This window comes from Tasmannia lanceolata, unplaced genomic scaffold, assembly GCF_043159265.1.
Source record: "Tasmannia lanceolata isolate RefF3 unplaced genomic scaffold, GAP_Taslan_0.1 ptg000007l, whole genome shotgun sequence".
NCBI classification, from domain to species: domain Eukaryota; kingdom Viridiplantae; phylum Streptophyta; class Magnoliopsida; order Canellales; family Winteraceae; genus Tasmannia; species Tasmannia lanceolata.
The window spans coordinates 24,371,839-24,443,927 of NW_027518684.1; the positions used below are offsets into that span (position 1 = coordinate 24,371,839).

General features: G+C 37.8%; 2 protein-coding genes across 2 annotated transcripts; both read right to left on the reverse strand.

Moving 5' to 3' along the window:
* Positions 1–38,961: 38,961 nt before the first annotated feature.
* Positions 38,962–45,036, reverse strand: LOC143881164 (uncharacterized). The gene is made up of 5 exons (XM_077384152.1): positions 44,766–45,036; positions 43,953–44,226; positions 40,779–41,010; positions 39,827–39,908; positions 38,962–39,309 (listed from the first exon to the last, which is right to left on the reverse strand). The coding sequence occupies exons 1-5, from the start codon at positions 45,009–45,011 to the stop codon at positions 39,070–39,072; spliced, it is 1,074 nt and encodes a 357-aa protein (XP_077240267.1). The 5' UTR covers positions 45,012–45,036; the 3' UTR covers positions 38,962–39,069.
* A 2,664-nt stretch (positions 45,037–47,700) lies between these two features.
* LOC143880685 (uncharacterized) lies at positions 47,701–48,132 on the reverse strand. The gene has a single exon (XM_077383656.1). The coding sequence runs from the start codon at positions 48,130–48,132 to the stop codon at positions 47,701–47,703; it is 432 nt and encodes a 143-aa protein (XP_077239771.1).
* Between the last annotated feature and the right edge of the window lie 23,957 nt (positions 48,133–72,089).

The window sequence follows — 72,089 nt, forward strand, 5'->3', positions numbered from 1 at the left end:
GGCGCGCATAAGCACGTAGGCTTTCGAGCATGCTTAAAAAGAAATAAACAAGAAAGCTCTAGCGCGCAACGGCTTGACTTCCCCAAGTGCTTCTTGACTAAACTCCATTTGTTGGATGCTAAAGCTAGCTTTAGCAGTCGTTTTGAAGCTGGGGTTGAATAGCACAGGTCGGTGGGGTCAAAAGAAGCGGACAGGGAAAGAACTCGGTCTTTCGGTTAGGATGGGGGCGGTGCCACAAAGGTTTGAAGCTGATCCATACATTCACTATTATACCCTATTTCCCTAGACTCTAGGTAGGTTGAAAATCTTTCTCCCTTCGCTTCCAGTGACTCAACATCTTCCCATATCGGTTGCTAAACTCATTCTCAAAAGGTTCGTCTCGTTCGTTCTACCTTATGGGCTTTTCCCCAGGAGGTAAACCAGTCAAAAGTCTTCCTTCCATATACGAATGTACGCTTCGCTACTGATGAACACATTTATGTGTGAATGGTAGTGGTAGGATACATGCATATTTTATGTTTTAAGCGGTGCTACTAAGGTATTTTTGTTGTTTTTGTTGTTTCAGGATTTTTATTGGAATCATGAAGGAAATTGAGCTTAACATATAAAAATAATGAAGAAATGACCAATTGCCATGAGAATCCAAAGTTCCAAGATGCCTTAGTTGGCTGAAATGGCATGATGCTTTAGTAGGATCAAATTGATAATGCCACACCCCCTTATTTTTCTTTGAAAGATGAAATTTCAAGGATGGATGATGAAAAAACAAGAGAAGAGAAAGGATCTTAATTCCAATGGTTGAGGTTGAAATGATCAAGAGAGGAGAAGGGAATTATTTGTTGTTTATGTGCATTATAAAGGAAGGGTAGATTTGCCATTTGCAAAAGTATATGGCATGGTTGCAATTCATTCGAAAGATAGGGACAATTTGGTCCTTTCATGCACATATTCCTCCACTTGGAAACTTTCCATTATTTTTCTACCATTTATAAAGTTGCTTGACAAAATAATTAGAAGGTTTTAGACAAACCTTTGGAAAGAAAAAAAAAAGGAAAGTAACCCATGTGTTTTTTAGAAGCGTTATAGAAAGCCCATTCAAGCCTTAATCTTGTCCTTTCATTTGTTTCCTAAGATTAGCTTTTTAATCTCCACCTTACATCTTTTTCAATCCCTTAATTTAGCAACCTTTCTCACCCAAAATCTATATATCAATCTCTCTTGAACTCTCTCCCATCTTCTTGAATTTTTAGTCTCGTCTTGTCTCGTCGCGTCTTCAGCAGTTTTTTTTATTTTTTTCTAAAACTTCAACGGACCATAACTTCTTCGTTTTAGCTCCGATTCGCGCGTGGTCGGATCCGTTGGACTCATATCGATGAGAGGAATCCGATCAAGGCTTGAAGGAAGACAATGATTCAACCATTGAAGGAGAAAAAGAATATTTTTTTCTTATTTTGCTCTTTATTTTAAATTACAGTTTGATGTACTTTTGCTTTCAATTTCAATTAAAGAAGAGTTCTTTTTGTTTTCTTTTTCCTTCTCAAGTTCTTAATGGCAATTCTCTTCTTTCTACTTTTTATTTTTGTTTTTTTGACTTTCTTCATGAGTAACTAAATCCTATATACTTAGGGTTTAGATGAAACCATGGGGAAGGAGAAAGATTTTTAATTAAATTTAATGGTATGAAATTAATGGTTTATAATTGTTGCATACCAATCATTCATGCCATTGGCTTTCCCCTTTCGTATGATTGATTGCTATGAACATTATAAATATTTATATAGCTTTTAAAATTGGAGTGTGTCTTTGATAAATTACTCATGGGCAAGGACATCCATTGATCTTATTTCCCATAGACTAATTATCAAATATACAATTCAATATACAAAAATTATTTTAATTAATCAATCTAATCCAAGCCCATGGTGGATTCTAATCCTAAGTAATCTTTTATATTGAATTAAGGTTTTTACACTATTCTAAATTACTTTTGCAATTTTTCAATTTACTTAAGTCGTTAGAATTTTGGTTTTCTAATTAAATTAGATAAGTAGTTAAAAGAGATCATTAGAACCTTGGTACACTTTGCCTAAATTAAGATTTTAAATCGAAAAGATCTTAGTTGAATTTGATTCTTAGATTGAATAGAATATACGCTTATATATAGTGTTGGCTCAGAGGTCTAAGTCCACGAAAATCCTGAGTCCATTCCAGGAAACATTATATCATAGCTAGTATTCTAATCAGTACAAGAATAGGATTGACAACTAGATTTCTCTTCCCTGAGTTCCACCCGTATTTACACGATCCATGCACTTGCGGTTATTTAATTTCTCAAACAAGTTTTTGGCACCGTTGCCGGGGAAGACAGTTGCATTAGAATCTTAATTATTCGAAGTGTTAGATTAGTAGTTATTTTTTAGATTAGTTATATTTTTGTTTTCTTGCCTATCCATCTTTCTTATTTGGTTTTCTTGTGTTTATGACCGTAGGTTGGGTGCGGAACTCGGCCAATCGACTAGAAAGAGCAAACCGGTTAGAGATGACGGAAGACATCGAACCAAATCCAAATCAAGTAGTCATGGCGGAAGAACAAGAGCCGCCCAAGAGTTTGCGCGATCGCTTCTATCCGGCCCGAACCGCGCAACCTTCTTGCATTAGATTGCCGATTGCACAGGGCAATAATTTTGAGCTAAAATCGCAATTTATCTCTTTGCTTCCTCATTTTCATGGCCTCCCTTCGGAGGATGCTTATTTATTTTTGCGTGAGTTTGAAGATGTATGTGCTTTGATTAAGTTGCAACAACTTACCGATGCTGCGGTAAAGTTGTGGTTTATTACGTTTTCACTCAAGGATGGAGCCAAAAAGTGGCTCTATGGCTTACCAACGAACTCCATTACCACTTGGGAGGAGTTCGTCGTCGCTTTCCTAAAAAAGTTTTTTCCATTACATAAAACTAATAAGCTTAGGAACGATATTTTACAATTCAAACAAAAGCCATTAAAGTCATTTTCTAAGTTTATGGAAAGGTTCAAAGACCTACTCCAAGAGTGTCCTCACCATGGAATTGATTTGTGGCACTTATGCCAAATTGTTTATGAAGGCATAGATTACCAAACAAAGCAACTTCTTGAATCCATGTGTCCTAATGGTTTTACATCTTTCACGGATGAGGCCGCGGCATGGAACTTCTTACTTGATTTGACGGAAAAAACAAGAGAGTGGGAATCCACTCAAGACGGTAAGAGAGCCACTTCAAGTAAGGGATTTCTAATAGAGGGTGCCGTGGCAAAAGAGACCCATCTTGATAGCCTAATCAAAAGGCTAGAAGCAATAGTTGTCAAAGGACCCTCACAAGTCAATCAAATTGCACATAATGTTTCCATGTGTAATTGGTGTCAAGCCATGGACCATGTCATGGAAGAGTGTCCAACTCTTGCTAAATTTGGTAATTCTAATGAGAATGTGAGTGCTCTTTATGCTAATAATCCTTATTCTAGCACTTATAATCCGGGATGGAGAAATCATCCTAACTTTTCTTGGAGTCAAGGTGGGCCATCTAAATTCCAAGGCCAAGGCCAATTCGGCCAACCTAGGCCGACCTTCCCTCCCACTTTTGTTCGGCCATCACCTTCTCCTCCTACTTTTCAAAACCCCATTTTAAATAATGTTCCAAATCAGCCCCCTCCGGGTTTTCAAAAACAAGGGGAGTCGGCACGAATTGCATCTTTAGAGAAGAGCATAGAACTCCTCACTAGTACCTTCATGACTAGCCAACACAACTTGGAGAAGCAAATCTCCCAACTCGCTACGGCCCTAAGTGAAAGGGAAAAAGGAAAGATGCCGAGTCAACCCATTCCTAACCCAAGGAATGTGGTCATAATTGGGAATCAACAACCACAAGTGAATCAGTTGAATGCCATGCAATCTAGTTTGCCGCAGCAGGACCCTGCGAATCAATGTAATGCGGTTTAGCTTTGAGAAGTGGAAAAGAATATCACAAAGAGGAGATCAGCACCAAACCTTCTAAAATTGCGCAAGATCTTCCAAAAGAGGTAAGTGAAGAACCTCCCTCCACAGGCTTAGAAGAGGAGCCTAAACAGGTAAGTACAGAAGAGGTAACTTCTCCTCCTGCACGAGATTTCATTCCTAAAGCTCCTTTTCCAAAGAGACTTGCTAATAATAAAAAGGTAGATGAAATTGATAAAATTTTAAATGTTTTTAAGCAAGTGCATGTGAATATTCATTTATTAGATGCGATTTCTCAGGTTCCTACTTATGCCAAAGTGTTGAAAGATTTGTGCACACAAAAGCGCACAACTAATGTGCCCAAGAAAGCTTTCTTGGCCGCAAATATAAGTTCCATCTTGTCTCAACAAATGGTGGCTAAGTATAAGGACCCAGGATGTCCTACTATTTCTTGCACTATTGGTAACACAAATATTGAACATGCTCTTTTGGATTTGGGTGCAAGTGTAAATCTCTTGCCTTTTTCTGTATTTAAGCAACTAGGATTAGGAGACCTCAAACAAACCACCATCACTCTTCAATTGGCGGATAGATCAATTAAAACACCCAAAGGAATGGTTGAGGATGTGTTAGTTAAAGTAGGTGATTTTTTATTTCCCGTAGATTTTGTTGTGTTAGATACCGAGCCTGTTGCTAATATCAAGGATCAAATTCCTATCATCCTTGGTAGGCCGTTCCTTGCCACTAGCAACGCTCTAATTAATTGTAGAAATTGATTAATGAAATTGTCTTTTGGAAACACATCGGTTGATTTTAATATCTTTAGCTTGGGTAAGCTACCAAATTTTCATGAAGAAATCAATATGTTGCATTCCTTTCCTGACGATATTGTTTCTAATTTTGAAATTGATTTTGATGCAGGATTCCAAGAATGCTTGGAGGAACTAGGAAATAATGGAGATGATTTCTTTTCCAAAGCTTTTGCCATCCAAAACATGGATCCTATTGGACCACTCGCAACATCTCTTCCAAAGACATCAATCGAAGAAGCACCACAGTTGGAGTTGAAGCCCTTGCCTTCTCATTTACGTTATGTATTTTTAGGTGATAATTGTACTTTACCTGTAATAATTCCTGCGGACTTAACCTCCCCTCAAGAGGAGGAACTCATTAAATTGCTAAAAGATAACAAGGAAGCCATAGGTTGGACAATGGCCGACATCAAAGGAATTAGCCCTTCGATTGTGCAACATCACATCCATCTCGTTGAGGGTGCCAAACCTTCAAGGGAACATCAAAGAAGGGCTAATCCTGTGATGAAGGAAGACATCCAAAAAGAGATTTTAAAATGGTTAGATAACGGGATCATATATCCCATCTCAGATAGCCAATGGGTGAGTCCCGTCCAAGTAGTGCCTAAGAAGTCGGGAGTTACCGTTATACAATCTGCCACCAATGAACTTATTCCTACCCGTATTCAATCAGGGTGGTGGGTTTGTATTGACTACCGAAAGCTTAATGCCGCTACTTGAAAGGATCACTTTCCATTGCCTTTTATTGATCAAATGTTAGAAAGGTTAGCGGGTCATGAGTATTATTGCTTTCTTGATGGATATTCTGGTTACAACCAAATTCCCATAGCTCCTGAAGATCAAGAGAAAACGACATTCACATGCCCCTTTAGAACGTTTGCTTATAGACGCATGCCTTTTCGGTTATGCAATGCACCGGCAACTTTTCAAAGATACATGATGAGTATCTTTTCTGACATGGTGGAGACCTTCTTAGAGGTTTTTATGGATGATTTTTCTATTCATGGCTCCACCTATGCCGAATGTTTACATCACTTAAAATTGGTCTTAGAAATGACTAGAGAAAAGAACATTGTCCTCAATTGGGAAAAGTGTCATTTTATGGTAAAAGAGGACATCGTTCTGGGACATGTGATTTCTAAAGAGGGAATTAAGGTTGATAAAGCCAAGGTGGAACTCATTGTCCATCTTCCACCGCCCAAAAGTGTGAAGGATATTCGATCATTTTTGGGCCATGCGGGCTTTTACCGGTGTTTTATAAAATATTTTTCTAAAAATGCTACGCCTCTAACCAACTTGTTAGCAAAAGATAAAATATTTGAGTTTTTCATAGAATGCTTCGATTCTTTTGAGTGTTTGAAAAAAGAGCTAACTACAAGTCTCATCATTCGAGCACCTAATTGGAACGAACCGTTTGAAATTATGTGTGATACTTCTGACTTTGCAATACGAGCCGTGTTGGGTCAAAGATTCAATAAATTACCGCATGTAATCTATTATGCAAGTAAAACTCTCAATGATGCACAACTCAACTACACCACTACCGAGAAAGAATTTCTAGCGGTTGTGTTTGCATTAGAGAAGTTTTGGTCCTACTTGATTGGATCGCATGTGATAATTTATACCGACCATTCGGCAATCAAGTATCTTGTTGGAAAGAAGGATGCTAAAGCTCGCCTCATTAGGTGGGTTTTAATTCTTCAAGAGTTTGATTTGGAGATTAGAGATAAAAAGGGTACAGAAAACTTGGTTGCCGATCACTTGTCTAGACTTCCTAATGCAAAGAATGACGAAGGTCCAATTAATGAAAACTTTCCTGATGAGTAATTGTATGCTATTTCTAGTGAGCCATGGTATGCTGATATTGTGAATTACTTGGTTACAGGTGCTACACCGAATCATTGGTCCAACTAAGACAAATATCGGTTTCACTCACAGGTAAAGTATTTCTTTTGGGATGATCCCTATTTGTTCAAAACTTGTTCGGATCAGATTGTCCGACGATGTGTGCCCGATCATGAGCAGCAATCAATTCTATCTTTTTGCCATGATCAAGCATGTGGTGGCCACTTTAGTGCAAAGAAAATCGCGCACAAAGTTTTACAATGTGGTTTCTATTGGCCAAGTATTTTTAGGGATGCTTTTGAATTTTGTAAGGCATGTAGATCTTATCAGTCGTTAGGAAGAGTTACAAAGCAAAATATGATGCCCCTCAACCCGATCTTAATCGTAGAAATTTTCGATGTGTGGGGTATTGATTTATGGGACCATTTCCCAACTCTTTTGGAAACTTGTATATTTTGTTAGGTGTAGATTACGTGTCGAAATGGATTGAAGCCATTGCTTGCAAATCCAATGACCACAAGGTGGTGGTCAAGTTTCTTAAAGAAAATATCTTTTCGCGCTTTGGTACACCTCGTGCTATCATTAGTGATAGGGGTAAGCACTTTTGTAATAGACCATTTGAAGCTCTTATAAAAAAATATGGTGTTACTCATAAGTTGGTCACCCCCTATCATCCTCAAACGAGTGGCCAAGTGGAGGTTTCAAATAGGCAAATTAAGCAAATTTTGAAGAAGACTGTGAATCCAAACCTCAAAGATTGGTCCATTAGATTAGTGGATGCCTTGTGGGCTCATAGGACGGCATTCAAGATTGATCTTGGTCAGTCTCCTTACCGCCTTGTGTATGGCAAAGCTTGTCACCTCCCGGTTGAATTGGAACATAAAGCTTTCTGGGATATTAAGAAACTAAACTTTGATTTGTCTTCTGCAGATGTTCAAAGGCGATTACAACTTTCTGAATTGGAGGAGTTGCGCAATGAAGCGTACGAGAATGCAAAGATCTATAAAGAGAAGACAAAAGCTTTTCATGACAAACATATTTTAAGAAAATCGTTTCAGGAGGGCGAAAAAGTGCTTCTCTACAATTCAAGATTGCATATCTTTCCAGGTAAGTTAAGATCTCGTTGGGATGTACCATATGTGGTTAATAAAGTTTTCTCCCATTGTGCGGTCGAGGTTCTAAATCCAAGCAATGGTGAGATTTTTAAAGTTAATGGTCAAAGATTAAAGCCATTTATTGAGTTGTCAAAACCGGATATGGAAGAGGTCATGGATCTCCATGAACCTTCCTATTCGAATCATGCCTAAACAAATACGGTACGTACCCTCTTTCTATTTTTAGTCCTCATATTTTTCTTTCTATTTTTAATGCCTTGAGGACAATGCATAACTCAAGTATGGGGGGGTAGCTTTTGAAAACTTTCTTTTCTAATCTTTTCTATAGTTAAAGTTAGAAATTTTCTTTTCCTTTTGTTTTTGGTATTTTTCTCAAATTAGAAAGAACTTGGTATTCTTAAAAGGAAAGTTGTTTTCCTATTTTAAGAAAGAAAGTTAGTGGATATTTTAATTTTGGAATTTAAAAAATTAGAAAGAATATTTTTCTTTCTTAGTTTTGTTTTCTTTTGGAATCTTTCTTTTAAAAGGATTTGAATAAGAAATAAAAATAGAAACTTGCTTTTTATATGGTATGGTTAAAAAGGAAAGAAAGGTTGAAACAAAAGAAAGAAAGAATTATTTTTAGAAAGTTTGCTTCTTGATTATAGTTTTGATTTGTAGCCTTTTTTACTTGAGTTATTAAGTCTGAAGGGTTTTTATGCCTAGTTCCTTAAAGCCAACTGGCTTGAGAGCAACTGACTGAAAACTCCATACATGGGTCAATTAGAAAGCTTAATAAATCAAAGCATTGCACGTAATCAAAGGTAAAACTTGAACTCATATGCATCAATGTCTATGATATATGCAAATCAAAGATTAGTCGAACACTGCTTAGTAGCCTGGGTGTCTGGTGCATGCCCTGCATGTCATTCACGCCAAAAGCAGTAGAGGAATACAAAAAGTGAGTTCTATTCTTAGAAAGTAATGGAAAAGTGGAAATGATGGTGGACCATATATGATGGCAATTTTTCTATTAAGTTTCGAAATCAAATTTCTTTTATGGTACGATTACATTAGAGGCAATTTTAAGGGAGCAAAGTATGACAAATTCAAAAGATGATTCATTGATTAAAATATCTTTTTAATTTTCCAACTTGGAATAGGATGCAAAGTTTAAGTATGGGGGTATTTCTGTTCTTCTATTTTGAGTAATTTATCAAAGAAAAAAGAATCAGAAATCTTCGGCTTTATTCTGTATTTTGGATTTGTAAAAGAAAGTTTTATTTTTAGAAAGTTAAATTTTTAGAATTTTGTGTGTATATTCACTGCAAACACTCACGAGACACAACTCGTCCACTAGGGTAACCTAGGGGTTTAAAGGCATGTTGCACATGCTAAGTGCAATCATGATTCCTACGAAAATGAGTAAGGATTTTATTTTTATTGTTTCGATTTTGTTATTTTTTCTTGTTTGCTTGAGGACAAGCAAAGCTCAAGTATGGGGGATTTTGATGAACACATTTATGTGTGAATGGTAGTGGTAGGATGCATGCATATTTTATATTTTAAGCGGTGCTACTAATGTATTTTTGTTGTTTTTGTTGTTTCAGGATTTTTATTGGAATCATGAAGGAAATTGAGCTTAACATATGAAAATAGTAAAGAAATGATCAATTGTCATGAGAATCCAAAGTTCCAAGATGCCTTAGTTGACCGAAATGGCATGATACTTTAGTAGGATCAAATTGATAATGCCACACCCCCTTATTTTGCTTTGAAAGATGAAATTTCAAGGATGGATGATGAAAAAATAAGAGAAGAGAAAGGATCTTAATTCCAATGGTTGAGATTGAAATGATCAAGAGAGGAGAAGGGAATTATTTGTTGTTTATGTGCATTACAAAGGAAGGGTAGATTTGCCATTTGCGAAAGTATATGGCATGGTTGCATTTCATTCGAAAGATAGGGACAATTTGGTCCTTTCATGCTCATATTCCTCAACTTGGAAACTTTTCATTATTTTTCTACCATTTATAAAGTTGCTTGACAAAATAATTAGAAGGTTTTAGACAAACCTTTGGAAAGAAAAAAAAAAGGAAAGTAACCCATCTGTTTTTTAGAAGCGTTATAGAAAGCCCATTCAAGCCTTAATCTTGTCCTTTCATTTGTTTCCTAAGATTAGCTTTTTAATCTCCACCTTACATCTTTTTCAATCCCTTAATTTAGCAACCTTTCTCACCCAAAATCTATATATCAATCTCTCTTGAACTCTCTCCCATCTTCTTGAATTTTTAGTCTCGTCTCGTCTCGTCATGTCTTCAGCAGTTTTTTTTTTATTTTTTCTAAAACTTCAACGGATCATAACTTCTTCGTTTTAGCTCCGATTCGCGCATGGTCGGATCCGTTGGACTCATATCAATGAGAGGAATCCGATCAAGGCTTGAAGGAAGACAATGATTCAACCATTGAAGGAGAAAAAGAATAACTTTTTTCTTATTTTGCTCTTTATTTTAAATTACAATTTGATGTATTTTTGCTTTCAATTTCAATTAAAGAAGAGTTCTTTTTGTTTTCTTTTTCCTTCTCAAGTTCTTAATGGCAATTCTCTTCTTTCTACTTTTTATTTTTGTTTCTTTGACTTTCTTCATGAGTAACTAAATCCTATATACTTAGGGTTTAGATAAAACCATGGGGAAGGAGAAAGATTTTTAATTAAATTTAATGGTATGGAATTAATAGTTTATAATTGTTGCATACCAATCATTCATGCCATTGGCCTTCCCCTTTCGTATGATTGATTGCTATGAACATTATAAATATTTATATAGCCTTTAAAATTGGAGTGTGTCTTTGATAAATTACTCATGGGCAAGGACATCCATTGATCTTATTTTCCATAGACTAATTATCAAATATACAATTCAATTTACAAAAATTATTTTAATTAATCAATCTAATCCAAGCCCATGGTGGATTCTAACCCTAAGTAATCTTTTATATTGAGTTAAGGTTTTTACACTATTCCAAATTACTTTTGCAATTTTTCAATTTACTTAAGCCGTTAGAATTTTGGTTTTCTAATTAAATTAGATAAGCAGTTAAAAGAGATCATTAGAACCTTGGTACACTTTGCCTAAATTAGGATTTTAAATCAAAAAGATCTTAGTTGAATTTGATTCTTAGATTGAATAGAATATACGCTTATATATAGTGTTGGCTCCGAGGTCTAAGTCCACGGAAATCCTGAGTCCATTCCAGGAAACATTATATCATAGCTAGTATTCTAATCGGTACAAGAATAGGATTGACAACTAGATTTCTCTTCCCTGAGTTCGACCCGTATTTACACGATCTGTGCACTTGCGGTTATTTAATTTCTCAAACAGCTACCTTAAACGGCCAGTTGTACTCCACTCCATGCCTAGCATAACTAATAACAAGACCCTTAAGAAAAAGAAATCGGACTGGTCGCAATCACCTTCAAAGCTACCCAACTCATCCAGTGGACTTGAAGAAAGATTCAAAACTTTGGGAAAGGAGACAGTAACTAGCTCGTTCGTAGGACACTCTCACTCGAAACAAAAGATCAGACTCAGCTAGCCATGAGACAACAAAAAAACTATAATAAAGGGGACTGTCATGGGCTCGTTCTTAAGGCGGTACACCTCCATACTTAACAAAAACCTAATAGGACACTTCAACTACACTTCAACTGAATGCCCAGGAGTAACTCAATGCCCAGGAACCGAGATTTCATCCTCGACTCTTATGGGAATGCTACTTCTAGGAATGTTGCTTCCGCATAAACTTTATATGTTAGTTTGGCTGATGCCGGTTTGAATGCCTCCTTTGATTGAGACAGAGGATTTGGCTTCTGGTTTGGATGCATATGGGGATACTGAGCCGTCCTCTGATGCTGAGGGGTCGGGATATAAGGGATCGGGAGACACCGGAGCTGTTGTTTCGGGAGGATAAACTGGAGCTATTGGTTCAAGAGAAACGGGATATGTTGGTCAGGAATAAAGTGGAGCTATTGGTTCGGAAGAAACTGGATATGTTGTTTCGACGCCTGCCGATGCGTATGCAGCAGATTAGGACGTGGATGGAAATGTGGATTATGGGGATGCTTCCTCTTCTCAAACCTGAGGAATGAATAGCCCAGTTCCCTTATGAAGTGAGACAACCGTTGAGTCTTTGCTCTCCTTTGGATCAGTCTCCCGTGTAGTGAAAGAGTCTCCCAGCAGAGCAGTAAGTAGTAGTCCCAGTAGCGGGTGGTCCTCTTGCCTAGTGGAAGGAAGCCCTTCATGTTATCGAAAGACATTGCACATTGCAGCAGTCTAACCGCGCTTGCTTTGGGCACCACCCCGGGCACATATGAATGATAAGGCTCAGCGCACTAGCCTAGCGCACTCAAGCAGCTCAGTTTGCTTTCCTTTATTCCCGTGAAAGCGCTCTAGTTGGGTTGGGTGACGCGCACACCGCTTGTCGATTGCATTCAATTTCATTATGGGTAGTGAAACTACTAAAGAACGGCAAAGGCATGATTTGCTTTTCCACGGTCGGAGGGAAATTCTCATTCTTTTTCAAGGTCAGTTGGTAGGTCAGGTCAAGTTGTTGAGGGAGGATCCCTTCTTCCTCCATGTGAAAGGAAGGAAGGTTTTGAAATTCCCCAATCTATAGGATGAAGCAGAGGACCTCTTTCCTTTTGGGGAAGGTTGAAGAGTGGTCACGAAAAGAACAACTAAAGACAAGCCTCTTTCCATCCCTATTGAAAAGGGTGAATAGGTTCTTTTCGAATAGGTTTTTGCATCAAGGTATGTTTTCCCACCTTTCCTCCTATGGATTGTTTGAGCGAAATAGGTATGATGCTTGCTCCGAGCGGTTCCAAACACTCTGAGACGCTCCTTTCTAGCTCACTGGTTACACGTTCACAACAACCTTAATATTTCACTCCTACAACGAAGCTGCTTTGCGAACCAGCTCAGCTCCTGACAACCTCGCTGCTTGTTGCGCACGGGATGGCCCAACAGATCTGCTAACTGCCAAACTAAACTTGAGTGACAAGTTGAAAGCTTCACTTGAGTTGGTGTTCACAAAGAGGATCCAGCCTGAAGAACTAGGCAAAAGCCCCTTCCTCACTCAAGTTTCGCATCTTGTCCCGAAGCTCATAGGCTAAGCTTGTACCCTCCTGGTGTGATCGACGTCACTCACATCTTTGATCGGTCCGTTCGTGCGGAGCGAACAAAAGCTGACTTGAGGGCGAAATCCTGGCCCGGCTCTGAAGTGTGCTATTTAATTAGGTATTTTAGGAAAGAGTCTTTTTGGCGCTTTCTATGAGATCGCCGCGTACTGCCTACCAAAAGAAGAATGCAAAATCACGGCCTTAAGCCTCCTGCTGAGGTTTGATTTCTGAATCCATACCTTGGGAAAAAGAGTTCATTTTACTCAACAAGCTGAGATCTTGACGTAAGGGCTGCTTTTGTTGGGGTCGGTTAAAGGTAGGCTTGAAAGGCTTTTCCGGATGAAGAAGATGTTCTTCCACCAAAGTCTGGTGTTGGGTTTGACTCCGTTCCTAGATCTTTAAAGGGTAATAGCCCTAACTCTTTAGCTTCCATTTCCCCATCAGATGCTGTTCTAGTTTCTCGGAAGGGGTATGGATCCTGGTGCCTACTAAGCTCATAATTCCTGGTTTCATGTATGAATGCTTCTAGATTAGTGTTTTTGATTTTTTTGTAAGTGAGCCTGAAGTGACTCTACTATGGAGGTCGGAGAGGAGAAGTTTGCTTACTGGGGTGCTTGGGCATGCTTTGTCTGCTCTGAGACGTGCTCCGGAGAGTGACTGACCATCACTTTAAGCTTAAGCTCGTAGGTCCAACAGAGCTCATAGAATGGGATCACAGATCCAAATTCCTATCCGTCTTTCATTGACGAGTTGGAAAAATGCTTTCAACGCAAGTCAGGAGGCGGTGAGAGGTAATCGGCAAAACCACCCTCCCCTCTCATTGGTTGAAGACTAAGGTAAGTCTTCGATGTCTTTCTTTCGGGATGCTAGTTTGCTGGTCTTCTTGAAGAGTTTTCCGCTGTGCATCTTTCTCCTTCGCTGAGATAGGGTATATTCAAAGAGAGCGCGACTCCTGCTCATCAGTAGTCACCCTTGCAATCCGAACTACTGTCCAGGGCAGCGGGTGGGATGGGCGGTGGGCAGGTTTTAGTAAGGTTGTTTGCTCGGCGGTTAGCGTTTGAAAGGAAAAACAAGCTTTTTTCAGGCGGGTTGACGATGTAGTTTATTTTTCAGAGGCCCTTGGTCCTAAGGGGAAGGAAGCAAAGTATAGCGCGAAGAGACCAAATGCTAGCTAGTTGAGCTAGAAAGAAGGGCGGTGGGCGGGGTAGGAATCAGGTATTGCATTTGAAAAAAGATTGACAACAACTAATTGCATAGAAAAAGTATTGTATCTTCACTATTTAAACCTGAAGCTTACGTGCCGGGCCAGGGAGCTTGCTTTGCTTATGACTAAGCGTCGTTTTTATTCCTTTCTTTCAAATCTTAGCACTACCAACCGAAACTCTTTTCTTCGACACCGTTCTGAAGTTTAGCAATTAAGTCTCGTTTGAGTTGGTTTTCAGCCACTCTATTTTGCCTCATGACGACGGTATGCCCAGCCCTCTCCTTTCCCTTGCCCTGCTGTAACGACATCCTAATAAATAACTGGAAATTCCCCGCTCGTGCTCCCGTCGAGTGAAGCCCATCGCTCGCAAAGGTGAAGTTTTGCAGCCATCCCAGCTTGCATTTTCAGTTTGGGTTTTCCAACTTCGTTAAGTTACTGGGGTTGATGACATAGCAACGAGATAGGTGGTTTGGCGCGAAGTGAGCTTGGCTGTCCCAAGTGGTAGATTCTCCCGCGGGTCGACGAACGGAATTGCACTCGGTCTGCATCTGAAATATGGGTCTATGGAACCAAGAGGGGGGTAAATTGGTTTTATCAAAAATTTATACCATTTTAAAATTCAAGGATTAAACCTAATTTGATTTTTTCTTCTCTTGCTTAGATTTTGGTTAGTTCAAATAATATCAAATCAAAAGGAAGTGCCAAACAAAACAAAAATGAAAGCAAGACAAGGAAGGAACACACCGATATATAGTGGTTCGGGCAAAGCCCTACTCAACTCTTCTTGAGATCGTCCTCAAGGATTTTCACTATGTGAGACCTCCACGATGCCCAGCTCCGAGGCGATTACACTCCCAAGTGGTACTAAATGAGGATGCCCTTGACACCTTTACACCCACTCTCCTTCTTCGCCAAGTTCTAAGCGCTACTCCTTAGGGTATTAAAAAAAGAATGCCCTAGCCACCTTTACAATGAATAGAAGATGAAGATTGCTTGGCTTCTCTTGAAAGCTTGATACACAATGAAGTCCCCTTGAGTGCTCTCCACAATAGGTTGCAAATGAAAGCCCTAAATCCAAACTCTAATGATTTGCAAATACAAGGCAAGTTTGGTGGAGAAGAAAAACAAAGGCTCAAGCTAAAAGGGTTTGCAAGTTCTTTTTATGCTTAAGGATGTTTTTTCAAAATATTGAAGAGAGATAGATGATCCTCTTGAATGTATATTTATAGTCCTTGGAGAAGATATGACCGTTTGGGGGTGGATGTATCAAAAACACCCCAAAAATCAATTTTTAATTTGAAACCCAACGGCTCTTTTTTGTGCTGTCGCGACGTTCTTGGAGTTCCGAGAACCATTCTCGGAGTTCTGAGAGAATGGTCAGAAGTTGGAAAATACTACTGGACCATTTCTCGGAGTTCCGAGAAAAATTCTAGGAGTTATGAGAAATTGTCCAGAGTATGAAATATACTCCTGGACACTTTCTCGGAGTTCCGAGCTCAGAGCTCCGAGAAGCCTAAAATTAGCAGACTTTTCTGTTTTTGTTGCTATTTGACTCTGGGCTTTTGGAACTCAAATCTTATGATAATTTGGAATATTATGAGGGTCCCAACATGTTGGTCAACCACATAACCATTCACTTAACCAATTAATTTTAATACGGGGAGTGTGGTTAGTTTTGAAAAATACATTTAAAAGATTTTGCCTTGACTTAGAAATCAAAGAAAGAGGATGTACAACAAGTCTAAATATGGTTACGTTCCTCTTTGGTCTTGGTCTTCATAGATCTTCTATGTTGTGCTTGCTTTGCTTGAGTGTATTGAGGTGAGCTCCACATTGATTGTTCTTCCAAGGTGAGTTGTCCCATGTGGTCTCTAGCTCCTTTGACTCTTGTGTGGTACATCTTCAAGCATGACCAAGTGATGTGATGGTTTCTTCTATGATCAACCTATCATATCATAACACTTCAAGGCAAAATGATTAGTATTCAAGAACATAATCAATTGTGTTTAGAATCATCAAAACAAGATAGGAGAGTAGACCCTTCGGCTTACAATCTCCCCCTTTTTGATGATGACAAACAAAATTGATTATGAGGTGTGTGTGGAGTGACATAATAGGCAAGTAAATGCAGGAACTCCCCCTCAATATACGCACAATGATAAACGATAACAAGTAAAAGCATATAGTGCATATAGAACATGAATAGATAATCAATTTCCAAACCTCGCCCCCTTTTGTCCTCGAAAAAAAGGCGAACTTAATCAAGGTTTAAGTGCATATATGAACAAAGTGATATTCGAGAAGTAGTTCATGTTGATTAGGTATAAAACTTCCCCTTAAACTTTTAAATGAGGCAAACTAAGATGTATAGCAAATAGGATTGAATGTAGCCTCTAAAACCCCTTTCTTATTTTTATTTTTTTTTCTTTTTTTTCTTTTTTTATTTTTAAAAGAGAATGAGATAGAGTGTGAAGCTAACATGATGAGCAGGAGTAAGTGATGATTGAGTTAGGTACTCCCCCTAAATCAATGCTTAGGGTATAAAATATGTAGCCAAGTAATGCACATATACCTGTTCATGATCGAGATGTTGACATACTGCCAAATTGTTAGGTATTTTAATTAAGGAGAAGGTACCTCTCCATCTTAGAGAACTAAGAAGGCTAAGAGTACCAATTGAGTGATTTTTAAGATTAAGGTTTGACATCGCATTCATGCAGATACTACCAAACGGGGATGATATATATATATACTATATAGAGAAGCTGGTGAAAGGCACAAAGTATTTATCTGGCAATTTCTTTGAGTTGATCTGCACTACAAATGTTCAAGGCACTTCGGATATAACATACTCTATCATCACTAAGGAGTTTTGTAAAGATATCAGCCAATTGTTCCTCGGTGTTCATATATTTTAAGCAAATGTTCCCTTTTTGTGAGTGATCTCTAATGAAGTGGTGCCTAATCTCAATATGTTTGGTTCTAGAGTGTTGTATGGGGTTCTTTGTCAAGTTTATAGCACTAGTATTGTCACATTGGATGAGAATATTTTCCAATTTAATTTCATAGTCCATCAATGTACTTTTCATCCATAGGACTTGTGCACAGCAAGCTCCAGCTGCCACATATTCTACTTCTGTTGTGGATAGAGCTACTGAATTTTGTTTCTTGCTAAACCATGAAACAAGTGATTTGCCCAACAATTGACAAGTCCCACTAGTGCTTTTCCTATCCACTCTACATCCAGCAAAGTTTGCATCTGAATATCCAGTGAAGTGAAGGCAGTAGATCTTTCATACCATAGTCCCAGACTTTGGGTTCCTCTTAAGTACTTGAAGATCTTCTTGACTGCAGATAGGTGAGACTCTTTTGAATCCGATAGAAATCGAGCACATAGACAGACAGTAAACATAATGTCTGGTCTGTTGGCTGTCAAATAGAGTAGGCTACCTATCATACCCCAATACATCTTTTGGTCCACAGATTTGCCAAATTCATCCTTTTCTAACTTAGCAGTTGTACTCATGGGAATTCTTGATGTCTTGCTGCTATCCATACCATACTTCTTTAATAACTCCTTTGTATATTTTTCTTGATTTATAAATATCCCATTTTGGTATTGTTTGATTTGGAGTCCTAAGAAGTAGGTTAACTCACCCATCATGCTCATTTCAAATTCATTTTTCATTAGAGTTGCAAATTCATCACACATTTTTTGATTAGTCAAGCCACAAATGGTGTCATTCACAAAAATCTGGACAAGGAGGATATCTTGATTTTCTCTTTTTATAAATAATGTTTTATCCACCTTTCCCATCTCAAAATCTTTTTCTACTAGGAAGGTGCAAAGCCTCTCATACCAAGCTCTAGGAGCTTGCTTCAAACCATATAAAGTCTTATCAAGCTTGAAGACATGATTTGGATGTTTGTAATCTTTAAAACCTGGAGATTGCTCAACATACACTTCCTCTTGGATATAGCCATTTAGGAAGGCACTTTTGACATCCATATGATATAATTTAAATCCTTTATGAGATGCATATGCCAAAAGTATACTAATAGCTTCCATACGGACAGCAGGAGCAATTGTCTCATCATAGTCTATTCCTTCCTCCTGATTGCACCCTTGGGCTACAAGCCTAGCTTTATTTCTAGTGATAATTCTATTTTCATCCATTTTTTTTCTATACACCCATCTTGTGCCAATGACTGGATGATCACTAGGCCTAGGCACTAGTTTCCACAGCTTGTTCCTTTCGAATTGACTCAACTCTTCTTGCATAGCCATCAACCAATATTCATCCTTTTCGGCTTTCTTGATGGACTTAGGTTCTAATTCGGATAGGAACGCCAAGTTGTTACTCACACTTCGATAGTATGATCTAGTTCTTACCGGCGATGTGGCATCACCTAAGATTTGGGATTCAGGATGATCTACCAATATTCTCCTATCCATAGGTAATGAGTTATCCTCTACACTCTCAACTTCCTCACTTGGTAATGTATTACTTGTAGATGCATGGGGAGGAGCATTTGTCTTAGGTAAGAGGTGTTCAATAGGTTCATCCTCATCATGTGGAATTTCTTGAGGTGTTGGCTCTCTCTCATCAAATGTAACATGCATGGATTCTTCTACAACTAGGGTTCTTCTATTAAACACTCTATATGCCTTGCTATGTGTAGAATACCCTAAGAATATGCCATCATCCGACTTCTTATCAAATTTATTCAAGTTATCTTTGATATTCAAGATGTAGAATCTACAACCAAACACTCTAAAGTAGCTTAAATTTGGTTTCAAGTTTTTTCAAAGCTCATAAGGTGTTTTCTTAGAAATTGGCCTTATATATACCCTATTTATGATATATCAAGCGGTGCTAACCACCTCCGCCCAAAAGTATCTAGGGAGATCATTTTCATGCAGCATGGTTCTAGCCATTTCTTGGAGGGTTCGATTCTTTCTTTCTACAAACCCATTTTATTGAGGTGTCCTAGGTGCCAAAAAGTTGTGTTTGATGCCATGTTCATTACAATAAGTGTCAAAGTGTATATTTTCAAATTTCGTTCCATGGTCACTTCTAATGTAAGATATGGCAATACCTTTTTCATTTTGGACTTGGTTACACAAGTTAAGAAAATTTTCATAGGTTTCATCTTTATGTGCTAAAAATATAACACATGTAAATCGTGAGTAGTCATCCACAACAACAAACACGTACTTCTTTCCACCTAAGCTACTTGTCTTCATTGGTCCAAAAAGATCCATATGAAGTAGTTGCAAGGGGTAAGTGGAGAAAACAACCGTAGTTTTCTTGGAATGAAATTAATGTAAAGAGGCACCCGCCCCTCCCAAAAACGCTAATTGTGTTTTTTTCATCTTCTTCCTCATTCAAATTCACGCCCAAGGTGAGTTGATTTCTTCTCTCTCTCTCTCTCTCTCTCTCTCTCCCTTCTCTTCTATTCTTCTCCTCTCTTCTCCTTTTCACTTCTATTATTCTCTTCTTTCGTCGTCTCTATTATCTTTCTTTCCATTTAGTACCCTAAAACTAAAGGAATATGAGAACTGATAAGAAGAAGAAGATGTTGCAATGGATGGGAGCTACACAGGCAATCCCTTGGGAAGTTTCCTTTTGGTTTTCTAGGCATCTACAGATTCATCCTTCTATTTATAAAGGATTTCTCTTGATTATATCCTTTATTCCTATTGTCGTTACGCCCCTCCATATTTTTGTGCGTTACAATTGCACTTACTCCCCATGCGTTATATGTTATAGCAAGTCATTGTGCCCACCTACCATAACATCTCTCACTTAGCCACATTGGCCGAGTGAATTCCTTTAATATTTCTGGCTGGGATATATCTCCCAAAAACCTTTCCTTGACTTAGATGTTTCTAAGTCTCACCAAGCTTACATGCTCGATGAATTCCGCGGCTAATATATTTCTCCTAAACGCCTTTCCTTGAGTTATACATTTCTAAATCCCACCAAGCTCTCATACATGACGAATTCTGCACGACTCCTTTTGCCTGCAATTATTTCATCTTGGCTATTTTGCCTAAACATACTTCCTTGACTTAGACAATTCCAAGTCCCATCAAGCCCACATGCTTGATCAAAGTTTCCGCACGAACTCTTTCGTCAAGGATCGGCAATTATGTCTAAATCCCACCAAGCTCTCATACATGATGAATTCCGCACGACTCCTTTTGTCAACAATTATTCTGTCTTGGCTAATTTGCCTAAACATACTTCCTTGACTTAGACAATTCCAGGTCCCATCAAGCCCACATGCTTGATGAAAGTTTCCGCACGAACTCTTTCGTCAATGGATTGGCAATCATGTTAGAGGTAGGCATATAAGTTATCTTCATTTCCTGTTTCTCCACTATATCTCTAATATAGTGATATTCCATGCATGTGTCTTCTCTTATAGCTATTCACTCTACTATATATCAGGCTTATTGCGGTCTGATTATCACAATATAATTCTATTGGTCCATCAACCAAATTAAGGTCTAAATCGACCAAAAATTGTATAATCTAGACGGCATTAGTAGTTGCCATGCTACATGCTATATACACAGCTTCATGCACATATCTTGCCACACACCCATGTTTCTTGCTAGACCAACAAATAGCTGCACCTCCAAATATAAACACATATCCAGAAGTACACTTACTGTCATCTCTGTCACCCACGAATCCGCATCATAGTAACCATGAAGTTCAAGATTTTCCTCTTGAAAACACAATTTGAGGTGCTTAGTTCCTCTAATGTATTTCATTATTCTTTTCACTGCTTTCCAATGAACATGACCTGGATTACTTTGATATCTGCTTACTAGACCCACCGGATAGGCCAAATCTAGTCGAATGCACTACATCGCATACATCAAGTTTCCAACCGCCTAAGCATACGAAACATTAAGTCTTTCTTGTCATTTACCTGGACATTGACTTATAGACAATTTCCTATCTACCACTAGGGCGTCAGTGCAGGATTACAATTCTTCATTCCAAAAAATTTACTGTATTCAAGTATATTTCCCGGTCTAAGCACAACTTTTTATTCTTCCTAACCTTAGTGATTTTAATACCAAGCACATAGGATGCTTCTCCCATGTATTTCATCTCAAACCTTAGGCTAAGTTCCTACTTATTTTTATTAATCATTTTAAGTCATTTCTTGCGAGGAGTATATCATCCACATATAAAGACAATATTGTAAACTTGCTCCCACTTTTCTTGATTTATACACAATAGTCTAGGTTGTTGACTACAAAACCAAGTTTGAGAATAAACTGATGAAACGTCAAATACTATTGACATGAATATTGTTTTAGACCGTATAAAGATTTCTTTAATTTATATAATATTTCCTCCTTACCCTTTACCTAAAAACCCCCATGTTGGTTCATATAAATGGTTTCACTCAATTCTCCATTGAGAAAGGCAGTCTTTACTTCCATCTGAAAAAGTTCCAAATCCAGATGAGCCACTAATGCCAGTATAATCCTTATTGAGGCAAACTTGGCAACTGTAGAGTAAGTTTCTTGATAATCTATGCCTTTTCTTTATGTGAACCCCTTGGAAACTAGTCGGGTCTTGAATATGTCAATAGACCCATCAGACTTGTATTTCTTCCTTAGCCCACATTTACATCCTATGACATTTCTGCCTCCAGGTAATTCACATAGCTCCCATACCTGATTCTTTTCAACAGAATCAATTTCATCTTTCATGGCTTTTAGCCATTCTTCTGACTCGTGCAATTTAATCGCTTCGTCAAAGTTCATGGGATCTGTGATTTCATCTGTGTCTAAGTCTGTGAATAGGCACATTCCATACACATGTTGAGATAATAGTCATCTAAATAAGATGGAGGTGCTCTAGGTCTCTTGTTGCAGGACAATGTGGGTTCTTTGTGAGGAATTTCTTGTTCTTAAGGTACACTTATAGTACTGGGATGATCTTTAGGTTCTTTAGACCTATCATCCCCAACTATTACCAGAGGTTCTTCACTCTCTGACTACGGTTGTTCATTTCTAGATTTTCTAGGAATTCTGCATCCCGACTTTCTATAAACCCTTTCTCAGGGTGAAAGAATCTATAACCATTAGATCGTTTAGGGTATCCTATGAACTTACACTTCCATATTCACGGATCTAATTTATTCCTTAGTGTTGTAGTAATCATTACACAGGTTGTATGTCCCCATTTTCTTAAGTGTCTTAGATCTTGTTTTCTACCAGTACACATTTCATAAGGGTTGTTTCCACTATTTTTGTCAGTATTCTATTTAATATGCACAGATGTGTACATAATGCTTCTCCCCAAAATACCTTGGAGCGACCGAAGTACGATAGCATGAACCTTACCATGTTAAGCAATGTTCTATTTCTTCTTTGAGCCACAACATTCTGTTGTGGTTTATAAAGCATACAACTATTTATATAGAGTTTGCATACACTCTTCTCATAACACTCTTAAATGAAAAAAATAATTTCCAAGCCTAAGAACATTCCCTAGACTTAACATTACCTAGGCATAGCCATTTCACAGACTTAGAATTGACATTTCATAGGCTTGACTTTGCACTTCCTAGACAAAGATATTTCCTAAACTTGTGATTTACAATGCTTGTTCATTTCCTAGACATACTCATTTAATAAACTTTACATTTCCAATGCTTAGATTTTTAGACTTACAAGCCACCCATTTCCAACATAATAGTAATATCTAGAAAAGACACATTTCCAAAACATTGACTCAACATAATTCCATGGTAGTACAAAGTCCTAGAAAAGACATTAACTTTCAACACCCTCCTTAATGTGCTTTCACAGTCCCGATGTCACATCAAGATGCAAGCACGTCATCACTCATGCAAGGACCATAGATAGTCTTGTGTGCTACTAACTCTGGGGTAAAATAGGTATGCAAAATGTGAATGCAAATGCATGCGAGTGAAGTGTGTGCATATTTTGGATCCCTACATGCCTCCCGAAGCATTTTAAGTGCAAATATTTGAGCAAGCGGCTCACGTAAGCTTTTAGCCCTTTTTGGCTATTTCTGGCTTTTGTAAAACGCACGAAATTACAGTTTAATAACCAAAGTCGCTAAAATTCTGTAGAGCTCGTAGAACCTTGCAGATCTAGCATATTGTGCTTTTAATTGTAAATTCTTTGGAAAATCATTTGAAATTCTAAAAACTTTTAGAAAAACAAATCAAAATGCTTATTAGAACCAGATCTGTAAGGACACTAGAGTCACCACCCAGGAATGGACCTAGGACCCTTATTTGGACTCTGATTTAAGGCTTAGATCTAACCAAAGGACTATGGTGTGCTAGGTTACGTTGATGGAATGTGTTAGGCACCATCTACGCCTAGGAAATCATGGTTCTATGAATCATATCTGCTTAATTTTGAAGTCTCAGTTGAAAATTCAGTAAATTGGAATCAAATTTTGAAACTGTTTGGGAATTTCATACAAATCAAACCAGTTCATATGTTTATAAAGAATACAAATAGTTATGTTTGAAAGGTTATGAGGTAGGAGTTTTTTCACTTTCTGTGCCTATAATATAACATAATTCTGCTATCCGTATAGTGCCGAAACTTTTCAGTCCTTATACTGGAGAGAGAATATCACAAGGATATGTATTATCCCCTGGACATGATTGATCTTTGGGACCATCATCACACCAAACTATCGTTAGTTCGATCTTGGAAAAATGGGATGTCTACAATATCCTGAAGTACTTTCCATATCATCAATTGATCCTGCCTGTTGACACCCCACTTTGTCAAGATCATACTAATGATAGGTAGCTACGAGGATGACTCCTATGATGACTCTCAAAGCTTCTTTGGTCCTTGTCTCAATCTTTCTCTCGATCTTTTCTCTAGTTTTCAAAATAAGAAGTTACCGAAAAAACCAGTGATCCTTTTAGCCAAACTCTCATTTAAAACCACCTAAATCCACCAAAATCTTTAAAACCGAGTCCCCAGTTTGCCAAACCGAGATCTCTGAGATCCAAACTAAAAGCCCGTTAGCACATGGCACCCTGCCTCTTACGGCAACCCAAAATCCTGAAGATCGAACCCCCAAACTTAGAAAAACTCCACCGAAAACCACTTTTGGCTACCAAAAACCACGTTTTGGGAACTGGAAACCACTTTTGGCCACCAAAAATCACTTTTTAGGAACTCAAAACTACTTTTGGCCAAGCAAAAAACCACTTTTCGGGAACTGAACCTATGCCTGCGATTTTGGAAATCGCAGGCAGTGGGTATCTGCTATTTCAGAAATCATAGGCTGTGATATCTAAATCGCAGCTTACGATTTTGGAAATTGCAGGCAGTGGGTTTTGAAACTCTATAAATAGAGGGCTTCGGGTTCATTTACTTCCAGACCAATATTTGAGGGTTTTTTGTTATTTTTCAATTTCTGGTTCTCTGGTTTTGGAAAATCTAGAGAGAGAGTATGAGAAGCTTGTTGAGATTCGCCCAGAAACTGTGAACAGTCACCTATGACTACCCAGTTTCTTTCAGAATCTCTTGCAAACCACAGGATGTCGGCACTCTACCAAAATTTTGAGTTGGAGTGACGTTCACTTTCACATCAGGAGGCAAACAGGTTTCCCAATGCCTAGGTACATTTACTGCTTTCTTTATTGCTTTCCAAAATTTTAATTACAATTCAGTAGTGGGTAGCTATAGGGTTTGGGATCCACTGGCCCCTCACCCTGCAGCCTAAATCCCCTCCTATTCCATAGTGAGGGTTCTTTTCTCTCTCCTTATCGCCTACTCTATCTCGGGCCCCACCATAGGTCGTGAGAGCTTGACGCTCCTTAAGGTGAGGGAAAAACGAAGAGAATCCAAAGAAACGGGAGCCCATATTACCACAAACCAAGTTTGCATATAACAGTTCCATAAATGAATCTATTAAGAAGGTGCCATTTGAGGTTGTGTATGGTCGAAATTCTCATCATGTTGTGGACTTCTTACGGTTGCCAAGCCCAAATAGAATAAGCATGGAAGCAGAAGAGTTTGTTGAACATATACAAGTTGTGCACAAATTCAACAAAATTTGCCGCCACACAACACTAAAATGCAAAAGCTAATGAACATAGGTGCCATGTCGAGTTTAAAGGAGCTCTTGTTATGGTGTATCTTCGCAAGGAAATGTTTCCAATGGGAACTTATAACAACCTGAAGCAAAGAAAGTCTGGACCTTGCAAAGTTCTAAAGAAGTTGGGTCCAAATGCATATCACTTGGAGTTGCCAAATGGATTGGCCATCAGCCATGTTTCTAATGTAAGCGATCGTCACCCATATTATGGGGACCCAGATGGAGAGTTGTTGGAAGCCACTAATTTTTCTATTATACCTGCTACCTTGCTGTGAGAAAATATCGACGTGTTAGGCGTGCGTTCTATCACTACTCGTCATGGATTCTATACATAGTATCCTGTGCGATAGAAAGAAAAACCTAACTCTGAAGATGCATGGATCTTAGTGGAAGAGCTGAATCGATTGGATAAGCAGCTTTGGCATGACCTAATGACGAACTTGAGGTCAAGTTCTTTTTGGGAAGGGGTGAATGATGAAATGGCATAGCCAAGTGCCAGTCATGTGATGATGCCATCAATGTGGCTTGTGGCACATCCACTTGGTTTGACTTGGTCTTGGGTATAGTATGAGAATTTAGCTAAGTAATATTTATCTCTAGTTATTAGTATTAGTTAGATGAGTCTTTCTTTAATTCTTCTTAGGACTTTTTGAAGACTTAATGGTTTTGTATTTTGACTAATTAGGAAATGGTATTGTCATGAAAGTTTTCTTATAAGTTATTATCAGGTCTTGAGAATAGGCATGTGAGTTATTGTTAAATCATTTTCAATGCATTTCATTTACTACATTTGTATCTCTATGCATATCAATGAGAATGAGCAACAATGGATGGTACTTTTGAATGAAATTCTCTATGGCAATTTGCTGTAATCTAGAGTTGAGTGATTCATTCCAAGGGTTGAGTGAATTCCCATTGGCATTGCGCAATTTCGCCTTGCTAGTCGAATAATTCCTAATATCCTATCCGGCATAGAGTGCTTCCGCTACAAACCGATGGAGTGATTCTCGGTCATATTTTCCTCTTATTCTTGTTATTAGATAAATTTCATTTTGTATTTTCATTTGCGGGTTACGGCCTGCACTGGGCCGCCCTTTATTTGCTGGTTATGGCCTGCACCACATAGCATGGGCCAAGAACATATGAAGCATGCATTAATTTCCCAGTGGATCTTGTATATCTAAGTTCTCCATTTTTAGGCACTAGAAGCCTTATAATTTTTAAATGTGATAACTTAGAAAGATATCACAAAATCAAATTGGTCCCCTCCAAAGATAGCTTTCGACAACCCTATAAAAACCAATGCATGTGTTCTCATCCTGTAGAGACTCCATTTTGACCGAGCCCTAAGCCTTTATTTTGAATAAATTTTTTTTTAAATAAGTGATTTAGTATCCCAAAATTGCATCAATAGGGTAGGTTAGGATCCCAAATAGGTCCCAGTAAAATTTCGTAAAAATTCATCTAGAATTTCCTAGTGAGTTTAGTATTGTAGTGTAGTGTAATAGGGGGGTGTTTTAAACAAAGGGAGAGTGCCAATACCAATTTAGATATAACCAATCTTTTCAAAAAGATCTTCCCTTAGAGTTTGGAGTCTGTCCTAGATGTTTGGGGTGTCTTAGAGTTAGGAGTCTGTCCTGATTGTGTTTGTTCTAGAGTTAGGAGTCTATCCTAGCTAGGAGTATGTTACGCCTCTGTCCGGTCAGTTAGCGATCCACATCGCCGATTGATGACTAGACTATGATGCGCTAGTGAACCCATTGTGTTTCCTAGGGACACAACCTAGTTATACATAAGATGTAGGGCCCACCTACATTAGACTAGGTTAACTTGCATCTAGTTAGGGCATATAGGGAGTCTTAAAAATCCACAATTCACTTGGATCTAAATAATCGCAAAAGAAGTCAAGTTTTCTAGGTCAAGTCTAGGATAGCAGTCCTAGATGTGTTATGCATTGTAGTTTAGAATAGACGTGCGAAGACCTATGTTGCCTTGATTCCTGTAAGAGGCGGGGATACGTAGGCTTCTTTGGACGAACATCAGATCATTCAAAGACTCGGGTTTAAGCCTTAAAGTCTTATGATTTGTTGTTAGTACTTTAAGGCTTGTGTTTGTATATTGATTATGATTTCTTGCATAGGATTATGATAGTGTGTGATCATTTCTTTACTTGCTCACATGTTTAGCTATAGCATTCACCTGCTTACTTGTCTTGATTACATGCTTAGCTGTAGCATTCACCTACTAACTTGTCCTGATTGCATGCTTAGCTGTAGCATTTACTTGCTTATTTACCTTGATCATCTGCTTAGCTGTAGCTCATTTATCTTTCTAACTTATCGTATTTGTTGTATCTTGTACAAACCTTATACCTTTAGCTGTAGCATGCATGTGTTTGCACACCAGAACTTAGACATCATTTAGGCATGACACTCATAACCTAGCTACTCTTAGGTGACACTTCTTTCATTTATGTTGTGTGTGCTTATTATTCATCTCCGAGACATGCATGATTAGGTAGACGTCTTCTCGGAGATATATGTTCCCATTTCACATGATTTTCGCCCAAAACTCTTCAAAATCAATAAATAAATGGCATAAGAGACCAGGTGCTTGCACTTGGGCGGATGAAGTGCTCTTCGGACCTTCCAAATTCGTAACCAGGCACGAACCGTTTGTATCTCTGGTTATCCATTGCAACAGAGCATAGTATGGGATCCAGGGCCGACTTCCTTAGATGGCGACTCTTCTTTGTTTAAGGTACATCTCGAATCCAGGCTAGTCCCCGAATCAAGAGGTGTCTCACTTTACATCGCCACTCATGCTGTGAGATGCACTTTTTTTAAAGTTCCTTGGTAGAGCTCTCCTTCACGTGGATGATCTAGAGACTTTCGAGGCTCGTCCCCCGCCAGAGTGAGTATCACTATCAGTGCTATAAATAAGAGTATCATCGAAGTAAACAACCACACATCTACCAATGAAAGGCCAGAGTACTTGGTTCATAACCTGCATGAACGTACTAGGGGCATTAGATAGCCCAAACGGCATGACCAACCACTCGTACAAACCCTCTCTGGTCTTGAAAGTTGTCTTCCATTCATCACCAGGTCTAATCCGTATCTAATGATAACCCGACTTCAAGTCCAACTTGTAAAACACTTTAGCACCCGCAAGTTGATCCAATGAATCATCCAACCTTGGAATAGGAAATCTGTACTTCACAGTAATTTTGTTAATAGCTCGACTATCAACACACATCCTCCAACTCCCATCCTTCTTTGGAGTCAACAATGCTGGCATTACACACAGGCTCATGCTGTCAAAAATGAAGCCACTCTCCAATAGCTCACTCACCTGCCTTTGCAACTATGCATGCTCCACAAGACTCATGCGATAATGAGCTCTGTTTGGTAAGCTAGCACCGGGAATCAAATCAATACAATGCTGCACATCCCTCATGGGTGGTAATCCAGGTGGTAAATGCTCTGGAAAAACATCACTGAACTCCTCAACCAAAGGCCTAACCAACTCTGGTAGCTCATGCTCCTCCCCTTCCATCTTATTTACTAGTACATACACAATACCAGACTCCTCTATTGCACTAGCAAAACCAAATGCCTTGAGAAGCTCGGCACTCTCCCCAGGTTTCGGTTTGAGTCCAACAACTCAAGATGGAGTAAGAGTAGTCTTCACTCCCTCAAACATAAAGCTGTAAGTGTTTCTTCTACCATCATGAATAGCTCCACGATCATATTGCCATGGGCAGCCCAACATCAAGTGACATGCGTCCATAGCAACTACATCACACCATGCTTGATCCTTATATCTACTGCCAATCGAAAAATTAACCAAGCATTTCTGTGTCACTGCAACCTCATTACCCTTCTTTAACCATGCCAATTTGTAAGGATTATGATGTTTCTCAGTCTTCAGACTAAGCTTTCATACAGCCTCTACTGAAACCACGTTCTAACATGAGCCACTATCAATCACAAGCTGGCAAACCTTTCCTCCAATGGTGCATGAGATATGAAAAATATTGTTGCGAAGCCAATCATCACTAGACTCATCTTTTGGTGTCAAAAACACCTTTCTAGCAACAAGCGCCTCCCCCACATCACCTTGTAACACCTCCTCCTCTACATCATCATCATATGGGTCAAACACAGGTGGTGAGTGTAATCATAAATCCCACCAGCTTCAACTTCTTCAAATCCTTCCACAAACATCTACTTTCCTTCTCTCCTACCCTTCTTGCACTCATTCATCCTATGCAAAACTTGACCATAATTAAAGCAATTTATAGTAGATGAGCTACCTTCCATCAGATTAAAATTACGAGTCTGGGAAACTTGGGTAGATTGCACTTGCGGTGCTGGCCTTTGTACTTGAGCATTTCTTTGAGTTGGTCGTGTAGTAGTGTGGGACCCGATCCCGCGAGAGGGGTCGAATGCGCGCGAGGCGCTACACTCTCTCATGGTCTCTCGTACCCACGCGAATGGCGTGTGCTTTTTATTATTGATTTTAATTACCCAACCATGCAGGTAGCAACCAAGCCATAGGGTGCAAACAAACATGCAACCCAGTACCCATAAGGGCAGAGGTAAGCCGCCGAGCCTAGCAAGGTGTGATTTAATTCATCTTTTCTGTGAACTTGGGATCACTAAGGCAATCTAAATTCCACGCAAAAGAGAGTGACAGATTCGCCACCTAGATGAAGGATCTAGGACCCATAATTGACCAAAAATCTAGACTCGTTACCTGGTTACGAGAATGGAAGGTATAGGGAGTTACCACCACATGCACCATTCCTGCCCGATAATCGGTCTTAAATTCCAAAAGTTAACTCTTTTGAATTTCTTTTAAATTGCCCATTTAACTCTATATTAATGTGTGAACTACGTGACATGCATCCTAAGATCTAATTTCAATGTAATTCCTAAATGTGTATCTTGATTTTCTTAATTTATTTGAATTCAATCTAAGTGAAAGTTCTCCTAAAATTCTAATTTCATGGAAAGTCCTAGTAATTTAATTACTTTTAATTTAAGGATTAATATACAAAACCCCACCACTTATGTGTGGAGCCGAGTCGGGCTTGGTATGCCACTCAAGTATCCAAGTTGCCTACGTATCCAGCCTCACTAGAATCAGAGTCCATCGTAGTTCGGTGCACCTAAACTAAGCTACTTATGCCTAACTCATCTAGGACACCGATCTAGACTCGATTGACTGTTTCAACAGTTTTAAGAGAAATTATTTAGTTCAAGTTGAAGATTTTATTATCCTAGGACTTCATCTAAGATGCTACATGGTCCTAGCTAAGTGCAAGACGTCCCTTTGACTAATGCAGGTTAACCTACATCCTAAGTAACTAGGCCCGTCCTATGGAAAAAGTGAGGTGACTAGTGTAACTAGATCTATGACTCAATTGCTAATAATAGCAATCAGTTGGGATGAGGCTGAACTCCTTAACTCTAGGACACCCTAAAACCTAGGACACAACGCTAGATAAGAGTTCCTAATTGGTTCTAAAGGTCTTTACGAAGAGATACCGTTATCGAACGGTTCCAAAAGCACTGATCAAATGATCTTAATTTATTAAGTAAATAATTTTCAATTTTTCAAAGATTTTTTTATTCCTAACATCTAAGGAATACCAAAGGCTCTATGATTGGCAAATTTCAGCCTTGAGTTACATCCATGGAAGGGCATCGTGCTCTCAATCCTTATATAATTTAACACATAAATTATAGTCTATTATTGCCTGGCATAATTCTCAGGATTTCCGTGGACAGTGGACCTCGGAGCCAACAACATACTATAATTTACATGCTCAAATTATGCAGGAACGATCACAATTAGTATACGATTATGAATGCGATCTCGGCAGTTAAATCGTCACAGCATAGTCAATTTACAAAGGGAATCTATAACCTCTAGGGTTTATGTTTCAAACAATTTTAAGGTTAAATATATGATGAAACATTAGGGTTTTCTAAAAGTTTTCACTGACTTTTGTGTTGATTTGCTATTAAGTTGTGATTTATTAACATTAAGACCAGATTGCTAGGTTACACTGTAACCCTAAGCAATCGAACTCCAAATTCATTGTAACTTTTCTATTAACAAGATATGAATGTGTTTAGACTACTCGAAGAGTTTCATGAATTTAGAATACGTTTTGCTATCAATTTACGAATTTCCAAAATTTAGATTAGATTGCAAATTAACCAATCAACTCATAGCATACAAATCTCAAATCAGGTAAACCTATTACAGTATAGATAGAATCATGGTATTAAACTACTGTAAAAATTTCAAAGGTGTTTATCAAGATTTGATGAAACTAAAATTCACACAAAATTCGGATAAAATCAATGAATCAATTAAAAAGTAGATTAAATGATATCCTAATATCATGTACAAATTCCAGTAGATATAAAATAGGTTATATGATTTATGATTAAAATTTAAAGACATAATAATTAATGCTTCTCCATAAAATTGATTTTGAATAAAAAGGGGATTTCGTTTCGTAGGAATTAAAACCCGTTTTTTTTAAAGAAAATTTTGAAATCATATTAAACCTTTGTTAAATCTTTTAAACATTTTTCACTAACCTTCTAATGGCCTAAACTACTGACTTACATGAAAAAGATTTGAAATTTCATTAATTTAATATAAAAAGAATTACGACACGTAAAACGAAGAAGCGATTAGAAAACAAATAAAAAAACCTTTTTTGAAAATAAAATTTCATGAGAAATTCAATTTATTATTGAAAATTAATTCTGGAGAGTTTCATAAATTTTTAAAACCTTTTGATATTTATTAAAAATGGCCGAAATTTAAAATAATTTAAAACCTGATTAAAAAAATTCAAAAAAATCCAAAAATTTTTGGGTGGTCTGGAAAACAAAAAATTGGTTTGGAAACAAGATTTCACAAATTTTTGGACATGGTTTGATATACTTTTAGCTTCGTTCATCAAGAAATAACCCCTTTCGGGGTTATTTTTTTTTTAAATAGAATGAAAATTAAAACGGCCAAACCTCGATTAGAAATTAAGTTTCCAGTAGTATTTTATCTTATAGAAATCCCAAAAAATATCAGTTTTTAAAGAAACCCACGTTTTCAAACACTTGCTTTGATAATCCCATTTAAATCCATATTGAATAAAAAACGAAATAAAATCATTATTAAATAGTGAAAAATTAATTTTTTTGTGAAATTTTGGATTTTGAAAATTAATAATCTATATTATAACATACTGGAATTTCAAGAAAAAAATCATTGATTTGATCTATCAAAAGTAAAACCCTAGCATGCTTTTCTACTTTTGATATTACAAAGATAAAGATCTTACCGTTGATCGCGCTTCTTGTCTATAGGGTGCGTAGATCCGATGTATACGCTTTGTCGCACCCTTTTATATGATGAAGAAGACCCAAAGAAGACCCCAAAGATCCTTGATCTGTGATTTGTTGAACAAGAAAAGGGATTTTAAGAATCCCTTTTATGAAGAACCCTTGAGAGAGATGAACACACTTCAAGAGAAAAGAGGTTTTTTTCTCTTTTTTTTTCTTGGGAGGAGAGAGAAAAATGACGAATTTGGATTTTTTTTAATCCTTCCTAGGATTGTTTGCTTTGATTTTTATACAAAAAAGATAGGGTTAAGAGAGAAATAGTAGTTTCCAATATGATAGCTCCCATTTTTGGCTTGTTTCCAATTTTCCCCTCTTGCTTTCTTTCTTTCTTGTTTCCAAATTGGATTTGATTCAAATCTTAATTTCTTGTCAATCAAGAAATGCTATTCTCTTTCCACATTGCTTCTTTGGAAGAAAATTTTTTTAAGCAATCATTCCTCGTTTCCTTCTTTCCTTCTTTTCTTTTTTTATTCTTTTTATTTTTCTTTTAACAAATATGATGTCACCATTGTGACTTCATCAAGGTTGGGTGCTCAACTCATGTGGGTCAACCATGTGGGGCGCCCACCATGGTGGTTGACCCATATGGGTGAACCCACATGAGCTCCATCTTTGCGGGCTTTAGCCCAATGGGCCATTTCACACGGGTTTCAGGTTTTTCCGTAAAAATTCAATAAAATCTTTCTAAATTCAACATTCTATATATGGACCCAACCCATTTGACATTTATGGTGCTTCCCTCACACATGATCAGACCATCTTTTTTGAAACATAACTTTTCAGACCAAAATGCCCCTATTTGACTGTTAGACATCCAAATGCGACCAAAATACCCTTAGATTAGTTCACCCCTAAAGGGAAAAATTAAAAATGGAAAGTCTTTGTGGTCAAACTTCAAAAATAAAAACTTTTAAAATTGGGTCCTTTCGGTGAGCAATATTAAACAGGATCATTTAGTATCCCCTGAAAATACTCAAAATGCCCTCAACACTCAGAATTTCCAAATTAAGTAGAACCCCTGAGAAATTCTAAATTTAGCAGATTTTCTAAAATTCAGGAAATTATTCATAATCTCTCGGCCATATTTCGGAGATCAAAAGGATTACACAGGAAAAGACCAAATTACCCTGAGGTGCTAGAATTTGGCGAGACTAGGGAAAACCCTGATAAATTTCAAAAATAGCAGTTATGAACGAACTCAAGATTTCTTAGACACAACTTAGGAACCAAATATGATATGCTGGAAATGTCTGAAATACCCCGGAAGTGTATGACTAAGAGAAAATTTTGAGAGATCTAAATTTAACAGGTTTCTCAAATCTTACGAAATTACTTCTAATCCATCAGTCGTACCGGGATGGTTTTGGATATATGAGAAATGATTGAAATATCCATAAGATGATGAAAATGTGGAAGCCCCATGAGTATCTAAAAACAGCAGCTTTTTCAAAATTTGTAAAATCACTCAAGATTTCTCAAATATAACTCGGGGGTCAAACGAGACACATCGGGAATGACCAAAATACCCCTGTAGTGTAAAAATGGGCAAAAATGAGGGAAAACCCAAAAATTCTAAAAATAACAGGTTTTTTCAGTTGGTTGGAAACTTGAATTTTCATCTTCTAGATACCATTGGAACACCCTAGAAACCTTTAGGATCGCGAATCAACTTCAGAATTCCTTCAACGAGCCAAAATCTACCCTAAAATGCACAGATGCTGAATCTTAGGTGGAATATGGACTCGAAACTTGACAAACTACCAAATCTTTTGCTTTTTAAAGTATAGCAAAATTGGGGTGTCTACAAGTAGGTCTGGCACTACTAATAGGAATCCCACTATAGTTTCTATTACGAGAATATTATTTCTCTAAAGTAATTGCACGTTGATGTGCCTCAGACAAAGACCAACAATAAAAAGATCTATCATATCTTGAATATTTTGCCTCAAACCACCAGTATATCTTGAAACCAATTGCTCTTCCGACTCTGTCAAGTCATTCCGGGCAACCAATTGGTGAAACTTCTTCGTATATTCATCAACCGTATTACTACCTTGCCTAAGATTTCGCAACTGATTATAGAGAGCGCGTACATAATTATAAGGTAAAAATTCAGCTCTCATTTTCTTCTTTAACTTTTCCCAAGAAGTGATTTTGTCTTTACCTTGACGATGACACATGGTCTTCATCTGGTTCCACCATGCCTGAACTCTTCCACGGAACCTCACAGCAACAAGCGGGACGATTTTATCTTCGAGAACCTCCTTAAATTCAATAACTTCTTCAACGGTGAACAGCCAGTCTATAAATTCCTCTGCTGTAAGACCACCATGGAATTCAGGAATCTCAGTATTTATACCTGTTTCCCATCGCCTCATATTCCCTCCATTTCGCTCATGTCTTGGATGATGAAAATCTGCTGCAAAGGGATTTTCTTCTTCGAATTCCTCAATAGTGGAAGCTTTGGTGCGAGAAGCTTGCAACTCTGCTACTTGTTGCGTCAACACTTCGATTTGTCGCTGCATGGCCTCCATTGCTTCATCATGCCCACCAAGAGTGTTGTTAATCTAAGAACGGGACATTTGGCGAGTGTGTGGCGCCATAGAAGTCAACAACAATGGATTTTATGGAGAAGAAATTGAAGGGATTCCTTCTTCTTTTTTTCTTTTTTTTTTGGAATAGTGATTTGAAAGAGCTTAATGGAGAAAAGGAAGATGAGAGAAAAAATGGGGAAAAGATGAGTGATAGAAGAAAAAAAAAGGACAAGAGATGAGAGGAAAAAAAGTAAGGAAAGAAGATGGGAAGAAAGAAAGGAAGATGACGGATGACGATTTACGGTAGTGGATTGATGAAAAACAATGGCAAGAAGGTCATTGGAAGGCTTCTGGATCGTAAAGAAGAACAGAACTTCTTTGAAATTGCAGCTCTGATACCAGATGATGGATTTTTAATTGTTGCTAAGAGTTTAGATGATGAGCAATTTGTTTTCTATGGAGAACAAGTGATTAATGATTCAGTTCAGGAGATTGTTGATGTGCGTTGGGAAATCATGAATGAATAGCCAAAATAAGTTGGATCCGACGGCACATTAGGTGGACAAGTAGAGATTGGACAACGGAAAAATATTACATCAATTTTTCCATCAATTTATATTGATCCGTTTTTATAGTTTCTTACGTTAATGTCTGTCGTGGATATTTATGAATTTAAGCATGTTCAAGATCAAGGGAGATTATCTTTTTGTTTTGGAGATTATATAGTGTGGCTTAATCTACAACAATTTCAGTTGATGATTGTTCTTCAGCACCTAAACTCGATGATGAGTTTTTTTGAACCAGGGGACAATGATGCAGTTGGTGCCAAGAACATGCGGCATGGAAGAAGTTCTATTTTTAATTATTATTTTCGTCATTTTATTTGCAGCCTCCGTTTTAGGCATCAAATCGCATCCATTTGGCATGATTTTGGTATCTTTAGAAAGGTTTTTTCATTCACCTATGAGCCCAAACGCACACGATTTGATTGTGATTTGAGCGAGTTATGGGCATTTTACGGTTGTTGTATATGCTTATTACGAGATTACTATTTTAGGTAAGTATTAGTAAAGATTTTAGGTTCTATTTATGTTATTTTAGACGGACGGCTATGATTAGTTGCTTGGGTATTAAGTTAGCTTTAGGGTTCTCTTTTCTTATAAATAAATGTTATGGAAGCATTGTAATGGATATACTTTCTTTAATTATTGAATGGAAATTTGCCATTAGGCTTTTCGGGTTCTTTTAGAAATTTTCTACGAAATTTATTTGGCTTGATCTCTTAATGTTCTACTAAGGATCTAAGCAGGTATTGATCGTGGTTTACGTCATTGTTTCATTGTTTTTTTTATTTTTGGAATATATTTAGGGAATCTAATGTTTTACTAGATTTTTCGAAGTATTTCCATACTCATCCAAGTTTTATTCGCTTCCCATCCTGCGGTTTCATTGCAATCTCTTTCGGGATTGCATCAGTAGATCTGGCAGCTCATGGAGAGAGAGAGAGAGAGAGAGAGAGAGGGGGGGGAGGGGGAGGGGGAGGGGGTACTTCCTAGTGGAGGGGAGAGGTTGAGGAGCAAAGAGGGTGAAGGAAACTGCCAGATCTGTGGATTTCCAATTCTCTTTTCCACAGCATATTTATAAATCTGATTTTTTTCACTGTCAGCTGCTGAATTAGAAATCCAAGAATTTGATCGGATCCAAATTACAATGCAAAAAGGGCTGCAAATGTGAGAAATCAAAATCCAAATCTTCTCGACATCCAAACGGGCCCTAAATGCATTTTTTGGTAAACTTTTCAACTTGACCCCATTATATTTTGGCATAGTTTCTTATAGAATTTGGCAAATGATATATTCACCCTCTTTTATTCCTTTGGGCCACTCCCTTTCAGTGTAAAAGGACAGTCATAAATATACTAGATGGGGCTGGCCCAAGGAAGAAATATGGATGAATTTATCACTTCCCTGTAGTTTTCTATTAAAGTTAATGTTATTTTTAGCATTTTGGTTTTACATATATATTGATACACGAGCACAAATATATACATATATTCATTTTTTAATCCGTTTCTCTTAAACAAAAACTTAGGGAAATGATACCCCCCCCCTCTTAACGTTATCCGCTAACTTTCAAAGGTAAAGAAAAAACGTTAAAGGGGTGAATTTATCCTCAAGCAATGAACCATTCTCACGGAAACGTTAAAAGGGGGATTTTATCCATCAAAGAGTGGGGAAATATCGTTCCCCAAAACTTATTATACACGTTCTATTTATGTGAATAGAACATGTTTCCGTTTACTTGAAATTTTTTTTACTAGATTTTTTTTGGAACCAACACGGTATTAAACCTGAATTTTACCCTAACTTTTCTCTTTTTTTTTGCCGTATCACATTTTGCTCACTATTGGTCCTTATGCAGACAAAGGCTTACAATCTATTTTGGTGTGTTTGGTTGCACAAAAGCTCGAAACTTAGCTTGGATTTGGCATGCCATTCCATGTTTGGTTGCCAAAAATAGCATTGGACTCCCCTTTGGCGGTCTCCCATGTAATAATTGCTTGGCTGCTGACATGGACTGTCCTTTTTTTTATGACATAGGATATCCCCACCCCAATTTTTTAGGGCAGGACTATTCCTTACGGATGCACGCAATCACATGTAAACTACGTGCATCGGGTAAGAACCAAAGTGATTCGAGGGTGTGTAGCTAGTGCTTTGAAAGGCCAATGATGGTTGGCGAAAATAGCAGACCGGGGGCGACATCAACGGAAAATCTTCAAGTGGTTATGAAATAAGCCGAGGTGGAAATTGTTGGGAAAGTTACCTTTTTCCCATCCACGTGACTTGCTTGTGTGGAAAGGCAGGAAAAACCAAAATAAGAAAGTTGTTTTTCCTAGATTTTTGTAAAATCTAGGGTATGAAACAAAGCCTTAAGCTCACGAGTTGGTATAGCAGCAAAAAGGCTTTGGGTGTGGTGTGAAGTGTCTCTTTTTGTGTATTCGGACTGCAGAGAGAGAGAGAGAGAGAGAGAGAGAGAGAGAGAGAGAGAGAGAGAGAGAGAGAGAGAGAGAGAGAGAGAGAGAGAGAGAGAGAAGAAATGGGTCTTCTTCTTGTGGGTTTTCTTTTGGGTATCTCTTGGGTTACTCTCGTGTACAGTCTTGGTTTGAGAAGCAAGGAAAGGGTAGCGGGTTTGTAGGTTTGTGATTAATCCATTGTAATCCTTGTATTTTGTTTTTCTCATAGTGGCCGGATGATCATTTTTCTCGCTTGTGGAGTCAGCTTGTCGAACCAAGTCAAATCTTCTTTTTTTTCGGTAACGAAGGGTGTCCCCTCCCCCTTCAGGGGTAGTACTATTTCTATATGGATGCGCGCAATCACCCGAAAACCACGCACATCAGGTAAGCAAGGGGGGATTCGAATGCTCGTCACTGGGGAGCAAACCCATGACTTTACACCAAAGAGCCACGCCCTTCCGGGTTAAATCTTGATGTTCATCTTGCGGCTTGCTTGGTTTATTTTACTTTTCCTTTAAATTTGTGCACGGTCGGATTGTTTTGCCCAACGGATCTTCTCAACATATCCAATGGAAAAGATTATGTATCACGGCCGATAAATGAATGGTGTGGATCATTGACTAAGGTATTTATCCTATAGTCCATTAAGTTCATGTCTTTGGAAGCAATGGAAAGTGAAAGACAATTTTCAAGTTCAAAATGAGGAAAAAAATAATTGTAACCCCATAATTCCTTGAGAATTTTGCACCATTGCCTTCTTACTACAGATTGACTGTCCATTTTACAAACATCAAATGTAAGGAGAAGATCATACAAAACAAAACTAGTAAAAACTCTAAACATTAATTCAACCTTTCATCTTCCAAAGTATCATAAGAAAAACAGGACGCTTTCCTGTGGCTCCCATCTTCTCAGCGAATTGAGAGAGTTGGAATATCTTCTTGAGAGCTTCATTTCTCTTCTTTACCTTCTTTTCTTCGGCCTTCCTTCTTACCTCATTTATCCTCTGCTCCATCTTCGCCAAAGCCTTCTCCCGATTCTCTTCCATTTTTCTCTGCCACAACATATGTTTCTCTTCCATTTTGATCTGCCACAATATGTGTTAAAGTATAAAAGATTTAATAACTCTATCTCCAACAGCTTAAGCTTCTGGAGTAATTGGTTGTTTCATAACATGTATTATCCCTCATTTCCAACATTTCATTGTCCACAAAATTACAAACTTGTTACTGATTTTCAAATTTTAATTATAACCACCCTGTTTAGATTGCAAGAAAAACATTTCTCATGGAATTTTTTTTTTGTTAGGAAATTTTTTTCTTTCCTCAAATTAGGTAAATTATATGATTATGATTAATTTAGAGGGATATCATTATAAATTGAAGGCCCTCTAGAAAAAATTGAATTGGGTTGGGTCAAGTTATGTTTTTTCATGTGTTAAAGAAGGAAATTTCTAAAATATTTTTCATTTTCAAACTTTTCCAGGAAATTCCTGCAATCCAAACAGGGCCTTTGCGACTTTACAATTCTAATTGACATTCAAGGGCTGATTAATTCTCTCTCGTTTAAAAACAGTTCTATAATTATTAATCTAAAGTGAGTACCTCAAAGTCCTTCATGTCGGTCCTCGCCTTGTAAATCTGCCTTAACTCCCAATCACTGATTTCTGACGCCTTGCTTCCTAGCCTGCAGAAAGAGGAGGTGAAGATTTTAGAAACAAGAAAAGCAAAAAACTAAAGTGGAAATATCATTTCCCTATGTATGTATGTATGTATGCATGCATGTATGTATAGGTATGTCGACATTCATGCCTGCAAATTTATGTATGTGTACACATGCAATCAATTCTCCATAACCCATAATAAGCTCAGGCATGCGAACCAAATTTCTATGCTTACATGGCCATTGAGTCATATTAGCTAATGAAAAGAAACTGTGGCTATTATTTGTAGTATGTTGCCAAGGGAAATTATGTTTCATTATTTCCACTCCCTTTCATTTGTCTTTTGTTCAGAAAATGAAGAAAAAGACTAACAACATGAGATGGTGGAAATGTATCCACTTTAACCCAAAAACCATTTGATGATTTGAATAAATCAAGATTTACAAGACATATACAGACTCGTATGCACCTAGTTATGGATTGATGCCTATTTATATGCTCGTGGTGTGAGACAATAAATTAGTCCAAAAGCTTATGCTGATAGAGTAATATCAAGGAGTTGTTAAGGTCCTGTTCGTTTTGGATTATGAAAACCGATGGTTAACCTCCGGACTGATTATAGGACTCTGATTACATTAATTTTAAGTCTATAATCGGTTTGGAGGCTCACCATTGGTTACCATAATCTCAAATGAACATGGCCTAAGTATGACAACCGATTGTGAGTGCCAAATGTATTGTTGAATTCAAAATTAAGTTTAAATTTGACTCCAATAGTCGGTTTAGCACTCACAATCGGTTGTAATAATCTTAAGCAAACAGGGCCTTAAACTCTTAGAAATGGTGTTATTCAATCAATTATACTTCAATCAAGTGAGAGGGGGGAAATGTACTTGTTGGTGAGCTTTAGTGCTTTAGATGCCTTCCATGCAGTAATCTTGGCCAGCTTTAGAGCTTTAGCTGCCTTCCATTCAGTATTCTTGGCCTCAATTTCGTTCTTCTTAACTTCAGACATGAATTCTACGAAGGACGTTGGAGTCCCCGATCTCTGATGTTCGTTGATTGAGCTTTCCAAGTCTGAATCCTCGTGTCTACTCAAGTTACGGCCCATATAACCTTCTGATACTGAAAATAAAATACAATTTACCAACAGAGAGAATTAGGAAATAGCAATAAAATCTGGTTACTGTAGCTTTTATTCTGAGAATGAGCTAATGTGTAGTGTTAATTTACACTGGATTTTAATGCATAGAAGGTGGGGTGGCTACAAAGTCGGGGTGCAACTCGAGTCAACCCAACCTGAACATCGGCTTGAGGAGGGTCAACCCTAAAGGAAGCTACCGAAGGGGTGTGGTTTTCAGTGGTTTGCAACGGTGAACCTTATGGGTACTTCAAATCGACAAGAGGTCTGAGACAAGGGGACCCTCTTTCTCCATGCCTCTTTATTTTAGCCGAGGAAGTTCTAAGCAGAGGGATCACTAGGCTATTCCAAGAAGGAAAAGCTTCCTATTTCATGAGAGGACGATCCTGTATTCCGATTACTCACTGTCTTTATGCCGACGATATAGTCATTTTCTCTAATGGGTGCAAGAGTAGTATAAGTCAGATTATGAGGTTTCTTGGGAGATACGAGAAGGCTTCTGGGCAACAAATTAACAAAGGTAAGAGTTGTTTCTCAGTTGACGAGAAAATGTCGTCAAGCAGAAAGAATATAATCAAAGTCAATACAGGTTTTCTACTCAAATCCTTCCCAATTCAGTATCTTGGGGTACCATTGTTCTCGGGTAGGATGAAAATTTCCTATTTCGACTTGATGGTTGAGAAAGTGAGGCGTAAGATAGAAGGGTGGAAGGGAAAATTCTTAACTTCAGGAGGGAAACTTGTTCTAATAAATCATGTTCTGGGAAGTATTACAATTTATACCCTTTCGGCCCTAAGTCCCCCAAAGAGGGTAATTCAGAGAATAGAGAGTCTAATAGCTAATTTTTGGTGGGGAAGCTCCGAATTTGGACTTAAAACTCATTGGGTGGGGTGGAAGCGGATTTGCAAACCTAAGGACGAAGGAGGGCTGGGGTCTAAATCTATGGTGGATCTCAACAAGGCCTTTCGTATGAAGACCCTACACAAGCTTCATCTTAGGAATTCTCTTTGCAGTGAGTTTCTAATATCCTGTTATGGTCGTGGTCAACATCTCAATATGGTGGAAAGTAATGCCAGTAGCTCTAGACTATGGAAAGAAATCTTGGAAGTGAGGGAAATCTGGAAGGAGCATGCTAGATGGGTCGTTGGGAAGGGTTCAATTGGATTTTGGACTGACCTTTGGCTAGGAAGAAGACCATTGGTTGATTTCGTCGATGATCATGCTGATATAAATATCAATGCTAGCATAGCATCTCTTCAATGCCCAGAAAGAGGATGGAACCTAGAAATTATTCTGAGACATCTCCCAAATCAGTGGGAAGTTGTTTTTGCGAATTTAAAGCTTCCCATTTCAGGCAGTGCTGACCAATTGATATGGAGCAGAACTGACTCCGGCCTTTTTACCATTAAAACGGCTTGGGAAGAATGCCGTATAAAATCGGAGAAGGTGGCCTGGTCTGCAGGGTTGTGGGATTCAATTCCGGCAAGGATCACATGCTTTGGATGGAAGGTTTTTCAAAACGCAGTGCCAGTTGATGTACGTATCAAGGATCGAGGAATTCAGTTGGCTTCCATGTGTGTTTGCTGCCTCCGAAGTAAAGAAGAATCGTCGGATCACTTATTCGTTTATGGTGAGCTTGCTAAAGCGATTTGGTCTGTTTTTGCCAGAATATGGGGGATAGAGCTCATTCCTTTACAGCCTCTTAAAAGCAGGATGAAGGTTTGGTATGAATGGGGAAAGAAAAAGAAATCCTTAGCTGGAATTCTCATGGGCAGCACCCCTCTTTATTGCATAGGAAATTTGGAAAGAAAGGTGTGCTAGGAGGATGGAAGGGCGTTTTAACTCAATCCGCTGGGTTCAGTCTAAGATAGTAGAGAATTTAAGAATATTGAGCGCTTCTATAGAGATTCCTCGAGCTCCGAATATGGAGGAAATTCTAGCGCTAGATCTGTTGAAAATCCAGAATCTGGCCCCAAAGCCCCAAAAAGACTCTTGGGTTTGGTGGAAAAGGCCAGAAAAAGGCTTCTTGAAGTTAAACATTGACGGGGCTGCCAAAGGAAATCCGGGTGATGCTGGAGGGGGTGGGGTTCTTAGGGATGAGAAGGCTTCAGTGATTTTCGCATTCTCCTCCTACTATGGTTCAACTTCGAACATGGTTGCCGAAGCAAGAGCTTTACTAGATGGGCTCCGTTTATGTTTGGCTTTCAAGGTACGTAACCTCATCATCGAATCTGATAGCAAGGTTCTTGTGGATTTTACCCGCAAGAAAGACTCGTGCCCGTGGTCGATCACCTACTTTTGGAAGGAAATCCTTGCTCATATTGATTATATGCGTCCGGATGTCCTTCATCAGTTCAGAGAAGGCAATTCAGTTGCCGATGCGTTGGCGAACGCTGCTTGTGCTTCCAAAGATTTTTCCTTATTTGGCTCTTGGTCAGAAATGCCTTGCAAAGCTCGAGGAGCCGCTCGCTGCGATGCTTTGGGTCTTCCCAATATTCGGTCCGCAAAGCTATAAGGTGGAGTGTGGGTAGGATCTGCTCTTGTTAGATCTAAGTAATTAGGGTCTGTCCCCTTCTCTCTGTTGAGGCATGGTTTATGTCCCCCTTTTTCTTATTCAATATATTAAGAAGGTGCTTTCTGGAAAAAAAAAAAAAAAAAACCCTAACCAAACCTGACTTTAAATCTCTCAACCCTAACCCAACTCATCTAACCTGGTTTTCCAAATTGGACCCAATTGGGTTCGGGTTAGCCCAAGAACAGAAAAAAAATACCATAACCCGGTATTCAATTGGTTGGCTTTTCCCAACCCTGGGTAGAAATCTGGTTGAACCTGTCGGGCTTGGGTTGGGCTGTGAGCCTGTGATACAGTATACATGTTATAGTCTTTCAAAGAAACTCATAGGAAAATAGTTAAAACCATATGTACCTTGGAGTGAAGTGGACCCATGAGATTGAGGGTCATCAGACCGTCCGTTATGATTCTTATTGCATCCCCTTTCATCTTGTTCTGTATTAACGGCCACCAATATAAGTTGATTGTCCTTTGATTCACTGCTAACCAATGGCAAAGAGTGTTTTTCATCTTCAAGTCCAAACTGCCCTCCAATTGTTGATTTCCCTTTGGACTTGGTCTTATGTGTTTCTTCTTCTTGTTTAGCTGATGCTGATTTCTTACCATCATTAGTGACAATGCAAGAGTTCTGAAGATTCAAAAGAAAGAGATGAATCAAAGATTGTTTAGATATCTAAAAATCCACATAGAATCAATCCATTATAGAAGAGGACATATATCTTTCCTCTCAAAATTCAACACGTAAGACAAATAGGGTACTGATATTAGCACTACCATGTTTTGATCATTGCACTAACTCAACTTGTCTTTTATCATTTAACTAGCTGTCAAAAGTTATTGGAATTCTAAAAAAGATCTAGAAAGCCAATGAGAAAAGAAAAGACAAGGTGAGTTAGTGCAATTATCAAAACATTGTAATCCCAATATCTGTAGCCTTCAAAAGTTCAAATAACCATAATCCAAAAACATAGAGAGAGAGAGAGACCCAGAAATCCTGAAACTAAAAAGTGATCAAAGAAGAAAAGAATAATTGTGAATCTAAATAAAAATCAACCCACTAAAACGTGAAATTGCATTTTGTTCATCAGAAAAAGAAACCCACAAAGACCCAAAAGCTACTTTAATTTTTTTTATACACAAAGAAATCCAGCTGAGAAACACACACACCTGGTTAATTGGGCCAAGTTCATTGGAGGGCGAAGAGCAAGAGATTGAGCTGAAAATGGGTGAAAGAGTGGGGTGAAATTCTTCCGGGCTCCTCCCACTACAACTCGCCGAGGAATTGGAGTTTGCTGGGAATATCTCCGACTCGAACCGGCCTAATTGACACTCTGACTCGGTCATGGATGACCATCCCAAAGCCTTCACGTAATTACGGATGTTGGTGTTACGGGGCGAGTCAAGAATCGGCATTTTGATTTGTTGAAAAACAAAGGCTTTGATATCTCAACGAGAGAGAGAGAGAGAGAGAGAGAGAGAGAGAGAGAGCAAAAGAACAGTAGATGAATTCAGGTGTTTGTCTCGCTTCACTATTTATAGGGCTGCAACTCGGGTCGGGTGGGTCGGGTTTTGGAGAACCCAACCCTACCCGAGAAATATCTCGAGTCGGGTCGGGTCGGGTTTTTTTTCGGAAAACCCACGATTCCCAAACCCGGCCCTACCCATGATAAATCTCAGGTCGGTTCGGGTCGGGCCGGGTTTTTTCACGTTGACGCAAATTTTTAAGGAAAATTCTTGTTTGGCAAGGCAACTCAACTCATAGAAGCAGAAATTACACTCACATTACACTTGAATCAAACAATGATGTAATTACACTCACATCACACTTGAATCAAACAATGTTGTAATCAAACAATGTTGTAATTACAATCAAACAATGCTGAATCAAACACTTGAATCAACTCAACTCATAGAAGCAGAAATTACACTCACATACAGTAATAGTGGGTGCGTGGGTTTTCACTTTTAACTTTGGGATAATTACATTTACACCCCCTCTAGTTTCTGACACATCCACTTCCACCCCTATAGTTTAAAACGTGACAAATACAACCCTGTAGTTTCAATTTGTTTAAGGTTTGCCCCCTCAGTTGAAGGTTCGTCCATAGATTGAAGGGTTAGGATGATCCGATGGAGCTGATTTTTTGGGCACACCATATCTATGTCAGGACCCATCAAATGAACGCTTTGGATCATCCAAATAATGTGGGCCCCTACCCGAATCCAAACACTACCAAAAAATCATCCAAATAATGTGGGCCCACATTGTTTGGATGATCCAAAGCGTTCATTTGATGGATCCTGACATAGTTAGGGTGTGCCCAAAAAATCAGCTCCATCGGATCATCCTAACCCTTCAATCTATGGACGAACCTTCAGCTGAGGGGGCCTACCTTAAACAAATTGAAACTACAAGGGTGTATTTGTCACGTTTTAAACTATAGGGATGGAAGTGGATGTGTCAAAACTAGAGGGGGTGTAAATGTAATTATCCCTTTAACTTTTAACTAACAATAGAAAAAAATGTACATACTATAACTTATGTAACTCGAGTCGGGTCGGGTCGGGCACCTTCAAACCCGGCTCGACCCGAGATTCATCCGGGCTTTTGAATGCTGAACCCGGCTCGACCCGAAACCCATGAAACCTGAACCCGACCCAGGCTATTTTCGGGTCGGGTCGATGCGGGTCGGGTTTTACCCGGCTCGAGTTGCAGCCCTAACTATTTATAAACGAAACCACTTTCTATATACGGTTTTCCAAGATACCCAAAACTAACTAAAAAAGCAAATGAGATATAGTTTCTAAAATGCCACACTTTCTAAAACCTGAAAAAACCCACTAATTAACAAACTAAACTTATTACTAATAAATTACAATATTTCCACATTAATCATTTGCGGGCTGAGGTTTTATATTGTGTGTGTCCGTTTAGTCCAGTACGTTTTAGAAAGTACAGTACGGCTCGTTCAGGGGATGATCCAAACCGTCCATTAGTATCCAGACCGTTAATAAGTGTTGTCAACAGAAAATCATTTCCATAGGATGATCCTAACCCTAGAATCTATAGAAGTTTTCATAATGTTCAGGATGGGAGGGTTAGGATCATCATATGGAATTGATTTCTGGGGCACAACCTATTTACTCTGTGGATCAATAAATGGACGGTTTGGATCGTCCCATGGTATAGTACCACCTTAAAAATACTGGACTATGCGGCCACACATGACACATCCAATAAAATCTCAATAAAATGCTTTTTCTTTTGTGGATATTTTATATCCTGTGCGGGCGTTAAGCCCAGTGTTTTCAAGAAGTACTGTGGAGCCCACTTCATAGTATGATGCTAACTGTTCATTTGTTGGGCCGCAACATAAATAGGCTGTACACCGTAGATCATGTCCATAGGACGATCCTAGCCCTTCGCTCTATAGAGGGATTGCACATGATAGAAACCTCAATAGATCAGAGGGTGAGGGTTAGGATCATCCTGTGGAGATGATCTATGTGCTGCACCCTATTTAAGCTGCGGTCCAACAGATGAACGTTTTCGATCATCCTATTAAGTGGGATTTCTTTGCTGAATATCAAGCATTCGGTGGGTCCCACCATGGATGGGCCATGACTCAAAAGTTGCACCCATGGGACAATCCCAAACTGTCTGGATGCTGGAAGGCCTTTTATTTGGATGGTTAGGGTATTTGATTTTTTACCACCCTATTAACGGAAGGTGCAATCACTTTAAAGATGGCCACGCATAATTGCAATCTATGGAATTGGTATATTCGCTCCTTTTACGTTTTGGACGAAATCCGAAATTTCGTCCAAAATATTTCAGGTCCAAACTGAAAGCAAAAGTACGTTGAATCTTAAAAATACAGTATTTTACCAATTTCAAACGAAATCATCCAACCATAGAATAGGAAATATGTACTTCACAATAATTTTGTTAATAGCTCGGCTATCAACACACATCCTCCAACTCCCATCCTTCTTTGGAGCAACAATGATGGCACTACACACGGGCTCATGCTGTCACGAATGAAGCCACTCTCCAATAGCTCACTCACCTGCCTTTGCAACTCTGCTTGCTCCACAAGACTCATGCGATAATGAGCTCTGTTTTTGGTAAGCTAGCACCGGGAATCAAATCAATACAATGCTGCACATCCCTCATGGGTGGTAATCCAGGTGGTAAATGCTCTGGAAAAACATCACTGAACTCCTCAACCAAAGGCCTAACCAACTCTGGTAGCTCATGCTCCTCCCCCTCCATCTTATTTACTAGTACATACACAATACCAGACTCCTCTATTGCACTAGCAAAACCAGATGTCTTGAGAAGCTCGGCACTCTCCCCAGGTTTCGGTTTGAGTCCAACAATTCGAGATGGAGTAAGAGTAGTCTTCACTCCCTCAAACATAAAGCTGTAAGTGTTTCTTCTACCATCATGAATAGCTCCACGATCATATTGCCAGGGGCGGCCCAACAACAAGTGACATGAGTCCATAGCAACTACATCACACCACACCATGCTTGATCCTTATATCTACTACCAATCGAAAAATTAACCAAGCATTTCTGTGTCACTGCAACCTCATTACCCTTCTTTAACCATGCCAGTTTGTAATCGACATGCTTGCCGGTGCAAAGGTATTTTCAAAGATTGATTTGAGAAGTGGCTATCATCAAATCCGTATTCAACCTGGTGATGAATGGAAGACATCATTCAAGACAAAAGATGGTCTCTTTGAATGGCTTGTAATGCCATTTGGATTGTCTAATGCTCCAAGCACTTTCATGAGACTTATGACACAAGTCTTGAAGGAGTTTTTGGGAAGATTTGGCGTCATGTACTTTGACGACATATTGATTTACAGAAAGGATGAAAAGTCTCACATTGAACACTTGAAAAGTGTGTTCAAAATCCTACATGAGAACAGGTTGTACATCAACTTTAAGAAGTGTTGCTTTATGACTGATCATATTGTGTTCCTAGGCTATGTTGTGACTGCAGGTGGCATCCAAATGGATGGTGGAAAGGTCCAAGCCATTCTTGATTGGCTAATCCTAAAAGCATCACTGATGTGCGGAGCTTTCATGGTTTGGCATCATTCTGTAGGCAGTTTATAAAAGGTTTCAGCAGCATAGTCGCTCCCATGACAGATGTATTGAAGCAAAAGGCATTCCAATGGACCAAGGAGGTGGAAAAGAGCTTTGAATTACTGAAATCAAAGCTTACAAAAGCACCCGTGTTGGCTTTACCTGATTTCTCTAAGACATTCCAAGTTGAGTGTGATACCTCACATGTTGGCATTGGTGCTGTCCTAACTCAAGAAGGAAGACCAGTAGCTTATTTCAGTGAGAAATTGAGTGATGCCAAGAAGAAGTATTCTACTTATGACATTGAGCTATATGCTATAGTTCAAGCATTAAAGCATTGGCGTCACTATCTTATCAACAAGGACTTTATTCTCTATTCAAATCATCAAGCACTCAAATTTCTCAATGCACAAAGGCAGTACAGCCAACAAGGTAGCGGATGCTCTCAGTAGAAAGTACACTTTACTCACTACTCTTTCTTATGAGGTTCTTGGTTTTGATCTCTTGCCAAAATATTACACTACAGATCCATTCTTTTCCAAAGTGTTGCAAGACTACCAAGAAGGAACAAGCAATGACTATAGTGTGATCAATGGCTATCTCTTCAAAGCAAATCGGCTATGTCTACCTACAGGTTCCTTACGATTGCAAGTTATCACTGAGTTACATGGTGGTGGACTTGGTGGGCATTTTGGGCGAGACAAGATGGAGGCTCTTGTAAAGGAGCGGTACTTTTGGCCTACATTGAAGCGTGATGTAGCTCGCTTTGTGCAAAGGTGTCTTATTTGCCAACGAGCTAAGGGAGGATCTCTCGATGGACTTCATTCTTGGCCTACTTAGGACTCAACGTGGGTGTGATTTCATTTTTGTTATTGTTGATCGTTTTTCTAAGATGGCTCATTTTGTGCCATGCAAGAACTCTACAGATGCATCTCACATCGCTAGTCTATTTTTTCGTGAGGTTGTTTGCTTGCATGGAGTGCCAAGATCAATTACATTGGATAGAGACGTGCGATTTGTAAGTCACTTTTGACGTACTCTATGGAGACTCATGGGCACTCGTCTACAATTCTCAAGTGCATTTCATCCACAAACAGATGGACAAACAGAGGTTGTCAATAGATCTCTTGGGAATCTCTTGCGAAGCTTGGTGAGAGAAAATCCAAAGAAGTGGGAGAAAATCCAAAGAAATGGGAGCTTGTACTACCACAAGCCGAGTTTGCTTTTAACAGCTCCATAAATCGATACACTAAGAAGGCGCCATTTGAGGTTGTGTATGGTCGAAATCCTCGTTATGTTTTGGACTTCCTACCTTTGCCAAGCCCAAATTGAACAAGCATGGAAGAAGAAGAGTTTGCTCAACATATACGAGCTATGCACAAGCAAGTTCAACAAAATTTGCAAAACGCCACACAACACTACAAAGCAAAAACTGATGCACATAGGCTCCATGTCGAGTTTAAAGATGGAGATATTGTTATTGTGTATTTTCGTAAGCAAAGAAAGTTTGGACCTTGCAAAGTTCTAAAGAAGTTGGGTGCAAATGCATATGGCTTGGAGTTAACAAATGGATTCCCCATCAGCCCTGTTTTCAATGTAAGCGATCTTTACCCTTATTATGGTGACCCAGATGGAGAGTTGTTCGAAGGCACTGATTTTCCTGCTATACCTGCTACTTTGCCGCGAGAACATATCGATGTGCTGGACATGCGTGCTATCACTACTCGTCGTGGAGACTATACACAGATGGAATGGAAAACCAAACTCTGAAGATGCATGGATCTCAGCGGAAGAATTGAAGCAATTGGATGAGCAGCTTTGGCATGACCTCACGACGAATTCGAGGTCGAGTTCTTTTCGGGTAGGGGAGAAAGATGTAGTCGCATATCCAAGTGGCACCGTAGGATAATGCCATTTGTCATCTATGTGGCACATCTTTTGGTTTGACTTGGTCTTGGGTTGTTGCATAAAAAGTTGGCTAAGTAATAAGTATCTCTAGTTATTAGTGTTAGTAGTGGAGTCTTTCTTTAATGCTTCTTTGGGGCTTTGTTAAGACTTATTGGGTTTGTATTTTAACTACTTAGGAAATGGTGTTGTCATGAAAATTATCCTAGAAGTTATTATACGGTGTTGAGAATAGGTATAGAAGTCATTGATAAGTCATTTTCCATACATCTCATTTACTTCTTGTATCTCGAAATATATCAATGAGAATGAGCAAAGAAGGAATGGTACTTTTGGTTAAAATTCTCTGTAGCAAATTGCTGTAAATCTGGAGTTGAGTGATTCCTCCCAAGGGTTGAGTGATTCCCCTTTGACGTTGAGCGATTCCGCCTTCCTAGTCGAGTGAATCCTAGCATCCTATCCGACATTGAGTGATTCTGCCTTGCTATTCTTTACCATTATCTCTGTTCCTTGATCAAATCTCTTTTGTATTTTCATTTGTGGGTTGCAGCCGCACCACAAACCAGTCAAAGTTAGCTAGTTCCAATGCAATTAATGCTATGTTAGTCCCTAAGTTAGCTAGTGGAAGAGCTTGAACGAATTTTCTCTTGTTATCTTTCATTTAAATAGATAGAAATTAGTTGTTGAAGGGGATTTTGGATTTAGATTAACTTATGTAATTGATGGAATATCAATTAGGTTGAGCATTGCTCCCATTTTCTTCTTCATCTATTGAATGTGATCTTGTGTTCTTATTTCTTTTCTTTTTCCCTCTTAAGCACTCGTATTATCTGGTTTCAGAGCAACCATTACTCTCTTAGGCTAGCTTCGATTTGATTTTCATGGTGGCACGAAGAGGAAGAAGAAGGAGTGGTAATCAAATGAGGGAAGATTTGAGAGATAAAAGAGATGATGAACTTCAAGCACTTTGAAGAAAAGTTGAGCAACCTACCATGTGACTTGAACGTCAAGAGGCTCGTAGTGAGCGTGGTGGATCAACCTGTGGAGGTTCTAGTGACGAACCCAATGTCAATTCCTTAGCTTATACTCGTGAAGAGGCTATGTTGAAGGTTCTATTGTTATTTCGACACTGTCAAGATTGATTTGCCGGAGTTCCATGGTCGTCTACAACCAGAAGAGTTTCTTGAATGCCTTAGTGCCATTGAGAAGTTCTTTGATTATAAGGAGACCCCTGAAAGCCAACGTGTGAAACTTGTGGCTACAGGGCTTCGTGGCTACGCTGAAACATGGTGGGATAAAGTTCAAGAGATGAGAATCCGGAAAGGAAAGCATAAGATTTCTTCTTAGAAGAAAATGAAGTCAAGGCTTAAGGAGAAATTTCTTCCATTGGATTTTTTCCAAATTATCTTTTCTCAATTCAACAAATTACACCAAGAATCCAAGAGTGTGTTGGACTATAGCGAAGAGTTCTACAAACTCATGGTTCATAATGATATTGAAGAGGGTGAAGATCAACTTGTGGCAAGGTATGTTGATGGTTTGAAGTTTTCTATTCCTGATGAAGTGGAAATGCACCGATCATTGATTTCAATGATGCATAACAACTAGCCTTGAAGGTGGAGGCTAAGCTTGCTGGTCATGGTGTTAAGAAGTATGTGGATGTTCATAGTCTCTATCCTTCTTCTAAAGGTGAATCTTCACATGGTGGAGGTGAAAAGTTAAGGTCTAGATATTTCAACAAAATTCTACAAAATCAGCTCATACACATCAAGTTGAAAATCAATCGAATCATTTCAAGCCCATAGTGGGTATTTACATATTCAAACATGTTCAAAATCTAGACAAATTATCACTTCGTCATGGAGATTATGAAGCGGAGTTTGATCTTCCCAAGTTTAAATTGATGAACATTCTTCGATACTTCAAAACTTGCCCTCGAGTTTTCTTGAACCAAGGAGGTCTGGGAAATTTCAAGATCGTGCGGATGGTCCTTTTTTAGTGCTTAAAAAAATTGGGGATAATACATACAAGATTGAGCTGCCTCCAAATATCAATACTCACCCAACTTATCATGGAGAGTTTGATGAGAACTTGTGGGTGAGTTCTTTCTCATCCGAAGATAATGATACAGTTCAAACATGGTAGTCATGTCATGCCTAGGTGGTTTTGGTGGAGTTCCAAGGTGCATTCCCGCAATAATGTTGTTGCCCATTTTTTAACATGATTTTTGGACTTCTAAATGGAAGAATCATGGAAAGTGGTAAACTACAAAGTTGTAGGTCTTTTTGAGATCTTTCCAATAAGTAATTGTGCTTGAAAGTTGGACAAGTGGTTAGAAAGTTATGGCAGTTTTAGTGGATTGTTTCTGTGAGTTCCCAAACCAGTCAAAGTTAGTGAGGTCCAATGCAATTAATGCTATGTTAGTCCCTAAGTTAGCTAGTGGAGGAGCTTGAATGAATTTTCTCTTGTTGTCTTTCATTTAAAAAGATAGAAATCAGTTGTAGAAGGGGATTTTGGATTTAGATTAACTTATGTAATTGATGGAATATCAATTGGGTTGAGCATTGCTCCCATTTTCTTCTTCTTCTCTTGGATGTGACTTGTGTTCTTATTTCTCTTCTTTTTCCCTTTTAAGCACCTACATTATGTGGGAAAACAACAAATGTCTGAAATTTTGTTCAGAACTAGTGAATTATCTGCTCATTAATAGTCAAAGTCTAGAACTTTGGGTGTTCATGGTTTTACTTGCATGATCTTTCACATTTAGATGTTATTTTAAAGTTTTGGCTTCTTGTGTGAGGTTCATACTCTCATATTTGGCTTCATGTCTCAAGTGGAATTGGGTTCAGATGTTTAGACATCCTCTTCGAGCATAGTTTTGGTCATCCACATCAGAGCTTCACTTGAAACACTAAAAATTAGTAGTCCGCCATTTCAACCTTCATCAAATTGGTGGAGAAATCATTCAGATTAAATGAATATTTTTGCATTTTAAACAATCTCAGTTCCTCTAGATTTAGCAGCTTTCAGGTGAACCACATGGTTCTGGAAGTATTTTGCTTCACATAAAGACTTCACATTACATCCTATTTGAAGTTGAAACCTAACACATTAAAAAAATTGATGGTTCAACAGAATCTCGCTATGCATAGAATTCGGTTGGAGACCTGGAGGATATACAAATCTTCTTGAACCTGAGAATTCAGGCCTACAAAATACAGGGCAATATCAGTTATTTCTGGAGAACACAATTTGCTCCTACTTTTCCAAACTCGGACAACAATTCGTAAGTCCGAAGATCTTAAGGCCAGAAATTTTGCAGTTGTGCTTCCCCTGCTGGTTACCACGCCTTCTGGTGACTTGCATTGTTTCACAGCTTTAGAAGTTATACCCCTCGGTCTATGTCCCAAATATCTCTAATATTTTCAAAATATCGTGTTTTTATCGCGACATCTTGATAAAATGACAAAATCCCGAAATAATCCTGAGATTTTAAAAATATAGCAATATTTCCATTTTTAACATTAAATATCCCTATAATAACACTATATTATCCTGATATTTTTTTTATGATATTTTTATTTTATAATTTTTCTTAAGTTTTATATTTTATATATTTTTAAATAATTTTATTTTGGAAAAATTATTAAAAAAATGCAAAGTTTTGTCTAAATTGTGAATAAAGGGTAGTGATTTGAAAATTATAAAAAATGTGTTGTCAGGTGAGAGAAGATGGCTTTTAGGACAAATATACCCCTCCTACCTCTTTTTTCCCTCCACCTTTTTCACCTATCCCTATACACTTATTACCTTCTCACCTACCACCTTCTTCTTCCTCAAGGCTTTTCTAATGTGTAAAACTCCATGAGAGAGTTCTGAAGGTTGCCATTTACCTACCACCTTCTTCTTCCTCAAGGCTTCATGGAAGGTTTTTGAAGCTTGCCATTGCCATTGTAGTTTTGGAAAAAAACTCCATTGCCAACGTTTCCAAGCTCCATTACCATTGTAGTGTTGAAAAAAAAACTCCATTTGCAACGTGATAAAGCTCCATTGCCATTGCAGTTTTGGAAAAAAGCCCATTGCCAATGTGATATAGCTCCATTGCCATTGTAGTTTGGAAAAAAATCTCCATTGCTTATTTGGGTGATAAACATAGCTTCGGTTAGGTTTAACATCTTCTCTTCTTGTTTTCATGTTTTTTGTGCTTTGGTTTTTTTCACCCTATTTATGAGACTATTTGTTTGGTTGCCATGTTTATCTTAACCTCTCTCTATCTCTCTCTATGTATACAATCATGTTTGGTTACATGTTAGAACCTAGTGGTTCCGGGGTATAAAATGTGGTTCCGTAGTGGTTCCGGGGTAGAAAATGTGGTTCCCTATTGGTTCCGAGGTATAAAATGTGGTTCCGTAGTTGTTCTGGGGTATAAAATGTGGTTCCCTAGTGGTTCTGGGGTATAAAATGTGGTTCCCTAGTTGTTCCAAGGTATATAATGTGGTTCACTAGTGGTTGTTGTTTATAAAATGTGGTTCCCTAGTGGTTCCGGGGTATAAAATGTGGTTCCCTAATGGTTCTGAGGTATAAAATGTTGTTCCCTAGTGGTTCCGGAGTAGAAAATGTGGTTTCATAGTGGTTCTGAGGTATAAAATGTGGTTCCCTAGTGGTTCTGGGGTATAAAATGTGGTTCCCTAGTGGTTCCAAGGTATAAAATGTGGTTCTGTAGTGGTTCTGGGGTATAAAATGTGGTTCCTTAATGGTTCCGGGGTAGAAAATGTGGTTCCATAGTGGTTCCGAGGTATAAAATGTGGTTCCCTAGTGGTTCTGGAGTATAAAATGTGGTTTCCTAGTGGTTCCAGGGTATAAAATGTGGTTCCCTAGTGGTTCCGGGGTAGAAAATGTGGTTCCGTAGTGGTTGCAGGGTAGAAAATGTGGTTCCCTAGTCGTTCCTGAGTAGAAAATGAGGTTCACTAATGGTTCCGGGGTATAAAATGTGGTTCCCTAGTGGTTCCGGGGAATAAAATGTGGTTCCCTAGTGGTTCCGGGGAATAAAATGTGGTTCCCTAGTGGTTCTGGGGTGGAAAATGTGGTTCCCTAGTGGTTCTGGGGTATAAAATGTGGTTCCCTAGTGGTTCCGGCATATAAAATGTGGTTCGGTAGTGGTTCCGGGGTATAAAATGTGGTTCCCTAGTGGTTCTGAGGTAGAAAATGTAGTTCCCTAGTCGTTCCGAGATAGAAAATGTGGTTCCCTAATGGTTCTGAGATATTAAATGTGGTTCCGTAATGGTTTTGAGGTATAAAATGTGGTTCCGTAGTGGTTTCAGGGTATAAAATGTGGTTCCCTAGTGGTTCCGGGGTAGAAAATGTGGTTCCCTAGTGGTTCCGGGTTAGAAAATGTGGTTCCGTAGTGGTTCTGAGGTATAAAATGTGGTTCCCTAGTGGTTCCGAGGTATAAAATGTGGTTCCCTAATGGTTCCAGAGTATAAAATGTGGTTTCGTAGTGGTTCCGAGGTATAAAATGTTGTTCACTAGTGGTTCCGGGGTATAAAATGTAGTTCCCTAGTGGTTCCGGGGTAGAAAATGTGGTTCCCTAGTGGGTCCGGAGTAGAAAATGTGGTTCCCTAGTGGTTTCGTAGTAGAAAATGTGGTTCCCTAGTGGTTCCGACGCATAAAATGTGGTTCGGTAGTGGTTCGAGGGTATAAAATGTGGTTCCGAGGTATAAAATGTGGTTCCTTAGTGGTTCCGAGGTATAAAATGTGGTTCTGTAAAGGTTTCGGAGTATAAAATGTGGTTCTGTAGTGGTTCCGAGGTATAAAATGTGGTTCCCTAGTGGTTCCGACGTATAAAATGTGGTTCCGTAGTGGTTCCGACGTATAAAATGTGGTTCCGTAGTGGTTCCGGGGTATAAAATGTGGTTCCCTAATGGTTCCGGGGTAGAAAATGCGTTTCCCTAGTGGTTCTGGGGTATAAAATCTGGTTCCCTAGTTGTTCCGGGGGTAGAAAATGTGGTTCCCACGCCTGGCCCGTACGGGCCGGGTCGACTCATGGCTCACCCTGATTTTTGCCATATTTTTTAAGATGTTTTTGGGAAATATTATCCGCACTACCTTATTTTGATGAGGACACTCCTCACTTTATCAAAAGTACGGTACGGCCCGCACCATAGGATGATCCAAACCGTCCATTAGATGGCCACAGCCTAAATAGGTTGTGCCCCAAAAAGCATTTCCATAGGTTGATCATAACCCTCTGATCAGAATTTTAGAGGGTTGGTCCTAACCCTCTATAGATCGGAGGGTTGGGATCAACCTATGGAAATGTTTTTTGGGCCACAACCTATTTAGGCTGTGGCCCATCTAATGGACGCTTTGGATCATCCTATTGGGGGGGCATACCGTACTTTTAATTAAGTGAGGAGTGCCCTCATCAAAATATAGTACTGTAGATAACATTTCCCTTTTTTTTTGTATAGGAATTTGCTAGCCACCTTCGCCGAGGCCACTTCTCGGCTTGTGGCGCATCCTTTGACGCAAAGATTGGCAGAAGTAGTATGGGTGCAAAGGTGGCTAGCAAAAACATAATTGCAAAAAATAGTAATCATTACGGATTTGTGGCTAAAGTGCTAAGTTTTAAATTGAAAAATTATGAAAAAATGGAAGCAAAGTAGTAAAATTACGAAAAAAATACCAAAAGGATGCACTAACATATGACAATTACCGAACTACAAAGTCCGACTGTCTTCCTTCGGAAGTCCGAACGTTTGTTCGGAAGTCCGAACAAACCTTCGGACTTTCGAATAGAACCAGTATTTTGGTTATGTATACTGGCTTCCATTCGGAAGTCTGAAGTTTTGTTCGAACTTCCGACGAAAGCCAGTAGAATAGGGATAATTCCAAAGATTTTTATTTTCAAATTGAGTAATAATTCCAAGGATAATAGGGATATACATTGTGATCTTAATGTCATGCAGGCAACCATAAATTGAAGCTTGGTTTTGATGTTTTAGAATCCAAAAATGCAAAGAAAATGGATTTATCTTGAAAATGGGGAAAACAACAAAATTCAGTTTTAAGCTTAAAATTCATTTTCTTTGCATTTTGTAGCACTGCTTCGATATGTTTATCATGAATAAACCCTCATGAATACCAAACCCTGTTGTAAATGGCAACCTTCAAGACCCTTCCATGGACTTTTCCATGTTAGAAAAGTCTTGAGGAAGAAGAAGGTGGTAGGTGAGAAGGTAATAAGTGCATAGGGATAGGTGCAAAAAGGTGGAGAGAAAAAAGAGGTAGGAGGGGTATATTTGTCCTAAAAGCATCTTCTCTAACATGACAACACCGTTTTTTTAAATTTCAAATCACTACCTGTCGACCCCGATCCGAGGACGAGTGCGAAGGACACGAGATCCTCTGCAATCCTCAAAGATCTCCACAATGTGAAGGAGAGCTCTGCAAAGGAACTCTCGAAACGGATGCCACCCTCATAGCAAAGCACGAGTGGCGATACAAACTAGATACCTCTTGATCCAAGGATAAATCCCCAAACCTAGACGTACCTGAAATAAACTCAGAGTCGCCATCCATGGATAGGCCATGGAACGCCAAAATCAAATCCTCTGTGCAATGGATAACCAGAAATATAAATGGGCCCATGCCTGATTACGAATGGAGAAGGTCCGAAGAGCATCCCCAATTCGTCCGAGTGCAAGCACTTGGTCTCTTATGCCATTTTTCATTAACTCCAAAGAACTTTGGGTAAAAACCATGTGAAATGGGAACAAATATCCCCGAGTGAACGTCTACCTAATCATGCATGACTCAGGAATGAAATAATAAGCACACATAAAGTAAGATAAAAGATGTGTTGCCTAATGACAACTAGATTGTGAGTGACATGCCTAACTGGTGTCTAAGTTCTGGTGGACATACACATGCAAGCTACAGCTAAAGGTATATGATCAGTAAAAGAAAGTAAGAAAACACATCAAAACATACATTAACAACACAACAAATCATAAGACTCTAAACCATTTAGCCCGAGTCCTCGGATGGTCTGGTATTCATCCAAAGAAGCCTACGTATCCCCGCCTCCGCAAGAATCAAAGCCACGTAGTTCTTCGCGCCTATTCTAAGCTATGATGCCTAAGACACCTAGACCTCCATCCTAGACTCGATCTAAAAGACCGGACCAGTTAATAAAGTTTCTTGTACAATTATTTAAATTCCAGTGAATTGTGAATTTTAGGACACCCTATATGTCCTAACTAAATGCAGATTAGCCCTAAGCTAATGTAGGTGGTTCTTACAACCTATGTGTAACTAGGCTGTGTTTCTTAAGGAAAACAAAGGGTGGACTAACGTATCATACTCTAGTCATCACTCGGCGATGTGGATCACCGACTGACCGGACGGATCCGTTCTTATAACTCTAGGACAGACCCCTAACTCTAAAACAAGCACACAACAAACAAACAAACAAACAAACAACCTATCAAAAGAAACTCCTAACTCTAAAACTCTATATCTAGGGGAAACTCCTAACACTAGAGGAAGATCTTTTGAAAACAAGGTTTTAAAGGTTGCTTATTCAAAAAGATTTAAAATGTTATTTACAAAAGTTTGCCTGGACTTGGGATATAAATCCCAAGCTGCACTACGTACCTCGTGGAAGAGGGTCAAGCCAACGTAGTTCGAAAATCGAACTCTCCTAACTAAAACCTAACACTCCAAATGATTTAAGGGTTTTTAATGTTTTTTTTTTGGATATTTTTAGCTTTCAAATATTTTTGAGTTTCAAATTTCTAATTTTTTTGAGTTTTGAATGTTTTAACATGTTTTTTAATTTTAAGATATTTCAATATATTTTTTTAGATTTTTAGATGTTTCAAGTGTTTTTGGATTTTAAGTTTCTGATTTCACCCTTTTGGTCAAAGACCGGAGGGAATATACAAAGCAAAACCCTAGGGCCAACTCTAGGGCAAATAGGGGGAACCCCTAAACAAGGCAAACTAATGATCAAGGATAAAGACAACGATCTAGAAAACCAAAAGGTAAAGCTCTAAAGAGACTGTGCTACTCCATAACAAATAAAAGGGACGACAACACTAAGGAGAAGCTCATAAAAACAACTAAAGAAAATGGGAAAATGAGTCAAAGACTCTCTAATACCGCTATCAAGGGCGAGCGAGTCAAAGACTCTCTAATAAGGACAAATGAGTCAACAAATGAGTCAAAGACTCTCTAATAATACCAACTAAAAGACGAGTGAGTCAAAGACTCTCTAATAATACCAACTAAGAAATGAGTGAGTCAAAGACTCTCTAATAACATCACCTAAAAGACAGATGAGTCGAAGACTCTCTAATAATGCCACCTAAAATGACGAATGAGTCAAAGACTCTCTAATAACGCCACTTAAAGACAAATGAGTCAAAAACTCTCTAATAACACTACCTAAAGTACAAGTGAGTCAAAGACTCTCCGACGATAACACTAAAGCAAACAACAGAGTCAAAGACTCCCTAATAAGGACAAATGAGAAAGACAAATGAGTCAAAGACTCTACAATAAGGACAAATGAGTCAAAGACTCTCTAATAATTCTACCAAAAGGGGAGTGCTAACGAGACTAAGTAAGTCTCCTAAGAAAGGCTCCAAGTACCCCTATCATCGCCCTAGCAATTACTAAAGACATAGGCAACTAACAGACCAAGTTGGTCTCCAACTAGCAAGGGTACAAGCTGGGATACAACTTGGAGAAGAACTCTATAAATGAGGCAAGGCATGCCTCCTATGGGTACACTATCTATCAAGATCAAAGTAACCTCCCTGAGGGTAGGCTCCAAATGAGGCTTGTCTCCAAAGGAGCAAGGCCTAATGAGACATAGCATGTCTCCTAGTAGGGGTCTAATTTACCGGAGTCCAAAAGACTAGTAAAGTCTACTATACAAAGGAGGGGAGCTCTACTCGGACTGAGCAAGTCCCCTAAGGATGGGCTTGGGCTAACGCCCTCATCGCCTTTAGATAAAAGACGAGACACCAATAAGACTAAATCAGTCTCTTAACAGAAGAATAACAAAGGTTATAAAGGATCGAACAAAATATCCTCATGATAATGCTCAAATCTCAATCTCTATACCACCAAAGGCAAATTAAGTCTATTATATGACTTCACCTGTAACTAGTAATAAGGTACTCAAAAAAGAAAACTAGAGCCTTTTCTAACATATGCCATAATAGCATAGCTACCAACTCAAAGAATCGAAATAATTCATAAATCAGGGAGCCAGCAAACTTTATAATAACATCTAAAGTTAAATGATATTAATACCTACACAGGCATTTTCAGTTCTATTCTTATTATTGCATGTCATGGATGCTAAACTAACAAATAATATACTCATGATTAGAAGGATGTTAGCACTTACCTACAAAATATGAGCTAACACAATGCTCCCATATGGTCAGAATTATATTAACTGAACATTTCACAAAATATGAGCTACCATGATTTTCTCATAGAACCTCCCAACCAAACTACACTAAAAATTGATCTTCATAATGATAAGACAAACAAAGGACAACACTTCTCAAAACTGGGACAATGAGAATGTCTCGAACCCCCTTTTATATTGAACCTCAAACTTTGTTAATATGAATGACCTGTTAATAAATGCATATTGCTTCCTGCTACCAATAAGAATAAATCATAATGGACAGCAGCTATGCAAACAAAATTTCCACTGTTAAATGCATTCTCTAGTTGGACAGCAGGCATGTCTCTTTTGATTCAACCAGACTCACAATTATAAAGTATAGCGACTACAGGACAGCAGATATATGCACTAATGGATGGCAGATTGAAATCCCACTAGGCAACCCAAGAGGGGGGGTGAATTGGGTGTCTTTAAAAAAATTTGTCCTCTTTAAAATCTTTTGTAAGATTAGTTTCAAAATCTTAAATGAATATCCTCTCTTAGACCTTTTGTCAAACACTTGTTAGATGGTTTTTGAAAACCCTAGTTGATTATTCATTTTTTAATCTTTCTGTAAAAATACTTGGTGGTTGATTAAAGATTGTAAATCCCACAACAAGGTAAAGGAATTAGATGAATGGTTTCTTTTAGGCCTTTTATCAAATACTTGGTGGAAGGCTCATTCAAACTTAATTAACAAGATTAAATGAGCTAATTAGCAAGGTACTAGATAAGCAAGTTAATTACCATTGCTAACTACTCACTCAATTTTAAGTGTATAAATGCAAGCACAAATAAGAGTGAGGGTGAGAGCGATAAATACAACACAAGAGACGCGAAGATTTATAGTGGTTCGGTCTTAACCCCAAGACCTACTCCACTCTTTTCAAGTTTTGTCTCCTTGAGGAATCCACTATCTTCCAAGGAACTTAAATACGGCGTTCCTTTCGCCTTGTACAATCCGAGCGTCCAAGCTCCAAGGGTCTTAAATACGGCGCCCTTTGTTGCAAAGTTTACAAGGAAGTAGAAGATTGAAGCACACTCTTTAGCCTCTTGAAGGCTTGATACAATGTAAAGCTCACAAGAGTCTCTCAAAGATAATTACCAAGATAAGCCTAGGTCTAATCTCTTAAGATATTCCCAAATTGAGGCACAAGGGTGTTTTCCACTCTCTAATATGTTTACAGGAAGTTTAGGAATGAGAGAGATTTGTTCACATGCTTAGGGAACTCATATATATAGAGAAAACCCAAAACCAGCCGTTACAAGGGCATTTCTATAATTCTGGGCAACTTCCCAACGGATCTATTTCAGGGCATTTTTGACATTTTTTAGATTTCAGACTCGGTTTTGTAAAATTCACATCTCACTCGTTTCTCATCGGATTTCGATGTTCTTATACTCGATTTGAACGGAAATGATGAGTGCTTTCTGTTAAAAATATTTTCAAAAATATTTAAAAATGTTTAGGATAAGTTATGATAGGATTTATGACCTAATCTCAAAATTCAAGTGCTAAGTGTGCCGATTTGAATATTTTGCAATTATAAGCTATCTATGGCACTAGGGCTTTGGTCCACGAGTCTTTTCCTTATATTCTAATATTATTTGGGACCTTATTAGTGACTTGATTATGCCTCAACAAGGGATACCTAAGTGGGATTAAATTATACAATCTAACACAAGACTCATTACTCACATCTTCAACTTTAAGCTCATCTTCAAGTCTTGGTCTCTTGCATGGATCACTCATTCAAGTCGGTTTAAGCTCCTTGACAAGTTGTTGATCTCCAAGCTTTGGCCTTCATCGATCTTTCTTTGTTTGTTCAATACTTTGAGATTACTAATGTTGAGCTTCTCCTTGGTTGATCCTCCAAGGTATGATTGATCCTTTGTATGCTCTAGCTCCTTTGACACGTGTTTGGTTCATCTTCAAGCATAGGCCATCAATGGTTTGTGCTAGCATGGATTAACCTGTGAATTTCCTGTCCATAGCACAACACTCAAGGCAAACAATTAGTCCATAAAAGACTAATCAATTTGCGTTTGTTAATCATCAAAATAAGGTGATTGAATGAACCCAAGGGGAACCCTTGGGCTAACAATCTCCCCCTTTTTGGTAATGACAAACCAAATTGATTAGAGAGGTGGGAGGATCCTCTTATGAGGATTAGATAAGAAAGATGAGTGTGACTACTCCCCCTCAACATATGCATAAGATAAATTTAACAAGTTTTAACATACATGCATATGAATTATGGACAATCTAATCAATTTCATACTTCTCCCCCTTTTGGCATAAGCAAAAAGGAAGGATACACAATTAAGTACAAAAGTAATACATCAAAGATTTTTAATCAAACTAGATGCTTCCCTAGCTTCTTATCATGATTTACCAATTAAAATCAAAGTACATATAGCATGATAAGAGCCTAACAACATAAGAGATGAATAAACTAATACAAATCAAGCCTATGTTAGAAAAACAAAGAGACATACCAATTTAGCACAAATTTTAGGATATATCTTGGTATATATATAAATCCAATATAAATCTACCCTATGACCTATAATACAATATTAGATTAGCAAGTTAAGGCTTATATTTTACTTATCATGAAAGAAAAATAGCAAGATTTAAATCTAGCATGATAAGCCCCCGAATTTTTGAATTCCTATTAGAATCTTATCATGAAGAGATGGATGAAATAATGTTGAACCCATCATGATAAACAAGAATAGATATTTTCAAGTTAAAAATGTTCTCTGAAATTGACATGTATAGAAATGAGCATTTGATCCTAATATAGCATGACAGACAAACTTATCATGAAGTGAAATGACACTTGATAAGTAATCAAATCCATAGGAACTAAGATTAGCAATTTCATTTCACTCCTATGAATGAATATCTAAAATGATATGCAATTCTTAGCTCAATTAGAGGGGATATGTTTGAATGTACAACGTGAGCATCTCACAATGACCCATTTAAACATGAAGATATCAAAGATTAGCTCTCCCCCTAGGTCTATGTCATTGGCCTTAGGTGAAACCTATATGGCAAGGCATAATATGACACAATAGATCAAAGGAATGAAAGTGAGTACATGGCCAACAAAACTTATCATTGGAATAGATGATAGCACATTCGATTATCCACAATAAGTATGAAGCCTAATAGGATATGACCTTAAAATCTAGGCAATGAGCTTACTTTTGTTAAACTCAAAATACATATACAAGCACAAGACAATGCTAAAACAACCCATATGGAGTAACCATGCTCCAAATGAGTGCACTTATCATATGTAATGAAGTATACATATTAAACAACATATGATAAGATGAGAAGGACATATATTACATATATAGTACCCCCTTTGTTAGAGACTCATACAAAGTAAGAATCCAAAGGGCTGTCCAATACATAGTTACCAAGGGTTTTTGGATATATTTTTCAAAAGATACCAAGTTAGACTCAACCCTTGGGCTACAATGACACTTACTCTCTTAGTGTCGGTTTATCATGATCAAAATGATAGCCATAGTCTAGCTCATCATGAAAAACAAGCATAGCACAAAAGATTTGCAATTTTGGCTCATGCTCCCCCTTAGTGTGATATTATTTTCTACAATTTCAAATTTTCTTCCCTAAGTATATAGCATACAAACAAGTTAGGGAGATCACACAAATACATATACCTATTCATGATTGAGATGGTGGCACAAGGCCAATTGATTAAGTATTTTAATTATTGTGAATGTACCGACTCCCCCTTTGGTCAAAGTGGGCTATGGGCCCCAATTGAGTAGCTTTTAAGGTTAAGGTTTGACATCTCAATTATGTAGATACTACCAACCAGGGGTGATAACTATAGATTATTTAAATATACCAATTTGGATCAATTCTATAGGATTTAGACATAAAAGAATGGACAATAAAGTACAATGTCTAAGAGAGACATACATGGCTCATGAGTGAGAGTATACCACTATGGGTAATCATGAGGAAGATATAATTTATATCAAAACATCCATGGATAGTCTACCATGTTTGGACATAAAGAACAAGACATATAAGGTGCATGATCCAAATATTTGCATTTACATCCACAAACCACCAATATAAAGACAAGGCATTAGGCACAAAGTACATAAGCCTATAGGAAAATCAAAATGCGTGGGAGACACATGTTCCCATCACAAGATATAGGGTATCAACCACCAAGGTGAAATATGCCAAAATAAGATACTAGATTCACAAGATGTTTTCAATTTTACTTAAATACATTGAATCTAGACCATTTTTAATTTTCCCTACAAAATATATTCTATAAGATTCTAGGGATGGATCCAAGGACTCAAAGGATAAATATCAAGTTAATACCTTGGACATATGCATTCCAAAAAGGATTTTCAAGACTATATGAATAATTTATATTACTTGTAAAGAGCAATATTCACATTAGTCATGAAAAAATATCCAATTAAAACCTTTGAAAATACATATACTTACAACTCATCAAAGACTTTACATATAATGATAACCATTTAGGTATAATAGGAAAGTCTAGTGATAGTGTAAAGGATAACTAGGTGCACAGAGATTTTCAAATACATTTTCTCACCTAGGGCATAATAAGTTGTCTAAGAAAGGATTTGAAATAATTTTCCTAGACATGACATTTAAGCACATAATTTTACTAGAAGAAATAAATAAATCAATTCCAGTATATACTAATCTAGCAAATGCAATTTTTATCCAAATTAGAGTTCAAATATGAAAGATTTAGTCTTATGAGTTTAACTTTTAACTCATGGGCAATGAAGAGGTTGATATTCATATAAGATCAATCATGGTTTTCACATTAACTGCTCTGTTGTGGTTTTACATGTGGATGACTACTAAGTGAAAAAAGGATCTAAGTCTTAGTGAGTGCACTTAGAGTAGTATATATAGATACACAAGAATCAAACAATATAAGTTTAATATATCTACAAGTTGTTTCTTTAAAAAAAATATGATCTTTAAAACACATATGAGGCTAGATGCAAGAAAATATTAATGTGACATCAGTAGCCAAATAAATTCAAGGGATATGGCATTTAAGCTCAAGATTAACTAGATACATGGGAATCAAGCATATTGTATCTAGAAGTATACATTCCATGGGATTTGACAATTTTAGCACAAACATAAACTAGACATCAAGTGAGATATCTAGGGAACCTTTTTCAATAGATATAACAATTTAGTGCAATGTGTCAAAGTCTAATACAAATCAAGTTTTAAGCATATAGACTTTGGATTTTCAAAAAGATAAACATTTAAGTACAAAATATGGATACATGGCATTCATGCAAGATAGACATTTTTGTATCCAAACAACCATTTTCATATGATATAAACATTGAAGTATATCCCTACATCTACGAAGTCATAAATAGATCAAGTAGGGAGTTTTGGAACCCAAACCATCTTGGGTCCATGTAAGTTTGTTTTATGAAATAGATCATCTTTTCTAATCCACAGATACTTGCAAGATTTCACAACCCTAAATCTACACATAGATTTGTGATGACCTAGTCTACCACAATAATCACATGAATCATAAGAATAGGTAGATGAGGATCTAGATGACCAATTACAATAATGCATAGGCACACAAACATGTTTAGCATTCATTTCTTGTAGGAATTTGTTTTCCAACTCAAGATTTTTATTTTTCAATCTCATTTCTTCAATTTCTAGTTTCAAGTGATTTATTTCATGAGATGGGGATGTTTTTACTTCATCTTCTTTTTCCATCAAGATTTTGAGTTCCTCCATTAATTCAAAATTTCTCTTTTCAAGAATATTGTTATCTTTAATCAACTTCTTTTCTTCATTTAGCAAATTTTGATGGTCATTTTCAAGGTTTTCAAATTCCTTAGAAATTGAGTTGAGAGAGTTTTTAAGTTTTTGATTCTTGGAGACTTCAAGATTTAAGGCGTTACTTAGTTTCTCACATCCATCAAGAAGTTCTTCAATTGTAAGAGGCTCATCCATATCAAAATCATTATTTTCTTCATTTTTGTTTTCTAATGCCATAAAACATTTAACATTAAAAATATTTTCAAGTGAAGTCCATATTTCTTTGGCATTTTTACAATTAGCTATTTTCTCAAACATATGAGAAGATAAGGCACAACATATGGCATTCATAGCTTTTGAGTTCAAGCAATATAATCTTTTATCATTTCACTAATTCTCTTAGATTTGGAGTTTAAGACAAAACCATTTTCAATCACGTTCAATAATTCACTATCTAGACTCTTTAGATAAGACCTCATATGGATCGACCAAGATCCATAGTTGGTTCCATCAAAACAAGAAAGTCTAGAAGCCATTAGGTTACCAATATAGATCTTTTCTCTTTAAGAAATTTGAAAGTTCAAAAATCTATATAAGAGCCTTTAGCTCTGTTACCAAGTGAAATCCCACTAGGCAACCCAAGAAGGGGGTGAATTGGGTGTCTTTAAAAAAAATTATCCTCTTTAAAATCTTTTGTAAGATTAGTTTCAAAATCTTAAATGAATATCCTCTTTTAGACCTTTTGTCAAACACTTGTTAGATGGTTTTTGAAAACCCTAGTTGATTATTCCATTTTTAATCTTTCTGTGAAAATACTTGGTGGTTGATTAAAGATTGTAAATCCCACAACAAGGTAAAGGAATTAGATGAATGGTTTCTTTTAGGCCTTTTATCAAATACTTGGTGGAAGACTCATGCAAAATTAATTAACAAGATTAAATGAGCTAATTAGCAAGGTACTAGATAAGCAAGTTAATTACCATTGCTAACTACTCACTCAATTCTAAGTGTATAAATGCAATCACAAATAAGAGTGAGGGTGAGAGAGATAAATACCACACAAGAGACGCGAAGATTTATAGTGGTTCGGTCTTAACCCCAAGACCTACTCCACTCTTTTCAAGTTTTGTCTCCTTGAGGAATTCACTATCTTCCAAGGAACTTAAATACGGCGTTCCTTTCGCCTTGTACAATCCTAGCGTCCAAGCTCCAAGAGTCTTAAATATGGCGCCATTTGTTACCAAGTTTACAAGGAAGAAGAAGATTGAAGCACACTCTTTAGCCTGTTGAAGGCTTGATACAATGTAAAGCTCACAAGAGTCTCTCAAAGATAATTACCAAGATAAGCCTAGGTCTAATCTCTTTAGATATTCCCAAATTGAGGCACAAGGGTGTTTTCCACTTTCTAATATGTTTACAGCAAGTTTAGGAATGAGAGAGATTTGTTCACATGCTTAGGGAACCCATATATATAGAAAAAACCCAAAACTAGCCGTTACAAGGGCATTTCTGTAATTCTGGGCAACTTCCCAACGGATCTATTTTAGGGCATTTTTGACATTTTTTAGATTTCAGACTCGGTTTTGTAAAATTCATATCTCACTCGTTTCTCATCGGATTTCGACGTTCTTTTACTCGATTTGAACGGAAATGATGAGTGCTTTCTGTTAAAAATATTTTTAAAAAGATTTAAAAATGTTTAGGATAAGTTATGATAGGATTTATGACCTGATCTCAAAATTCAAGTGCTAAGTGTGCCGATTTGAATCTTTTGCAATTCTAAGCTATCTATGGCACTAGGGCTTTGGTCCACGAGTCTTTTCCTTATATTCTAATATTATTTAGGACCTTATTAGTGACTTGATTATGCCTCAACAAGGGATACCTAAGTGGGATTAAATTATACAATCTAACACAAGACTCATTACTCACATCTTCAACTTTAAGCTCATCTTCCAGTCTTGGTCTCTTGCATGGATCACTCATTCAAGTCGGTTTAAGCTCCTTGACAAGTTGTTGATCTCCAAGCTTTGGCCTTAATCGATCTTTCTTTGTTTGTTCAATGCTTTGAGATGACTAATGTTGAGCTTCTCCTTGGTTGATTCTCCAAGGTATGATTGATCATTTGTACGCTCTAGCTCCTTTGACACGTGTTTGGTTCATCTTCAAGCATAGGCCAACAATGGTTTCTGCTAGCATAGATTAACCTGTGAATTTTCTGTCCATAGCACAACACTCAAGGCAAACAATTAGTCCATAAAAGACTAATCAATTTGCGTTTGTTAATCATCAAAATAAGGTGATTGAATGAACCCATGGGGAACCCTTGGGCTAACACAGATGATGTGTCTTTTAACATCAACCAAATCACTACCAAATTTTATTATCAGATGTTCGGTCAATCACACCCACCATGTCACTTTTGTGGGAATAAAAAAGTTGGAATCACATAATGTTAAAGACATGGCTGGGGTTGATTTAAGGAACGAAGTCAAAATGAAATTTAATTTTAAAGGCTTTGAATTCCTAGATACCATGAAAAACCAAATTATTAACGAGTCCAAAATATCAGGCATTAGAAAATGATCACACTAGGATAGAACATGTGCAGCACATATCATTTAGTAATTGCCATGTCATGCACAAAAATCAATCAAATGGAATGACAAAAATTCTGAATCCATTATAATTCAATCACGTTGTTGTGACCATTTAAAATGAAGAAGAGACACTATGCTTAACTAAAGGCATCCATTTTATTATGATGTATTATTATTATACTATGGCAGAGAAGAACATTGAAACAAGGCTGAACCATAGGTGAAGAGGCTGATTCATGGCCTGAACCTGTGCATAACAGGGATAGAATCATGGGCAGAATCTTGCGCTAACAGGGGCTGAATTGTGGGAACATGGCTGGACTGCAAATGACATGGGCTAAATAACAATAATAAATAAAACAATAAATAAAATAAACTACTTACAATCCAAGAGATGAAGGAAAAATAAGCTCATCATTACAACCTGATGATAATTATGTAATGTAAACAAAATTATCTAAGTATTCAACCAATTAATTTGTGCTCAATTAGCTTACAATACAAACTGAACCATACTGACATGAACACCCTAAAGTAGGACATTTTACACACAAAGCATAAAGAGCTGCTCTCTTACATGATACCCTATCCGAACGAGGTACCATCAATTAAATTTGGTACAACAGATTCGTAATTCTACAGACATATATTTCTATAGAACATGATGACAATATAGATTAAAAACAAATCACTTTTAGAAGGGATCCAAACTCAGAATAATAATAAAAATTTGTAAGAAAAATGCAACTGTCCTCCAAATGTTGAAAGAAAATTTCTAAGAATTGCAACAGGTGGTCATGCAGTTATATTTGTTTTATTTGGAGATAATCCAAAGAGTATAAAGATCAACCACATAAGTACCATCCAATTGACGACATCCCTTGTAAAAATGACTTGAGAGAAATTAACTGTACAGGAGATATAACTGAGACTAAAAATGGTCATGAGTCATAATATGACAAATTTCGGATTTAAAATAATATAACTCCGAATCAAATACGCCTAACAAGAGTAATGAACCAACAAGGGCAGCTATATATTTTTAATCAAATAAAGAATCACAACTATTAGAACGTATAAACCTGTAGAACAACAGTTAGGTGCCTTAAACCAAACCAAACAATTGTGGAGTGTATATATTCATAAAACATCAGCTATGTGTATTAAATCCAACCAAGGTTACCACTCTAAAGCACATACACATACACTTGCTGATACGCATAGTGCTAACACTATAGAAAGAAACTGAACTTACACCGATATCCCTGCATGCTGTGCTAACACTGAAAAACAAGATATCAAGTTGTAGAGGTAGTGGGGCTGAGTAATGGCTGACATTATCAATGAGAAATAGCTAATATCTGCACCACAATATTTTAAAAATGGCTCCACTTGCTCTCACTCTTCAATTTGGCCTTGATTATATAGGTCATCAATTATATGCTTGAAATAGTCCAAAGCCAATTACAAAAGTATAGAACCGTTGAGCATAGCCACTATTAGAATATATGACATGTATATCAATGCTTACAATATTCTTTGGGGAATGATGCCAAGATAACCATGCTTACATAGTTATCCTAATCCATCTTGTCTTTCATTGCTATAGTCACCAATTAGGATACATATAATCCTCAAAAATAGCTAAAGTAAGGAAATGGGAAAGACAATCTGAATTGGTACCTCTCTTAAACATGGTTCTCGTGATGTCAATTCTTAAGAATATAAAGAAGAGGACTCTCTTTAATCACGTGCATATAGCATTTTGTAATTCGGACCAACCCGAATTCCCATCAGATGATACAATGAAAATAGGATTTCAAAATCTTATATTGGCAAGACAAACATATTTTTCCTCAACAAAAATCTGAAAGGCCTTGAATCCAAGACCTTGCCTCTTGATTCTCTCTTCTTCTTCTCTTTTTTTTTTCTTTTTTTTTTAGAATCAACTGAGCCTAGCAATGGCTAAAAGAATTTGATGGAAATCACGAAAATTTATCAAAAATCCTTCATAGCCTGATTAATCCGATGCAATTTGGCCATGAAAAATCCATCTAAAAGATCAATTGACCACATAAGAATATTTGCAGAGATCATCAGAAGTGGATCTAAAGTTTAACAACTCAGATCGAGATATATTTATATATTTACAGAAAGAAAATAACCAGATTTCAGAATTTGGGAGAAATAGTTCAATGATTTGAAGCTTTTAAAGTCCAGATCTAAGATTGAAATAAGATTTCATGATGCAACACAAGTCAGTCAAAGTTTTAAAGAAGTAGATCTAAAAGTTAGGGTTCTAAATTTTAGATCTCTTAAGAGAACAAAATAAGGCAAAAAAAATTCTAAAATCTATGGAATGGAAGAAAGCATGGAAGTATAATATTTCTGACCTAAGAAATTGGCCGGAATCTAACAAATCTGATCGGAGAAGACGATCGGAGGGAAGAAGAAGAGTAAAATCTCTTGCTCTCTCTCTCTTTCAGCGAAAATGAGATCTCCTTTTCTTAATTGAAGGAATGCTAACCCCTCTACAACTTCAGATCCGATCCACA

Excerpts from the sequence above, each read along its gene's own strand:
- LOC143881164 (XM_077384152.1), bottom strand. The coding sequence starts at position 45,011 with ATGCCGATTCTTGACTCGCCCCGTAACACCAACATCCGTAATTACGTG. Across the intron at positions 39,909-40,778 it reads GCACTAAAGCTCACCAACAA|GCTAGGAAGCAAGGCGTCAG; the intron begins GTACATTTCCCC and ends CTCTTTCTGCAG. Across the intron at positions 39,310-39,826 it reads CCGACATGAAGGACTTTGAG|ATCAAAATGGAAGAGAAACA; the intron begins GTACTCACTTTA and ends ATATTGTGGCAG.
- LOC143880685 (XM_077383656.1), bottom strand. The coding sequence starts at position 48,132 with ATGGTGTGGTGTGATGTAGTTGCTATGGACTCATGTCACTTGTTGTTG.